The sequence below is a fragment of the Micropterus salmoides genome, unplaced genomic scaffold, assembly GCF_014851395.1.
Source record: "Micropterus salmoides isolate LMB-PRFRI ecotype aquatic unplaced genomic scaffold, ASM1485139v1 Ms_hic_scaffold_3, whole genome shotgun sequence".
Taxonomy (NCBI): domain Eukaryota; kingdom Metazoa; phylum Chordata; class Actinopteri; order Centrarchiformes; family Centrarchidae; genus Micropterus; species Micropterus salmoides.
Genome location: NW_024042261.1, coordinates 11,747,963 through 11,819,826, shown reverse-complemented (window position 1 = coordinate 11,819,826; position 71,864 = coordinate 11,747,963). Strand labels below are relative to the sequence as shown.

At 41.4% G+C, this 71,864-nt stretch overlaps 4 protein-coding genes across 6 annotated transcripts in view; 1 reads left to right on the top strand and 3 right to left on the bottom strand.

Annotated features, from left to right (window-relative positions):
* Positions 1–2,022: 2,022 nt before the first annotated feature.
* On the bottom strand, positions 2,023–6,964 carry LOC119883393 (T-cell surface glycoprotein CD3 delta chain-like). Of its 2 annotated transcripts, none has more exons than XM_038694018.1 (7): positions 6,809–6,964; positions 6,411–6,485; positions 6,210–6,230; positions 5,836–6,039; positions 5,484–5,627; positions 3,742–3,806; positions 2,023–3,648 (listed from the first exon to the last, which is right to left on the bottom strand). In XM_038694018.1, the coding sequence occupies exons 2-7, from the start codon at positions 6,463–6,465 to the stop codon at positions 3,592–3,594; spliced, it is 546 nt and encodes a 181-aa protein (XP_038549946.1). In that variant the 5' UTR covers positions 6,466–6,485; positions 6,809–6,964; the 3' UTR covers positions 2,023–3,591. The 2 variants fall into 2 exon arrangements, with proteins under 2 accessions (XP_038549946.1, XP_038549947.1); XM_038694019.1 differs by having other exon boundaries at positions 6,411–6,506; positions 6,809–6,945.
* A 1,324-nt stretch (positions 6,965–8,288) lies between these two features.
* Positions 8,289–16,163, bottom strand: LOC119882286 (transmembrane protein 25). The gene is made up of 9 exons (XM_038692289.1): positions 15,898–16,163; positions 14,999–15,119; positions 12,893–13,231; positions 12,501–12,791; positions 12,184–12,315; positions 12,036–12,069; positions 10,755–10,864; positions 9,052–9,135; positions 8,289–8,921 (listed from the first exon to the last, which is right to left on the bottom strand). The coding sequence occupies exons 2-9, from the start codon at positions 15,075–15,077 to the stop codon at positions 8,848–8,850; spliced, it is 1,143 nt and encodes a 380-aa protein (XP_038548217.1). The 5' UTR covers positions 15,078–15,119; positions 15,898–16,163; the 3' UTR covers positions 8,289–8,847.
* A 3,420-nt stretch (positions 16,164–19,583) lies between these two features.
* Positions 19,584–63,510, bottom strand: sik3 (SIK family kinase 3). The gene is given in 28 exon segments (XM_038692645.1): positions 19,584–23,125; positions 24,022–24,148; positions 24,241–24,370; positions 24,533–24,687; positions 24,890–25,127; positions 25,129–25,329; positions 25,331–25,661; positions 26,435–26,556; positions 26,684–26,853; positions 27,615–27,724; positions 27,887–27,945; positions 28,312–28,431; positions 33,074–33,215; positions 34,727–34,861; positions 35,907–35,980; positions 36,076–36,225; positions 36,362–36,518; positions 37,219–37,328; positions 37,895–37,975; positions 38,645–38,779; positions 40,260–40,370; positions 40,711–40,829; positions 41,907–42,030; positions 44,814–44,938; positions 45,106–45,267; positions 45,574–45,637; positions 46,215–46,331; positions 63,187–63,510. Coding segments are annotated over 27 exon segments (3,855 nt in total). The 5' UTR covers positions 63,478–63,510; the 3' UTR covers positions 19,584–23,125; positions 24,022–24,026.
* A 3,626-nt stretch (positions 63,511–67,136) lies between these two features.
* The window catches only part of sidt2 (SID1 transmembrane family, member 2), a 14,203-nt gene continuing 9,475 nt past the window's right edge, over positions 67,137–71,864 (top strand). For both annotated transcript variants that reach the window (XM_038692648.1, XM_038692646.1), the window contains exons 1-6: positions 67,137–67,925; positions 68,019–68,140; positions 70,640–70,804; positions 70,940–70,985; positions 71,402–71,503; positions 71,647–71,730. In XM_038692648.1, coding sequence (XP_038548576.1) covers positions 67,677–67,925; positions 68,019–68,140; positions 70,640–70,804; positions 70,940–70,985; positions 71,402–71,503; positions 71,647–71,730 — 768 coding nt within the window. In that variant the 5' untranslated portion in view covers positions 67,137–67,676. The remainder of the gene's footprint in view (positions 67,926–68,018; positions 68,141–70,639; positions 70,805–70,939; positions 70,986–71,401; positions 71,504–71,646; positions 71,731–71,864) is intronic.

The following is a 71,864-nucleotide window of genomic DNA, read 5'->3' as shown; positions in this document are numbered from 1 at the left end:
CAAATGATTATGAACTGTCTGCTATTTCCATTATCAATTGCTCATGTCATGTTGATCACAATATATTATACTGGTACTCTGGTGAATAGTCGTACCTCCCCAAAAATATCAGGGTATGGGTTCATTGCAGAAGTCACTGCAGGCAAAATGGTTGAACCACTTGTCAATAATCTGACAAGCATATTTTCTATTGTTTATTAGACTTTGTTTTGTAAATGTTTCCATAATTGATGACAAAATCTGTGAGAATCTGTGGCCTCACAGACTAAGGGGTGTTTCCCATCACATTTCTAAGTGTGTAACTTTTTCCATTGTGCTATGCAGTGCTGTAAAACAGTCACATCTTTCTCTTTTCTGTGTCGTAATGACGTGCTCTGTCAAAAAATCTCAGTACAAATAGTAAAGGCGTGAATGTGAATTGTGTCCAATCTCTTGCAGTCAATGTGTAACTTTGTACTGTTGCAATTGATATACACAGTAAAAGTGCAGACTTGTGCATTTTCAATCATTGTCATCCAAACCTCAGCCATAGTTTACACCAGAAAACACTTCCAGAGTACACTGTTACATTGACAACATGACAACACTGTGACATTGACAACATTTTGACTATCTTGTTTGTAAACAATGACACAAGTACTCGTCATTCTGATGGCACTGACATGTTCACTGTCATAAAGATTTACTTTTGATAGATAGACTAAGGAATTTGAGGAAGTTACGGGCTTTTGCAGGTAATGCACTGTTTAGTGCTGTTTGTACGATCTGTTTCAAGAAATTCTCTTACTGTTTTGCATATGTTAGGGCCAAAGCCACTGAGAGAAACTGTAATAATATAGGTAGATTAATGCATCTATGATACGGCTGCAGGTGAGTGAACAGTAAACAGTAAACAATGAGATAAAATTATATTAGGTTTTCGTAAGACTGAGGACCGGGGTGCGGATACAGAACACTCAAGGCCAGTTAAAGTAAAGAGTTTATTTACAGAGAACTGAGGGACAAGTAGTACAGAGTGGTAGTAGGTGAGATGTGAGCAGGGGCAGGCCGTCCTGGGCAGTGGCAAACAGCTCTCCTAAAGATCCTCCAAACAGGACTAAAACACACCAGATTCAGTAACTTGAAAAAGGAGAACAACAAAAGAGGCATGTGTTCTGGGTTCAGGCAGAGAACACACTAGAAACAAACTAAATGCTCAAGTAACAAAACTAGCCTGAAGTACTCAACCATGCGATGCCTAGGAATACTCTGGCGATGAGTCTCAGGGAGCCCCACATCTTAAAGCCAGGTGTAGATGAGGACTGGCAACAGGTGTGTAGCCTCACCGGGTGATCAGCTCCCTGCCAAGTGAAAGACACCCACACACGCCCACAGAACACCACAGGAGGCAAAAAAGGAAGTGTCACAGGACCAACTGTGACAAAACAGTAACACTGGATTACATGCGTGTCAGATTCTGTGGGAATGGCTGATTCCTCCACTAAAAAGGAAAACTACTATGTACAGAGTTAATTACAGAATGCAAATATATCGAATGGTTATGCAGAAAGAGTAGCAATCATAATGGCATCAAAAACTGGGTTTGAATTCAAGAAAATCTTGAGGATTATAACTTTAAAGAATGAAAAGTAAAAGTACTCATTCTGCAGAAAGAATTAATATGTATAACAGTCATATGACTGATATATCACTTAATTAGATTAGCACTGATGCATCAATGTGTAAACAGTTTTACTGTTGTAGTATTACAGTTTCTCTCAGTGGTTTTGGTACATATATTGGCACAATATTTGCAGAACAGTAAGAGAATTTCTCGAAACAGATCGTAAAAACAGCACCACACAGTGCATTATCTGCAAAAGCCTGTAACTGGCTTAAAATCCTCAGTTTTTCTCTCAAAAGTAAATCTTTATGTCAGTGAACATGTCAGTGCCGTCAAAATGTTTAGACATGCAAATTTTCAATATGACATATGTAAATTTCAGCTGTACAAAGTTACACATTACAAGAGATTGGACACGATTCACATTCGCACTTTTATGGTTTGTACTGTAATTTGTTAACAGAGTACGTCATTGTGATACAGAAAATAAAATAAAACAAGAATGTTTTACAGCACTGAAAGGCACAACGGAAAAAATTACAAAATTCGAAGTGTAAATATGGAAACAGCCCTCAGGCTGATGTTCCTGTCTGTTGGCCCACTGATTATCATCCACATCGCAACGGATATCTTCATCAATTCAGGACACATTTACAAAAAAATCTAATAGGCATGAATAGAAAATATGCTTGACAGATTATGACAACGTGTTCAACCACTTTGCACGTAGTGACTCATGCAATGACCTTATACCTAGATTTTTTGGGGGGTAACACTATTCAACAGAGACGGGTATAATACATCGTGATCAACATGACATAAGCAATTGATAATGTAGGAAACAGCAAACAATTGTACATAATCATTTGCATAAAGGTGTCAAAGCACTGTTTAAAGGAATAATCAATTGTGTTTATGATTTGCACAAATGATAATGTGGAGGTTGAACAAGTAGTTTTGAGAATTTCACTTCTGATCTGAAAAATGTACCAAAGCAACCGAGAAAAACTGTGACTACTTAGTGCAATATGCAGTTTGGTAGTTTAGTCCAGTGGTTCCCAAACCTTGGGAACATGGTCATGATGATGATATGTGGTGGAAAAGAAGAAAACAAACAAATTCTGCACCACAAATCTGTATTTTAGACATAGACTTTTTCTAATGTTATTTGTCAAATAGAGGATAATTAGACCTTCTTTAAGCCTCAAACAATTACTTCCACGAAACCATCTGAGTGGTTTCAGAGGGGGGTCTCTTTTGCAGAGCCGCAAACAACTCTTTATACATTCTTTTAAAAGCTTATATGTTGTTGAAGTTAATCTGAAAAGTTGTAATCATAGTTGTCAGTCAGTAAAATGCACAGTATTTACCTCTAAACCTTTTTGAAGTACCTTCAAACTGTACCTAAGTATACATGAGTAACTGTACTTAGTTGCTTTCCAGCACTGGCAATAGCTGCCAACATAACAAGACAACACAATTTTTGTTGTCAATTTTTATTTTTGCATCATGATAATGTCCATTTTGTTTGTCAAAAGAAACACTTCATTTTTAAGTCATTATATTAAGTGGCTGTTGTAGCAGCCCTACTTACAGAATTGGAAGAAAGAACATAGCCGATTCAAATGAGACGCCAACACGAGAACAACAGCTGATAAACACTGCACTATGACATACAGCAATAGGTTAACAAGTCACTTGATATGTGAGTGGTCTATTAAGAGCAACATCTTACATGCATGGTGAAAATAAATGAAATGAGATCCTAAGCTGAGACAGTAATCTACAGAGCACATTACATCAGGAACGAGCGGCGTCCGTCGCAGAGCTACACATCAGAAAGTATCCTGTCATGATGTTGAGCCTGGGAACCGATAACAGACTTTTCCCTCCTGCAGATGTTTGCGTTGCAAGGACACATGGAGAGTATGTTTTCAGGCTGGGGAGAGTGGGGGGTTGGGTTCCCAGGCAGAGGGGCCACCACCCCTCTATCTTCTGTTCAGAACATCATACGTTTCTTTTTTACCACCTTGGTGTCTCAGAGGCTGGGTGGAAGAGAAAAATTGTAATTTATAATTTTACTTTTTACAAGTGATAATCACACATGCCTATTAAAACATCCTCACAATTCAGCTTACCTGGTAATGGTCACTGGAGCCTCTGTTGCTCACTTCGTTAGGAACGAGATGCTGTCTATCAGAGCCTGAGGAAATAGGTATTGAAAATATTAATATAAAAATCATCATAATCATAATCATAATTAATGTTAAGTTAAGTGTTATATTTGAATTGGTGTTATTTATCACTGGAGCTAATTTACTGCTTATGCCTATTTCTACTTTTTATTTGAGTTATAAAATTGTTCATGCATGTTTTTGTGTATGTCTTATTGCTACTTTTACTAAGGGAACTGAGGTAAACAGTAATACTTGTTGTTGTGGACTAGTTTAAGTAATACACTGATGTATCATAATTTTGGTCAACTTATCTGTTACATGTTTAGAACACAGTACAGGGGTTGAAAAACAATGCTGTATACGCTAAATATGTCGCTGGTTAGCTTAGCCTAGCATAAAGACTGGAAAGACATAAGAAACAGCTAGCCTGCCAAAAGTAACAAAGTCTGCCTACCACAAGGCGTATATAGCATGAAAAGTATAATATGATAGTTGTGGCTACCCAGTGTGTATCAGTGCTAATATAAAGACAAGTAGTTGGAGCTAATTAACCTGGTTCTACTGTGTTATAAGCGCCTGCTGCTGTTGCTGTGATCATGGCTGTAGCCATGCCCATGGTTTGGTTCTTATGATTACCATGACCATGACACATGCGTTCTTAATGTGTTTAGCAGTAACTTCATGCAGAAGATACATATGCAGGGAATAAACAATAGACTCTACGACCTAAACCTGTTTCAGTGTTCAGATGGGCACCTGACTATTGTTTTAAGACAGACTTGAAAATATGTGAACCTATCCTTTAACTCAATATCCAAAAGAAAGAAGTATTAAAAAGCGATCAGAAACGTATTTATTTTATTTATTTATTCATATAGAGCAGGTCTACTGCATAATTGAATAGGCCTATGTAGTATCTAGTAGTCTATTTAGTAATCATTTTAAATGTGAGGGTTATTGCAGCCTTTTTGTTCTTCTTGAGAACTTCAAATAAAAGTCCAGTCCCAATTAAACGCCTGTCCCTTTTATTGGCCTGGTGTGGCTACACATTTTGACAAAAAAATGCATGTCTCAGTTAGAAGCTAGGTCTGATTTTTATGGAAGTTCTTATAAAACTCACGTTTTGTGCCCACGTCCATTTGAAACATGAATGGTCGATTAACTTATTCATCAATGTGTATGTCCGTGTGTGCGGATTGGTGATTTATTTTATTTCTTTATTTATCTATTTTTAACTCAATTACTTTAATGTATACTGCCTATTTACCATTTATTTATTGTACTTTGCAAGCTTGAATTTGAAAACCTCCGAGCTCTGTCTAAGCTGCTTAGATTGCACATACGAATATAAATGTTAAAACCTTTGTCAAACATGCTACACATTATACATTGGTTAGGTTCTCCACATACAATCCTCCGGTTAGTTTTATGGAAACAATTAGCACCATTTGAGGTTGGCCTATAGATGGGCTGTCTCTTGGGGCTATATCCAATGAATGGTTCGTAATTGACATGTTATCCAACAGCTTAATTTTTAGACAACTAATATTCGTACTGGTTGAAATAAACAACTTGATAGTAGCCTATTTCCCATCTTTGCTGAGTAAGAATTTTGTGCAAAAGGAATGAAAAACCTGTCCCAAATAGACACCCGTCCTAAACATAGGCAGGGATAGATAGTTAGATAGATAGATAGATATTACCTTTCTTGTGAGAGGCAATTGGACCGCTGCGAGTCTGAGACGCAACAAGATAGACAGCCCATCCAATCACGATCGTAGCCACCACGTCTCCAACAACTAGTCCAAATATTGAAGTCGGGTCGAGCTCTATGCAATTATCACAGGCTGGACAAACACAGTCACAGACACAGACACAAACACCAGTCACTTGAGAATCTCACATTTGTTAGGTAGGATTACTGTCATGAAATACTGTACTTATAATACAGTGTAATGGTAATAATAAAATTACACATAAAACCCTCAAAATTTACAAAATACATGAGTGTTTTCATCACTCAATACAAGACACAGTTTTTGCAGCAGAACTTACTCCGAAATTTCACAAAGATTTTTGTTTCTTCTGTGAGTACTTTTTCATTGAGTAGCGCACAAGAGTACTCCCCTGTGTTCTCATCATTGTATTCCAATTTCCCGGATTCAACCTCTGTCTCATCTTTAAATAGAGTTTTACTTCCGCCACAGGACACCTTTATCCCATCAGACTCTTTTGTCACAGTTATCTTGTCCTTTTCTCCTGTGTAGGAAAAAGAAACATTTGATACAATAAAGCTGCACCATTTGCTGATTATTGAACTGCTTCTTGTAAATAACCCTCAGGCATGCTTAGAGACAGATTAAAACATCATTTCACACATGTAGTTACTATTAGGCAACCTCATTTGGCTGTTAAAAGAGTCTTCTTACCTGAATTACTACTGACAGATGCTGTGGGAGAAATGTGGAAAGAAATGTGAAAAACATTTAGTTTAATGAAACTTTTAAAATGAAAGGAGTCTATTAGTTATTATTAGTCTTTTTAAAACTATACCGATGTAAGATATTTGAAGACAGGTTGTCATTTTGGTGTCTTGTCATTAAAAACTAAAATCTTGACATTGGGCCTACCTGTCAGTGTCCAAAGCAGCAGCAGACAGGCAGGAAACACTACTTGACATTTCATTGCGTTTACTCGTCTGAGTTCTGCCGATGACAGGAGGATCACTGTAAGTAACAGCAACAGCAAACAGGAAGAGCGCCATTTTCTGTTCCCTGTCAACCATTTTACTCAACTTATTGTTAAAGATAACTTACGATGAAAGACAACCTTTAGGGTGTTGATTCAAGAAAAAAATATAAGCTAATCTATAATAAAAACTGACTTTGAGTTTTGTTGATTTTACCTGAAATATCAAATTATATTATTATCGTCATATTTGAGGGTCTCCATCAAAACATACACGTTCACAATCTGAGCTGAACTGAAAATATGAAATCCACAGCAAAATTTAAATAAAAGTACTGACCTCAAAAGAAAGAGCTGCCGTGTCCCTGCTGTCAAAGCATCCAGCCTCCGTCTGGTGAAGGGTCTCAGTCTGTGTGTGTGAGAGTGAGAAGGAAGTGAGTGTGATTGGTTTATTTTCCATCTCAGCAGGCTTTGTTGATTTCTACATCTGGAGCAATCGGTGTCTCATTAACTTCCAGCAAATGACAGTATAAGACACTGGTGGAATATAACTAAGTGCATTTACTCATGGATTGTCATTTCACACCACGTTTTTCTTTTACTCCACTAGAATTCAGTGGGAGGTGTCTCCTCCACTATGTTTATTTGACAGCTACAGTTACTAGTTACTTAACAGATCAAGATTTTACATACAAAACACATGAGGTTATGTCTTATGATGCATTGTTGTAAATTAAATTACTTAAACACTAGGTCTGTAGGTTTAAATGACCTCTGCCTTGACTAACTGTAAACAGTAAAAGGCTACTTAAACATTATTGCAGCATCATCAATAATCTAATAATTTAAAAATGGGACAGGAGACTTTTATTAACACTGAATTTGTTAATAATACCTGTGCACTTTTGTGTGCTTTTACTCAAGTTGCATTTTCATTGCGGGGCTTTTACATGTACAGCAGTATTTTTCCACTAGTAATATTAGGATACACTGTCATTGTCAATTAAACTGGTATGTAATATTTAGTCCATTTGCAGCCGAAAAGCTGCAATAAATTGTTAATTCATTCTCCATTCCACCACTGTCTATGACTTTGTGTTACTGTTGTATGTTTGGGGAGTTAAAATGTATCAAGTAATTTTCACCGTTTTACCCACGTCATAATTCAGTTTGACAAAGCACCTATGATACTTTCCTATAGATATGAGCAGCAATCTGTGAAGGAAAACCTTCATATTGACTATGCAAATGATGTCACTGTTATCCACATGGTAGCTGAAATGAGAGATGTGTGGAGCAGCTCCATCTGGTAAAACAAAAGGCATTAACACAACCGTGTGTGTTCAGATGAATATTTCAATTCCCTGCCTGTTGTAAATGTTTGTCCCGCTGTGTGTGACAGATTACATTCCCTGTTCAGTGCAGAAGAAGAAGCAGCAGCAGCAGGAGCAGAGAGAGAGCGAGAGCAAAGAGATGCTCCCACAACACAAGTTTGCTTCCTGCCACAACAACCTGTGACCTAGAGCTAACACCTGGCACACATACACACTCATAGAGCCAAACTTAAAGACATGCATTATTTGTCTGGTGCACCTGCTATTGTAAACAAAACAAAAAAGAAAGCAGAGAATCAAATGTCTTCTTTCCCAAAATCCTTTCTCTTTCACACAACAAACACTCATCACTACTGAAATGTCAACAACACACATCACCCACATAACAGAAAGTCCTACATATTTTCCAGCTTATAAACTTAGAGCGCCCCCTGGTGCGCATCTACAAAACCACCAGTTTTTTCCAGCAATTACTACATACAATTTCATTATCATCTTTATTAGACATCCTCTTTTATACACATATACATATGCATACAAATATACAGTACATGACATATCCATTATACAAATACATGTACTTTAATTATGTGCCATCTTATTTGGATACTATTGTTCAAAATGGACAATCTCACATACAGTACAGTATCTTGGACATTCTGGTGTTAGCATAGAACAATTAATGCATTCCAATAATGCAACGGGGAGGAGGACATTATGAGTATGTGGTTACAGGAGGAAATCATGTCAAAACATACAGAACATGAGCATTTATACGTAGAGTTCATACTTTGCATTATTGAGATTCAAAAAGACACATGATGAACTCGTCAGAGAGTGTGTTGTGACCCAGAAACAGATAAGATCTTCACAACAAGACAGTTTCCTGGTCGTCCTGGTCCAGCTTGAAGGAGATTGATGATTGGCTAAATGACTGACTGGCAGTTGTTCTGGGTTTCCTCTCGGACAGCTGCACTGTTTTGCATGCATGAACATTATGTTTGTGTGTGTGTGTGTGTGTTTGTGTTTGTAATTTTGCGGTCAGTCACAGCCAGATCTCCTCGCTGCTTGTGCTGTTCACTTTATAGATGTAGCCCACCATCGGATATCGGGCAAAACCTGGGAGTCATCGGGGAGGAAAGCAGTCAGACAGAACACAGCACTAAAAAATAAAACACACCCTGCAGTTCCTCCACACTGAATCTAAAGAATAAACAATGAAAAATGTATCAGCGTGTATTTCCCTGACCTCTAGCAGCATAGGCTAAAGACAGATCTTCCTCCTCCTCTTCCTTCTTCTCACCCACACTATTCTGCTGGGCCGCCTCTCGGGCTGCGAGAAGCAACAGCAGAATGCAAGAGAAAAGGCAGGATGAGTTTGAAGGGATAGTTTTAGGGGGGATGCACTTATATTTTCATGCTGCAACTTACAGAAGAGAAGACTGATACCACTCACACGTCTTTACTCTAAATCACTACAGCTATGAGTCGGTTAGCCTAGCTTAGCATAAAGACTGGAAAAGGGGAGGGTGGGTGTACAAATACTGAAATGTGCTTTGAAGCTAAAGCCAGGAGATGGTTTGTTTAGCTTAGCATAAATATTGGAAACTTTTTTTAGGCCCATACATGTTACAGCAACAGGTCGGTTGTACATAGAGGTGCATTTTAAAAGAAATTAAACATTGTGGAAAAGTGCATTGTTTTTTTTTTCTTTTTAAACCTGTCTTGCCCAGCAGTCTGGTATAGAGTATGAGGAGCTGGATGCCATGTTGTGCCAGACAGATTTTACTTTAACAAGAGAGTATTAAAATACTCCTTTGTCTGTTTTATTATTTATTTGTCACTGGGCCGGACAGGGGCAGACATGGGGATGGGGGACACAAACACCACACAAACAGACAGCACAGAGAAAGGACAACACCTGTAAGAGAACAGGGAGGGGGGCCTGGGGTGGAGAAAAACAAACAACAAACAAAAAAACAAAAGCAAAGAGGCAAACAGCCGAACAGCAGCAATAAACAGCTGACATAGGAAGACAACTGAGTGAGAAATGAAAACGTGGAATAGTACATGCAAAATAAATAAACAACACAGCACAGCCATGGGAGCTGGAATAATAACAACTAATTTAAATAAGTAACTGAAAGAAAAGCGTTTTTAGCATCAGAACCAGACTTTGGTGTTTTTAGTTACTTAGTTGATTAGAGCTTTTCTCTTCTCAGGTCGACATTTCTGTATTATAAATTCTTTTATTATTTTTATTCCAAAATTCTAATAGTTTTGTGATATTGAAGTTTTGATTTCCATGAGCTGTAAACCGTAATCATTAGGATTAAAATGAAAAAAGGTCTGAAAGATTTCAGTTTAAGTTTAATGAATTAACCCACTATAGGGAGCCAGGGGACAAAAATATTACGACATACTACTGAAACGCAATGAATTGGGGCCCCTGACAGTCCTTGGACCCACGGGCAGTTGTTGCAGTACTCCAACCCTGACTACACTGTCATTTTATGCTGCATTAAAACTCTTTAGGAATTATGGAGGGAATAACTTGACCACAGTTGATCACATTTTACACCACAGTGGAAGTTGGTTGGAAAACTTTTGTGTTGCCATGTACTTCACATTTCAGAATGCAAGGTACCCTATTGTCTCCATTTTGCCAACCTTTAGCGCTGCGCATTGATTGTGAAAACTGAATATTTGTATTGAGTGGTGTTCATTGACTGATTAATGTTTTAATTGACCTCCAGACTTTTGCCATCTTACGAACCTCGTAAACAAGAGTTCACAACTTCACAAATTGCATTTTTGGCATAAAAGCATACAGTATTTTCATATTTCTAAGCTGTCAATGTGATATACAGTCCATATCTTTAAATTACCCCCCCCACACACACACACAGCTCCACCCATCTGTGTGTGAGGTGAGGGAGTTTGAATTCTTACCTTTTCTCAAAGTGCTGAGGTCGTTGAGCTGCATGTTAGAAGGCAGAGACATGTTCTCTCTCGGGATGTGGGTCTTATCAGCTTTCTCTGCCTTCAGATTGGCAGAGTCACTGTGCAGGAAATATGGAGGAGAGATTTCCAACTTAGTGTTATTGTTCTGCAGGATGGTCATAAAGTATTTATAAAAATACAAAAACACTTTCAGGAGTGTTTTTCTTCCAATCCGCTAACAATGGAGATGGAAATTATGTGCCAGTGTGTCAACGAAAGGAAGGTGGTTGCAAAAATTATAAAAGGATATGGGGGGATGTATACTTGTTAAAAGTCCTTATACACAAGCCTTAACCCTCAATTGACTATTTTCAACATCACAGGTGTTTTCATGCTCTAAAAGTGACAGGTGGACGTGATTTTGTGTAATGTTTTAATGCTAGGCCCTTGTCAGCATATTAGCATCTACAGTATAATCTGCAGGACACTGTCTACATGTGTCAAGTGTTCAACATGTGTGTGTGATGCTGAACTGCCATGAGTGAATATGGGACACTTAAAAGGAATTTGCTTACTCGCTTTTTTTTTCAAGTCAAGGAGCCAGATCTTATGTTGTTGAAGTTGGCTGTTAGCCAAAATTTATTTAAGCATCTGCTGACAGGCACAGCAATGTGATACTTGTATACAGAAACTCTTTGCTGACTGTCCACTACTGCCAGTGATGCATGCACTCTTTGGGAGTGCAGCAATGTTTTGTAAAAACACTAAATACTGCTCTTATGAATGAAAGTGCAGAAAGACGTTAGTTAAAAAGTCAGGATTGACTCATGGCTATATTTATTTATTTAAGCCAGTGGCGTTAAGAATACTCCTTGTTGCTGTTATGAATTCTTTCTTTCACAACCCAGTAAAAAGTAATGTAATATTATTAGTTTTTAAGGGTCAATTAGTAAAAAGTCACTTATTACAATCCCTGAGTAACTTGCTGAACACTGCCTGTTGAGAATGAGAAGAGACCTTCACTTATTTCACCTTTTCCTTTATGGTAGCAAGGCAAAATATGGCAGCAGGCAATCACAGTTGATTTACAATGAAAACTCAGCTGGTAACCTCTGAGGTAAAGATTCAACACTTGGTGGGTAAAAGGAGATACTGTCTACCATAACATATCCAACTCCAAGACAAATGCTTATCCAGTCTTGTTGGCCTGGTTTACCTACTCTCCAGGTGTATTCTATTAAGGTGGTTCACACAAATATCCAATGACAGATGTCTGATTACTTTATTTACCTTTTCTTGGTCATCAGAATCTCCACTGGCTCATCTGTAACATAAGACAAGAAGACATCTCATCCTGCTGAATAAGTACAACAATGCAAGCTACAGTCACACATTTTCCAGCTGACTTCCTACACACAGAGACACACTCCAGTCTCACCAAAGGACTTGATCTTGTTTTTTTGCATGAGGCAGAGAACTATCAGACTGAGGATGAGGAGGGCCATGAAGGCCATGGCTCCCCCAGTCACTATTCCCAGCATGGGCACCTCCACACGAGACTGAAGGAACTCTAGAGAGAGAGTTAAAGGAAATGTTTGACAATTTGGAAACTACACTTATTTACTTTCTTACTGAAACGTAGATGAGGAGATCAATACCACTCTTGTGTTTGCATGGTAATACGAAGGTACAGCCAGGATACGGTTAACTTAGCATAAAAGAGAACTTATCATTTTGCCTTTTACCATCACTGACCTGCCAGTGTTAGGTTACTCTGCACAGTTCCCACACTGTTGCTGGCGTTGAGCGAGACATTCCCTGATAGGTTACTGAGCATGACCTTCAGCGTGTGATTGGTCAACCAGGGATAGCTTCGTGAGTCCAGGATGAGGAAGTCAGAGGTGTTGGCTACCAGCTGGCCGGACTGGTCCACAAAGGCGATGGTGGCGGGCGGGTTAGACCTTACCAAGGCGAAGAGGACCAGGGAGAGGCCGGGTTCTGAGGTTTCACTGTAGTGGGCGTTTACCCTGAGGATCTCTGGCTGAACTGGGAGACAGAGAAGATGAACAACTCAGCACTTCAATCACTGTATCCAAAGAAATTAGCTGGGTCCACTTACAATCCTGAAATATTTAACACAGACTCACATTGGACATTGAGTGTGACCGTGGCATTGTAACTCTCTCCTGTCCTGGGATTCGATGCGACACACACTAGCTCCCTGTCCCACTTCCTGGCCCGCAGAGAGAAGGTGCTGTTGTGATTGGTTCCCGGTCTCATGACCTCAGAATCTTCCTGCGACGTCATCACCAGGCGCCCACGGTGGGGCTCTCTCTGCTGCTCCCCGTTCAGGTACCAGGTAAGCAAGGGAGGGGCACGGGGATCCCAGCCACCTGTTTGGCAGTTGAACCGGTGTGTCATGTTCTCCTGCAATGTCACAGCTGCCTTGTGCCGTCCGTCAATTTTGGGGGCGGGCTCAATTGCACCTGTGAGTAAAGGATCAGTATTGTTGTAATAGGACTGCATGTAAAGTGTCTCTACACTAATATTACAAGCTAAAGCAGTAGTTTGACATTTTGGGAAATGTGTTTATTCCTTTTGTTGTGGAGTTAAGTGAAAAGATTAACATCACTCCCATATCTGTCAGTGAAATTTGAAGCCATAGCTAGCGGCCAGTTAGCTTAGCTTAGCCCAGAGACTCGCAGCAGGGGAAAATAGCTAACATGGCTCTGTCTAAATGAACAGAATCCTACCAGTACCGCTTAAGCTCAATAATTAATATGTTATTATAATATGTAATTTAATCTGTACTGTTTCCTGCTGCTGTAAAACCACAGCTTGTCATATTTACACTTGTGTTCTTCCCCCTGTTTCAGTCTATGTGCTAAGCTAAGCTAACCGTCTCCTGGCTCTAGCTTCATAACAGACAGAGAGTTAAGAGTGGTATTAATTCTTTCATCTAACTCTAGACAAGGAAGTGTATTTTCCAAAGTATTAAACTAACTAAACTTTCCTCTTTGATAAAGCTTATAGTTAGGGCTGGCTCAGGTGAGTCCTGAACCATCCCTTAGTTATGCTGCTATAGGCCTAGACTGCCGGGGGATTTCCTATGATGCACTGAGCTCCTCTCTCCTCTACTTTCTCTCTCTCTGTATGCAACCTCATCCCATTATTGCATGTTACTAACACAACTTCTCCCCTTTCCAGTAGTCTTGTGCTTTCTCGTCCCTCTCCTCTCTCCTCCTATCACTTCCTGCAGGTGTTTCTGGCTCTGGAGCTGTGGAGTCTGGATCTGTGGCTGCGGGTCACCTGCTGCCCCCGTGTTCCTGCTCGACACACTCTGCTACAATAACTATTACCATTACTAGTCGTATTGTTATTATAATCATTAACATTACGACTGTTATCATTAACACTACTATAAATATCTGTACCATTTTTCATTTAGTCTATAGCAACATCACCTTTACTGTCTGTACTTCTGTGTGTGTATATTGTGTAGGCTGCCTCCCTCCCTCCCTTCCATCCCTCTCCTGCCCTCTTTCTCTCTGTTCCTCTCTTGCTCTCTCTCTCTCTCTCTCTCTCTCTCTCTCTCACCCCCAACCGGTCGAGGCAGATGGCCGCCCACCCTGAGCCATGGTTATGCTCGAGGTTTCTGCCTCTTAAAAGGAAGTTTTTCCTTGCCTCTGTCACCTAGTGCTTGCTCTTGGTGGGAACTGTTGGGCTTCTGTAAATAACATCACAGAGTACGGTCTAGACCTGCTCTTTTATAAAAAGCGCTGTGAGATAACTGTTGTTGTGATTTGGCGCTATATACATAAAATTGAAATTTGAAAATTAATTCTTTAACGTTGACCAAGTTGCTAGTAAGTTGCAGTTTGTGGTTGTTGTTTTATCTTCTAAAGATATTTCGAGTAAACACTGCTTCCATCCAAAATGGTATCAGCTAGTTCCATGCAGCTAATGCTACATGTAGCCTATTTTAAAGGAAATTCCCCAACAATTGACATTTAGCTTGTTATTTTCCAAAAGGAGAAATTTTACCTGAATCTTATTTAAATTAATTTTGAAGACAATGGACCAAGTTTGCCTGAATTTGCATGAGACAACAGCCCTGTTTATGACCCACTGTTTTATCATGGCTGATTCACCATTAAAATAGGTGCAATGCAATAACCTAGAGGTCAATTTTGGTTGAATTCCAATTGTTCAAAAGGAACTGGTAATTTTTACTGGGCTGCTGTGTGCCTCACCTGTCCAGGATAAGGCCAGTGTGTGAAGGAACACAACAGCGGAGCCTGATGCCCACCTTCTCAGACACACACGCTCCATAATGGCCCAGAGGAGCACCACACACGCATACACATCTACCTGCTTGGAGAAGAAAGTACATGAGGTAATTATTTGTCCATAATAAGGATCTATGGATTATCCCAAAGAATCACCGACGGATATCTCAAAAGGTAGGCACGTGAAAGCAAAACTATCCACATGGCTCAATAACTCTGGTGGTACATGAGGATATAGGTTTGGTTTCTGATTCTGACTAAATCTCACTTTAAAGGCACGTAGATTGTTGTTGGTGAGATTGAAATGCAAGCCTAAAGATGAAGACAGAGCTGATATGAAACTTTCAGTGCAATGCTATAAAAACAAAAGCAGGCGGTACTTTTCACATACAGCTAGTGACATGCCTCTCACTTTTCAGTAGGTCACTTCTGGTCCAGCATTGATTTGCATGACTGATCGGTGATTGTGCAAGCGCACATACACTGTGTGTGGGGAGTGAGTAATATCTAGTGCTTGCTTGCAATCTGGGTCACGTGATCTGTGTGAGCACCTCGGGTGAAAGCAGGAACTGAGCCATCAAAGCAACACTCATAATCTTACACATATGGAGACGACCCAAGTCCAGTTTTGAAACACATGCACACGTGACAGAAGGTGTTACATCTCTTTGCCCTCAGGTTGCGGATGCTGGGATTGCACTGACAATCAGAGCAATATGATATGGCAGCAAGGGGCTACACATTACACTGTAGGTCCACATATACACACACTCCACTTTGTAAGGCTGCATGCAGGCATTTCAATGCAGATGTGTGCACTTAAATACAGAAAGAAAGCCCTCTACGACACACAGTGTTATTACCTCAGCCCTTTCTGCAGACGCTGTTGTGATTCAGCCTGCTGGAGCTCCATGGCAGCAGAGGAGGAGAGGAGGGAGAGTGAAGGATGGTGATAACAGCGAGGAGATGAGAGGCAGCCCTCCCTGACTCAGTTCCTTTCCCATCTGCGTACACACACACACACACACACACACGGATCTCTGCAGGGTACGGTAGCTCCAGTAGCAGCGTTCACTAGCTGGCAGGGGCTTGCAGGGCTGGCTGACGCAGGCAGTCACGCTGCCACCACTAAAGAGGACGAGGAGAGTGGGGAAGGGAGGAGGGGATGAGGGAGGGAAGGAGCAGGCAGCTGAGGAGATGGAGAGAAAGAGGGAGAGAGGAGAGAGCGAAGGACACAGAGAGAGGAGAGTGGGCACAGAGTCGTGAGGGAAGGAAATAAAGAACCGATGTGGGGTGGAGTGGGAGAGGAGATGATGATGTGCAAAGCATCAATCTTTAACGATCCATTAGGGGATTGAACATGGAGCTGTGGTGGATAGAAGAGGGTAAACTGTCAATTCAGAGGGATAAACAGATCTCTTCTTATCCTCCATCATTCCTATCCATCGTCACTCAGGCATGTTAAAGTAACCCCTGATATACAAAGGCACACACTCTACATGGCTCACACTGTCTGAGCTCAATTACTTCAGACTGGAAAGCCTCTGCAGTGCAGCTGTACAGAGGTGAGCAGCATCATGCAGAGTGCTGCAGACAAAAGAAACACATAGACTAGGTACTGTATATTTCCTTCGCTAAAGCTTTAAATACTCCTCAGGAAATGCCGTGATTAAAATTTTTATCCCAGTACCTCATAATAAAGTATTGCTTTTGTTTGGGGTCTATGAAGATAAATTCCCCTGAGGAAACTTTGCCCTTAAGTCCGTCTCTGACTGAAAAACAGGTTTCAATAGGAGGGCCAAAATGCTATGCATCTAGCAAATACCATTTACTTCAGTCATCTGTGGAACAAGGTCAAGAAGAGGTTAGGTCACGTCTAGGCTTCATGTGGTGATTAAACAAGCTGCATATTTAGGACACTTTAAACTTTTTTGTGTTTTTTGCTGTTGTGACACAAACAGGTAAATCCTGCTACATTCAGCCAAAGGAAATCCTTCACCTTTCAGCGACACCATGGATGAAAGTCCAAATATTTGTTATAAAGAATGCACAGACACTGGATAGCCACTGCAAACAGAATCACACACAAAACAATTTTTATGTTGTTTTATGTTTAAAGGACCATTTTTGCATTGATATTTTACCCACCTTCCAGGGAGCCACAGTTTCCATTTATTTCTGAGAACCATGAAAACCAGACTGCCGTGATGGAAATGTGAGAATTATTTGCATCTTCAAAGATTTAGAACTGCTTTGTCAATTCTCCATCAAGTAGAGGGGAACCCTAAACAAAGCTGTGGAATAATCACAATACAACTACAGCCAGGCCGAAGCAGTGTCACCATCACTGTTTGTCTGCTAGATAGCACCGACAAGTAAATGCTTTTCCAAATATAAAATCTGTATTGGCTTCAAAACTCTAAATCCTTTTTCTCCTCCATGAATGTATTTATGTTTTCTGTCTTTTGTTCCCTGTGTATTTAAACGATTAATCAGTCATTTTACAAGGAAAAATGTCATTTTATGGTTCCAGCCTCCCAGTTGTGTTGGGAGTTGTGATAACAACCTGAGCATCTGGTACACTGTTGGACAGAACAAGCTATTGCTATGAAGACACTACCTTGGGCTTTAGGAAATTGCGATGGGATTTTTTGTTACAAAATTCCAACATTTTAGAGACCAAATGATGATCAGTAAATTGAAAAAATTATCATCAGATGAATCAGATGAGAACAGTTATTGATTGCAGCCCAAATAACTATGGTAAATAAGGCAATAATGAACTGAGACATTATGCGATAGATTTACATTTCGCAAAGTCAAAGGCTGCCTGGAAGTTGGAAACACAAAATATTTTTTTTATATACACTGCTCAAAAAAATAAAGGGAACACATAAACAACACAATTTAACTCCAAGTCACTCACACTCCTGTGAAATCAAACTGTCCATTTAGGAAGCAACACTGATTTATAATCAATTTCACATGGAATAGACAACAACAGGTGGAAATTATAGGCAATTAGCAAGACACCCCCAATAAAAGGAGTGGTTCTGCAGGTGGTGACCACAGACCACTTCTCAGTTCCTATGCTTCCTGGCTGATGTTTTGGTCACTTTTTGAATGCTGGCGGTGCTTTCGCTCTAGTGGTAGCATGAGACGGAGTCTACAACCCACACAAGTGGCTCAGGTAGTGCAGCTCATCCAGGATGGCACATCAGTGCGAGCTGTGGCAAGAAGGTTTGCTGTGTCTGTCAGCGTAGTGTCCAGAGCATGGAGGCGCTACCAGGAGACAGGCCAGTACATCAGGAGACGTGGAGGAGGCCGTAGGAGGGCAACAACCCAGCAGCAGGACCGCTACCTCCGCCTTTGTGCAAGGAGGAGCAGGAGGAGCACTGCCAGAGCCCTGCTAAATGACCTCCAGCAGTGTGTCTGCTCAAACGGTCAGAAACAAACTCCATGGGGGTGGTATGATGGGCCTGATGTCCACAGGTGGGGGTTGTGCTTACAGCCCAACACCGTGCAGGACGTTTGGCATTTGCCAGAGAACACCAAGTTTGGCAAATTCGCCACTGGCGCCCTGTGCTCTTCACAGATGAAAGCAGGTTCACACTGAGCACATGTGACAGACGTGACAGAGTCTGGAGACGCCGTGGAGAACGTTCTGCTGCCTGCAACATCCTCCAGCATGACCGGTTTGGCGGTGGGTCAGCAATGGTGTGGGGTGGCATTTCTTTGGGGGGCCGCACAGCCCTCCATGTGCTCGCCAGAGGTAGCCTGACTGCCATTAGGTACCGAGATGAGATCCTCAGACCCCTTGTGAGACCATATGCTGGTGCGGTTGGCCCTGGGTTCCTCCTAATGCAACACAATGCTAGAGCTCATGTGGCTGGAGTGTGTCAGCAGTTCCTGCAAGAGGAAGACATTGATGCTATGGGCCGGCCCGCATGTTCCCCAGACCTGAATCCAATTGAGCACATCTGGGACATCATGTCTCGCTCCATCCACCAACGCCACGTTGCACCACAGACTGTCCAGGAGTTGGCGGATGCTTTAGTCCAGGTCTGGGAGGAGATCCCTCAGGAGACCATCCGCCACCTCATCAGGAGCATGCCCAGGCGTTGTAGGGAGGTCATACAGACACGTGGAGGCCACACACACTACTGAGCCTCATTTTGACTTGTTTTAAGGACATTACATCAAAGTTGGATCGGCCTGTAGTGTGGTTTACCACTTTGATTTTGAGTGCGACTTCCAAATCCAGACCTCCATGGGTTGATAAATTTGATTTCCATTGATAATTTTTGTGAGGATTTGTTGTCAGCACATTCAACTATGTAAAGAAAGGAGTATTTAATGAGATTATTTCATTCATTCAGATCTAGGATGTGTTATTCTAACATTCACTTTATTTTTTTGAGCTGTATATGTGTATATATATATATATAAAAAAAATTGTATGTTAAAACATGCAGAAACTACAGGAGCTTACAATGCCCCATCCTGATCCCAGATAAGTAGCACGTAACACAAAGACACACAAGCCATGAGCTTTTTAAATTATTTCTTTATTTATATATATTTCTTTATTTATTCATCTCAGTTTGGTTGATATTCTTTTTAAATCATTGTTGTTGCACTTTAGTATTTTTGTACTCAACAGAAATGAACATAACAAAAAAAAATGACAAAATGAGCCAATAGAAAACAAAATGAACCTAAGAAATATGAGTAGAGCAGAGAGCTGCTTGCTGAGCAGGGAGGCAGGGAGAGAGAGAAAAGAAAAAAGGGGCAGGGATGAAAAAGTTAAGACAAAGAAAATGGGGGAGAAGGGTCAGTCTGATCAGGCAGAAGAGTGTGAAGCAGCTCTCTCCTTCCCATTACCTCTGAATCATCTTCAGTGTTTTTCATTCACTCAAACTGTCCTTTCCTGCGTGCCTCTGCTCCCCCCTCGATACAGATCTGAAACAACAGCTGTGGTACTGGTCATGACATTAGACAAGGTGGAGCCTCTCGTCTTAATTTTAGAGTTTCTTTCCTGCCATGGGACAAGAGACATGCAATGTCTTCCATTCTAGTCGTTTCCTCTCCAATACCCAACAAGCGTTCTTTCTCTTCCAGATCTCAGTTTTGGCTTGGAGTAAACAATGAGAGAAAACAGGAGGACAGATCTGAAAGAGGAATGACCGCGAACTGGAGGGACTACCGAGATGGAACGGAAACAAAGCTTCTTCTGCCCGACGAGACACTGCCTCAGTTTGCGAAGGAACAGAAAACACATTATTTTCTTGAATCCATCCCACTTGGCTGTTTACTCTTCCTGTATGCTCCTCTTGTTTTAGAGATTCGGATCTGCCGCTAAAGGTGATCCCATCTGCTCTGAGGAGGAGGAGGAGATTTTGGTAAACAGGAAGTTGGTGCAAAGGGAAAGCACAGGCGCTGCGTGACACCATCTACAGCTCTCAGATGTATGTAGCATACAAAAAGTCAACCGAGCAGCCAGGTATTGTGAAATCTGGCCAGTATAAACACATACAAGTGGAGCTTGATTTTTTTTTTTTTGGCACCACAGTCTCTTGCTGGCCCAATATAGACTCAATATCCAAGGGTTCTGTATATGGGAGGATAAAGAGGTCAAACAATAAAAATTTTATAAAAAAAAAAAAAGGGAGAAAAGGGTGGGGATCAACCTTCTGCTGTTGTCCCCAGTGTGCTGTAACCCCCATCTGGATGTGCTTGAGCCTCGCTCAGCTTAGGGCACAGACCTCGGCGGACAAGTTTAAGGCGGGCACACCCTTCCCGCTCGCTCTGACCACAACCTTGTATTCCCCTGCTGTGGAAGTCCAAATCAAACAATTCATTCCTATGGTCACCTCCTGAAACGTTTCCCTTTTGTGGTTTGGAGGTGTGTCCAAACCATCATCCACTGACTGTTCATGAAACGCAGCCATCGTGTCCTCTGATATAAACTTCCAGGATTTTTTGGGGGCCGAAACGAGATATGTTTACCAAAAAGAGGGGTGTGAGAGGGTCGAGTAGTAGTAGTTGTAGATTCCTCCTTGGTTGCCATTATAACAGGGTTAGCTTTGGAGGAGGGGCCATGTCCATAAGGCGTCATCCAATCAGAAGCCGATGTAGTAGAAGATGGGAGGATCACAGCAGACAGGTAGGGCAGCGTGAGAGAAAAAGAAGGGGGGGGGGGAGGTTGTCCATCTCCACACTTGTGATGTTTAGGATGATATGTCAGCTATTTTACAAGTTATTCCCTTGTTTGTTGTCTTTTTTTTTTTACTTTTTTATATTAAGAGTGTCAAGTCTCTGTAGCACCCGAACCAACCCAGACAAAGCCCAAAGCCTGACCCTGTATAGCCTGCCACAACTACCCCGTTAACAGAAAACAGGCCCAACATCAAGAATGACAGTCACAACAACATCGATTGAAATGATACTTTGCAAAACAAAATAATTACTCTCCTCTTATTCAAGTGTCTCGATATAATAATATTAAAACAAATAAGAACAATCTTTTTTTTACGACACAGAAAGAGCACTGTCTCTTCTCTCTGTCCTCTTTTGGCTAGAAATCTCAAGATTCATAAAACAAACAAAAAAACAAAAAGAATACATTTTGAAGACATCCAAAAATACAAATGATAAACAATAGATATAAAAAAAGCCTCCCCAACATCTGAAAAACAAACAAGTAACAAAAAAGAAAACATTTGATATTATAGATATTGCAATAGCGTTCTATACATGGCATCACTGTACAAGGAAAGGAGCAAATGTCTGGTAAAACTACCCACAATGCAGTACACTGTCACTGACATGGGAAAGGAGGATGGAGAAAAGGGGGTACACAAGGTGGGTGAAAAGTCGCTGGGCTGGAGGAGGTGGGGAGGGTGGATTTGGAAAGCAGGGTAACCGCATGACAGAGATCGAGAAACTGCAAGGAGGGGTGGAAACAGAGGATAGCTTGAACCGAAAGTGCAGAATTACTTAAGTAATCGAAGAACAACATTGTTGTCCTTGCAACACAGAAATGTTTTTCCTTTAATAATAATAATAATAATAATATATTCATTATAATAAAACCTCTTTTACAGAAAACAGTAATAACAATAAGAGTAACAATATTGACCATAATGCCTACAAGGACATTAGCCTTAAAAATTAATTTTTAAAATAAAATAAAAATAAAATGAATGCTAGAAGAAGAAAAATACAAACAAATACAACAATGAGAGAGCTGGTTTGTCCTGTGCGATGTCACTGAGCTCCATCTTTGGAGAGAGCGGTTTTGTTGCCCAATTGGAGCCTGACCCAAAACACCCGCCACCCGGCCGAAAAGTGGCCGCCACTGCTGAGGTTTCAGCCCGCTCCGGAATGATCTGCTGCAGGACAGCAGGAGGAGAGGGGGAGACAGAGGAACAGACTGAACCTCCTAGACACCTTCACCCTCCGCTCACCTCTTTTTTTCCAGTCATGCGCGCGCGCGCGCACACACACACACACACACACACACACGATGTGAATACTTTGGGTTTGTGGCAGCAGTGTGTATGTTTCATTGTGTTTTTGGACTCTATGTTCTTGCAAGACTGTATCGATGCGTTGGCCAATGAGGCACATAATGAAGTATGCCAACAGTTAATAGAAGACCAAGGGTGAAAGGGGAGGATTAGGTGAGGGCAGCAGGTGGGCTTGGGGCCAGGTTTGTAGGGGGAGGAGGTGAGGGGGTCGAGTCGAAAGAGGGAGGAGTGGAACCCCAATCTACCCATGATGGGAGGTGAAGAGGAGACATCCCGTGGCAATGAACGCTGGATGTCTGTGCAGAAAAATGATGGCACTTTGACGTTTGAATCCCGAGGCCCCGCCTGTGACCCCCCCCCCCTCTAATGTCTACACCCTCCCAACACTCCCCCTCTCTCGCGCAGACTGCCCTCCCAGGGACCGATGGAGACAGACAGATGGACGTAGAGTGCCTCCCGCGTGGGCAGACGGCGGTGGTTTGGCGTGATGCTGCTCAACTCAAGTCAACACAACTCAGGATGGCTGATATGGACTGCTGTACACAGGATAGACCGCTTCCTAAAAGGAGATAGAGGGAAAGAAATGAATATTTATAACCCCTGATGATGTTTTCAGGGTTGTCTTGGCTTGGGCTTGAAGACTACACATTTATTCAGAAAGTCTGTATTAAAAACTGGGGATGTGGAGTTTGAAAGACATAAAAATGAACCAGGGGAGCAGGTAGGGTCTAATGAAAGGATGCAGTGTATAAGTTGCATTATGGGTAATGCAGCATCCCATGTTTTTGGAGCTTGAGACAAAAACTCATTGGCGTCTGATGATTGATCTGTGTCAAAAAGCCTAATGGTATCCACTAGGGTTGCAACGGTTTAATGCATTAATGTAAAAGCAGAATTTTTGTGTTGTAGTTGATTAAAGTGGAGCTCTTTAGAACAGTTTTGTATCAAAGTGCAATATTTAATAGTTGTTTTCATTATGGATTACTTTGATGGATATTTTCGCCATAAAATCGATTGATTGTTTGGTTTATAATACTTCTGAAAAGAGTGAGAAATGCCATCACAAGTGCTCTAAACAATTATTATAACAGTTGCCAAATTAATGTAGTTGTGTGTGTGTCCGCAGGTGAGATTTTCCATTGTTTTGAAAACGATCAAATTTCATATGGTGGTACCATGAAACCGGTTATCACTGTAACTCTAGTATCCACTGGGATTCAGTGGTGTAAAACAAAATGTAAAAAAGGTCTAAAGGAGGTAATCATTTTTCCACATAATAACATCTGCAAAGGAGTGAACATAAAAAGATAAAATGGACACGTGCAGAGAAAGCGAAGTAATAAATGTTAAGCAAACCATAAAAGCAAGGTCAAAAGCACTTCATACGTGGTTAACATATTAACACGTGCGTGCGTGCGTGCGTGCGTGCGAGAGAGAGAGAGAGAGACTAGGTACCTGTGCTAGACCCCAGCCTGCTCCATGCTGTACTGCAAGTCAGGGGGCTTGTAGCTGAGGAGCATGTCACTGGTGCAGGAGGAGGGGTAGCAGGCTGCCGCATGGAGCTCCCCCTCGACATCACACACTGCATGAGAAATGCACATATTTTACTCATATGGACAAAGAAAATCCACACAAATTTTAAAAAAGGTAGATAAACGCATGTCTCCTACTGACCTGACTCTTCCCGCTGGTGCAGCTGCTGGCTTCCTGTCAGTGACGTTTGGCTGAGAATGTCCGACATGCGAGCGGAGCTTAGTGCCTTCCCGGCCAGCAGGCTCATCCCAGACATGGGGTCCGCCTGATCCTAGACAGAAAATGAACAGCTTTACACAAACAGAGAAAACCCTACTGACACTTAAACAGCTTCCAGCAGCTGTGGTGAGTCAGGCCTTTGTGTGGATGACTGGGTATGTTTATAATTTGCCGATTACCCCCCCTCCCTCACCCAATGCGAAGGTTCACTCACATAGGCATCGTCACAGGTCTGGATGGTGTGGTGGCGCTGTAGCTGTCCACGGGACCTATAGGCGTCACCCTGGGGACCTCGCGAATAGCCCACACCATTATGATCAGGCACCTCCATGGCCTGCCCTGGGGGCCTGCACTCCACATGCTCAGATTCTGACAGAAAACATTAGGGAATATGTGTAAACCAAATATAAAGTGCAATGACTTTACCAAGAGTTAAAAATAAACTGCTGTGATGTTTATCTTAATGTCCGAGATCTTCAAATGTAAGGACCTCAAAAGTTAAGGTCAGGACGAACACTAGACTTGAAATCTCTGTAGCGAGTTTTATAACAGCTACGTAAACAGGTCTTACCTCTAGCTGCTTGAGCATTCCTTATGTAGCCACCATGCCTGTGTGTAGGGGAGCTGTAGGGTGGGGTGCCTCCTCGGGGAGGCCCCAGTAGCTCATGACCTTCTCCTGCCTTGACCAGCAGGCCCTCGTGTGGGTGGTGGTAGCCAGCCGGCACCTCATCCTCCTCCATGCTCTCTGAGTGGGGTAAGCTGGGGCAAGGTGCCTGGACCGGGTGCTGCTGTGGCTGGACCTCAGGGGGGTCGAATCTGGAGGAGGTGGTGGTAGTGTTGGCCTCCAGACGAACCCTGCGGTGCCGGCGGCTCCAAGCTCTCACCTTGGCTCAGCTGGCGGAGCAGCAACATCTCTCCATACTCTTGGGGTGCGCCGCTGGGTGGTGTGGGGGGCGGCGGGCACGGCCGGGGGCTCTGCCTCTTCAGCAGGGCAGCCAGGTCTTGGGGGGGGCAGCCTGGGATCGGTGTGGCCTGTTAAAGAGTGGCGGGGGGACAGGAGGCCCTGCAGTGTGGGGGTGACGTGCTGTTGTGGGGGGCGGTAGTCCAAAGGAGTTGGGGAGAGCAGGGCCTGCTGTAGTGTAGAGGGGGTGCCGTAGCTGCTGTTCCCCACCACCCCGCTCTGGTAACCATCCAGGCCGGGTACTTTCAGGGAGGCTCCCTGCAGATAGGGGCTGTAGGAGCCGACAACCCCAGAGGCTCCCCGGGAGGCGGCGTCGCCAGAGAAGAGGTGGGGATTGAACTGAGCCTGGTCATAGCCTGATGTGAAGCGGCCAAGGCTGCGACTAGATAGGAGGGAATGCAGAGGATAATTAGCATCAACACGCTCCCAAATCCTCTACACCATGCAAATAGATCAATTAGCTTTCAGTAATCTACACTGGGCTTTCATTAAATCACTGCACACAGACAACCTAGCAAACACTTCAGGCCACGTCCAGGTTCAGGTATTTACTGAGAGGTGTAGGGACATTTCAAAATGATACATTTTGAGTAAGTGTTCCACGTTCTCTCAGTGAAGTCAGTCCTGGTTTCAGGTGTTTATGGGGTGATGATGTCAGGGGCCACAGGATGACTGACTACTACATATACTTTCAAAACACGTACATCCAACCAACTCACCCAGCTACACTGAGGAGGAGAATTTGTTGAGGATGTCATCTCAGCAAAGGTGATGATGGATTTACATTAATTTTCAATACTGGTAAAAAAAAAAAGTGTCCTCAAAGTCTGACCCCTCACACATTAAACCCGAACACCAGAATTATACATCTAAGTATAAAAACCCTTAATAAAATAACACTACAAAAAACAAAAAAAAACAATGGACATTGCAGAAATGTAAAACAAATAAAACAGTGAGAAACATACAATGATTAACATGGTAAAAACAGAACAAACAGCATGGTGTCTGTTGTGAGTGACGTGGTAATGGAGCAATGAAACAGAAAATTTAAAAAAACTAAAAGCAAAAAAAGGACACAGAAACAGTCCATTGGTATTGTTAGGAGGGTTTGGTGGCCATCAGGGGACGTGGTGACAGGATGGATGGGGTCACCTGTGCGACTCGGCATTGTCTGCGCTCAGCTGCTTCCCGAGGACTCTGTGTCCCCCCGGCGTGGACAAAAAGCCCTGTCTCTGCGCCGCACCCAGCTCCACTTCCTGAACCTGAATGGTCACCTGCACAAACAGTCAGTGTTCATATTGATTATCGATCAGAGTATCACCCTTTAAATAAAGTCAAGAAAGATTCATTTAAAATACCAGTAGAGACAAAAATGACAAAAACAAAACGTCATTGGCTCACCTGCTGCTGCTGAGGTACACCCTGTGCCAGTGGGACGGTGGGGCGAGCAGATGCTGCTTGTTGATTGGTTGGTAGAGAGACTCGAGGCATGCCCGTGGGAGGCGGGCTGCCACTCTGGCCCTGATACAATGCCGGAGTTCCGTGCTGGTACTGCACTGGTGACGGACCTCCTAGGAGAAGAGAGGAGTCATTAGAGCAAAACCTCTGGCCACAGTTACTGAGAGCTGACATCATTATACTGTCTAAGTTGCTGACCCAGCAAAATCCCTCCGGCACAGAAACAGAGAGTTTAACCTGAGAAAGTTCAAAGTCTTGCATAGATTTTTCTTTCCAAAGTTTCCTTAGTCTACCTAAGCTTGCTTGGAAGGGTGCCAACTAAATTTCTACTTTTACTACTCCTCTTCTAATTATTAGGCCCGATCCTGACTGGCTTCCTAACTAATGGTACAGTTGCAATGACTAAATACAATCAGTTGTTTTCTCAACATAGTTATCTCCAGTTATTGTGTTTCTGGAGACCGACGTGTTTATTCACCTGCTGTTCCTGGTTGCACTTTGTTTTCATTTTGTCAGCTTAAACTACGCCTTCTACTACATTATTTATTCAACAATTTCCAAATGAACATATGTCAGAATTCAGTGTTTGTGTACAGATGACAAAAGCCAGTGAGTAATCAAGAGAATTAATCGCCCAGCACGTCAAAGGGCCAGTATCCATTTCAAAGAAACAAATAAAATCATAATAAGTCAACTGTCATACAAGCATGAACAACAAATAACCAGTCACCTATTTATAAAATCTGTCAGAGGATTCTGATCAGAAGAAGACAGATCTATCCATTTTCCTTAAAAATCCCAAGTTTAAAAAGGCACTGCATGTCCATTAGTTATATTGTTTGAAGCAATAAAACTTAGCAATGGTATTACTAACCATGCCCTTGCATTATGCCTGCAGAGCCAGGCGGAGGGCTCTGGTTGGGCTGTCTGAAGAGGTGGTTGCTGGGATGTGTTGGCGGAGGGCTGGAGGGCTGGATACGCAACCTGAGGGAGGACAGGACAGAGTAGGAGAGGAGAAGAGAGCGATATGACAATGATGTAACACTTCAGTCGATAACACTGCACCACAGTATCAAGTTCATTGTTCAAAAGCTGATGAGTAATACGTGCGCAAGTGTGTGTGTGTGTGTGTGTGTGTGTGTTCACCTCTGGAGCTGGTGGGTTAGATGACTGGGCTGGCTCTCTCCATGGCCTAAAGACAGACCCTGCAGGCAAAGACACATTCAATTTGACTCAAAGCTTCAATATAATGATTGACCCAAAGAAAGGAATCAAGCTGAAGAGACAAAAGAGGCCACAGAGCCGGATATCCAAGCCTCAGGTGAACCAAATCAATAGCACTTTCTATGAAGCTTACATCTGTGCTTTATAGATACCCGCGTAGTTCAATATAATGCATGCAAGAGTTGCTATAAGCCTTCACAGTGCAACGCAAGTATGATCTCTATGCTTTACAAGGTCAGGTAAACTGTTACAAACATCACCGTGCTTGATGTAACCACCATGGATGCTGAGTGTAGCTTTAGCTTCTAATAACGTCTTTATAACGGCCATTTGTCAGTTTGAAATACCTGGATTTGCTGGTGGAGGATTTGTTGCTCTTGCTGGTAGAGGATATGCTGCTGCTGGGTGTGCTCCAGGAATCGCTCATCCTGTTGGGCAGCGTACATTTTCTGGAGCTGCTCGCACTCCTATTGAAAACACAGACCCCAAACATTAAATTTAGACACTAACAAGGGAAGTACTATAAATCGAGGCTAATGTGTTTTTAGAAAAGTAGCTAACAAGTAAAAGTAGCAACATCTGGGATAGCTGATAAACAAATAACAAAATCCACTGCATGTCAAAATTTTATTTACTATTCTTATTTTGCCCAGATTGAAAATGTACAGTAAAATTCAGTCATTTACATTTATTCATTTAGCTGATGCTTTTATCCAAAGCGACTTACAATATGTATGCAAGAGGTCGCACGCCTCTGGAGCAACCCCTAGTTCAGGGGTATTCAATTAGATTTCAAAGAGGTCTAGTTAGAGAAAATTTCCTGAAGCAAAGGTCCGGAACATCAAAACGACGAACTTGCGTTATCATTCAGTACTATAACCTATAGTTGTATCAACACATGTTTTTAGTCAACAACGGACTGTCAAATCAAATAATATTTCAGTCAGTTTTCACATCAAACTGGAGGGATAATAAATAATAACTATTCAAATAATAAATTCTAAATTTAAGTAAACTAAAGTGCCTAATTTTTAGAAAAAATGTAATAAAAAGTGTAGCTTGAAGTGATGAAGTGTAGTCTTAACCAATTTTATAATAAACACTCAACACATCATAACAAATGAACAGCTGTAACGCCTCCTCTTCTCTTTCATTTCCTCTTACAGAGCTACCACTTTCCTACTTTCTGTTGTTCAGTGAGAAACGTGAGCTCCAGCTAGCATATTGGAGATCTATGAGATATTCTGGTTTTGAACTGCCCGTGGGAGGAATGTACATGTAAAAATCTGTACATTCTTAATTAAAAGTCATGTGAAATCTCTTTTATCTTTCGTCTCCTCAATTTGGGTGTGTTTCCAAAACGTCTCTGGTGAATCTCGCGGACTCGACTCGCAAGCATCGGTATGCACAGATTTGATTGGCTGAGCAGCGTCACATGAGAAGATTGGAGCACATGCGATTGGTCTGTGAGTTTCCTGGTCCTCTAAACCAGTACAGTAAATGCTAGAAAAGCTGCGCGGGTTAAAATAGAAACGCTCCGTCACGAGGTAGTAAGTCTCAATAATAAATGGGCTGTAGGTCGGCGGTCCGGAGAGGACGCCGGCTGGGTCCGGATCCGGATCGCGGTCCGCCTTTAGTGACCTTTGCCCTAGTTGCTCCAGAGGAAGTGTCTTGCTCAGGGACACAATGGTGGATGGGTCACATTGGGGGATTGAATCCGGGTCTCTCACACCAAAGGCATGTGTCTTATCCACTGCGCCTTAACCACCCCACATGTATCGGTTCATCAACAGCAAGTGGTAGAATATTTTTAAGAAATCACCATCTTGCTAGCAGTTACAAAGCAGCAAATCTCAGCACTAACCATCATATACAGTGGGTACGGAAAGTATTCAGACCCCTTTAAATTTTTCACTCTTTGTTTCATTGCAGCCATTTTCCAAAAATCAAAAAAGTTCATTTTATTTCTCAGTAATGTACACTCAGCACCCCATCTTGACAGAAAAAAACAGAAATGTAGAAATTTTTGCAAATTTATTAAAAAAGAAAAACTGAAATATCACATGGTCATAAGTATTCAGACCCTTTGCTCAGTATTTAGTAGAAGCACCCTTTTGATCTAATACAGCCATGAGTCGTTTTGGGAAAGATGCAACAAGTTTTTCACATCTGGATTTGGGTATCCTCTGCCATTCCTCCTTGCAGATCCTCTCCAGTTCTGTCAGGTTGGATGGTAAACGTTGGTGGACAGCCATTTTCAGGTCTCTCCAGAGATGCTCAGTTGGGTTTAAGTCAGGGCTCTGGCTGGGCCATTCAAGAACAGCCACGGAGTTGTTGTGAAGCCACTCCTTCGTTATTTTAGCGGTGTGCTTAGGGTCATTGTCTTGTTGGAAGGTAAACCTTCGGCCCAGTCTGAGGTCCAGAGCACTCTGGAAAAGGTTTTCATCCAGGATATTCCTGTACTTGGCCGCATTCATTTTTCCCTCGATTGCAAACGGTCGTCCTGTCCCTGCAGCTCAAAAACACCCCCACAGCATGATGCTGCCACCACCATGCTTCACTGTTGAGACTGTATTGGACAGGTGATGAGCAGTGCCTGGTTTTCTCCACACATACCGCTTAGAATTAAGGCCAAAAAGTTCTATCTTGGTCTCATCAGACCAGTGGATCTTATTTATCACCATCTTGGAGTCCTTCAGGTGTTTTTTAGCAAACTCCATGCGGGCTTTCATGTGTCTTGCACTGAGGAGAGGCTTCCGTCGGGCCACTCTGCCATAAAGCCCCGACTGGTGGCTTGCTGCAGTGATGGTTGACTTACTACAACTTTCTCCCATCTCCCGACTGCATCTCTGGAGCTCAGCCACAGTGACCTTTGGGTTCTTCTTTACCTCTCTCACCAAGGCTCTTCTCCCCCGATAGCTCAGTTTGGCCGGACGGCCAGCTCTAGGAAGGGTTCTGGTCGTCCCAAACGTCTTCCATTTGAGGATTATGGAGGCCACTGTGCTCTTAGGAACCTTAAGTGCAGCAGAAATTTTTTTGTAACCTTGGCCAGATCTGTGCCTTGCCACAATTCTGTCTCTGAGCTCTTCAGGCAGTTCCTTTGACCTCATGATTCTCATTTGCTCTGACATGCACTGTGAGCTGTAAGGTCTTATATAGACAGGTGTGTGGCTTTCCTAATCAAGTCCAATCAGTATAATCAAACACAGCTGGACTCAAATGAAGGTGTAGAACCATCTCAAGGATGATCAGAAGAAATAGACAGCACCTGAGTTAAATATGAGTGTCACGGCAAAGGGTCTGAATACTTATGACCATGTGATATTTCAGTTTTTCTTTTTTTAATAAATTTGCAAAAATTTCTACATTTCTGTTTTTTTCTGTCAAGATGGGGTGCTGAGTGTACATTACTGAGAAATAAAATGAACTTTTTTGATTTTTGGAAAATGGCTGCAATGAAACAAAGAGTGAAAAATTTAAAGGGGTCTGAATACTTTCCGTACCCACTGTATAAACAGTCTCTTTGCGAATTGTGCATTGTGGAATTAGTTCATGGATGTTTAGTGTGGCGACAACTTCCTCTACTTTACAGCTCCCAGTGGAACCAAAGTTTAACACCTTGTGGTGGCGTCATGTGGCTGACTGTTATCCTAAAGGTAGTCGAATGGCTTGAACAACACAGGTACACTAATACAATTAAGCTAATGCTTTGAGTTAATGACACTAAATCACATTCAGTTACATTTCATTGCGGAATAGAAGTCTGAACCAATTTCCTGCCACATGCAAATGAGATGTTGAAACCTAATGTCTATAAACACTTTCTGAAGCCCAAAGTCATGAAACAGGCCTGCCAGCTTGTGTGACCAGCTACAACATGTATGATGAACTCGTCGTGGAGGTTGTAGAGTTGTCCCTGCACTTCTTTACTTCCAGTTTCTTCCCAGTTATAGAATAGACACATTCTTTGACCCAGGGTATAGTTCACGTGTGCATTAACTTCTCCCCTACCCATACTAACACTTGGGAGCAATGATAATCCCAGCATGTCAGTGCACAGCGAACACGGTGATTATCCTCCTCCCTACCTACGCCTCCTATTGGGTGAGGTAATCTCACTGTAGTGTCACTGCAAATGATGTGATGTCTCAAGAAGCAGCTTGCGGTTTTCTCAGGTGAAAGACTCAGTCCGAACTCACCTTAAGGAATACTGTATGTTGTGCGTCAACACTGCAGTACGTTCAAATTGCATCAGTGTTTAATAACAATGCTCAGACTGGTTCACTAGTTTACGCTTTGGTCACCTCACTTGATCACAAACAGCAAAAAAGGCTGGTTAAGATTAGTGAAGCGATATCTGGAGTGAACGGTCACATAACACTCTTGCTGCATCTCAAGGCCTAACTTTCATCCCTGTCATCAAGATCTGTCAACAATTTAAACATTTTTCAGTCTTAGCATATCACTGCCATGCTGTTTAAAAGGATAAGACCATATCCCTTGTGTCAGGACGTCCGAATGCCTGATGTGAAGACCATGGGCAAAACACAGTTGGTCAGAGATGAATAATGGCACTAAGCTTGCTCAGATTAACACTCTGGACTTTTTTTCAAATCAGAAATGAGCTGACACCATTAGCTTCTCACTGTAGCTTGACTGTTTCTGTTATGAAATGGTAGCAGAGAGCATGAGGAGGCAGAACGCAGCAGCCAGCCAATAAGCGGGGCTCATCACAGTGGTATACATCCAAAGAGTGACTGCTCCTACACTGAATGTTACATCACAGAGTCTGCCTCAGCTCATAAAGCACATTTGCAGTGCCAGGGATCTTGGTGTGCATTCCCAAGAGTCAAAACTGCATCAGACTAGCTGCAATGTATCACAATTTCTGCACTTCTAGCCTTAAGAGCCAAATGTGTTGCACCACTGTTGTAATTGTTGAGTCACTGATATTGATCATAAAACCTGTTGACCCTCCACAGAATTGTTGCCTCATTTTCTCCTACAGATAGTGAGAAAAAAATAACTCAATTTGTCTTTGGATAAAGCTAGGCACACAAGGGGAAAAAAGGGAGATGATATCCCTTGATATTAAGTAAACTGATGTACCTGTTTGAGTTGCTTAATGAGGCTGCTGTTCTCCAGATGAGCCTTGAAGGCCTGGATCGTGGCGGCGCCGTCTGAGAACCGTCTGACAGGTGAGAAGCGTTCCATGGGGAGATGAAGGGTGTTACAGTCCTTATAGCTGGATCTGGAGAGGGGACCACAGGGAGCAGACACAAACGTGTGCACACAAATACACACACACCCGTGCACGCACACAGATACACACACATATTCATACAGACACAGAAACAGAGACATAAGAAGCTTGAGCTCTTCAAACCTGCACAATATATTACAAGTTAAAATATCTGACTGTGATACATTGAGTGTAGGAAATATTAGGACCCACAAATTCACACAACTGATTTGTTAAATAAATCTTTAAATGATTTCCTTCATCCACTCGATCACGACAGAGGTTATGGAGGGGAACCTGGCTACGACTCATTGTTTGGAAACTAGATGTAATATTCTGAGTGTTGCACAGTGACTACATTTTATATCACTTTGTGTCAGAGGTCACTGCACCACCTTAACAGCTGAAGTCAATGGCACAAAAACCTTACATGTCACAGCTGATCATTAGTTAAAGGTAAGCTGCATACATACCATTGTTAATGGAAGTTCATCTAAGGGCAACACTGCCAATACAGGACATTAAAGGAATGCTTTTTGAATATTGTTTTCTATAAATAAGCTCTTTCCTCAACTTGCCACTGATGACAGAGGTTTCTCTGTGTAGTGCTTAGGAGATAAGCCAGTTTACATAACACAGTAAAAAAGTAAACAAACTACCACCATGTGTTGGCATGTTTCATAGAGATCTAAATAACTGAACCAGGTGGATATTTGATGCAGCTGTCACTTTTATGCAGAAACACTTTTTTCCATCAAAAACTGGCCAGGTGATCACGGTCCATTTGCTTTCCAAAAAGTATCCCATGAACAAAGACACATCCTTCTGGCTTTACACAACCATTGTAGTTCAACGGAAAATGCTTTCTTTAACAACAGCCAGGTCCTGCCTACCACTTCATCCAAATCCAAAAAAAAAAAAATCACAATAAAGAAAAAGTATACTCTCAAAAGACGTCAACAAACTGAGTTGGAGACACATTATACTTACTACTATACTATACTGGGGGACAACAGCTAGAATTGCTACATGACAACACCGAAACACAAAAATATGGCCGCTGTTGGAGAGAAAATACAGAGGTAATGATTTAGCTTTGAGAGGTTGCTGATCTATTAATAATCTGTTAAAACTTTGGAGTGAACCTGTCACATACCTGCTCTTTCCAGGTTTGTTGGGAAGAAACGGTTACTTTGGATAGTGGTTTACGGGTGATGTGGCGATAAGTCTGTCATGTGCCACATCCTCCACCTCCAAAACCACTATTAACAAAAAAATATGCTTCCTCTTTGGAAGGTGCACAGCCTTCACATGGTGTGAATACATCATCACCAATGTGTATGTGTAAAATCAACTGTGCACGTAAGTGAGTGTGTGTGAGAGAGAAAAAAAAAAAAGACAGTTCAGCTTAATATGCCCATTTAATGTGTGTGAGTGTGATTGTGTGTGTGTGTGTGTGTGTGTGTGTGTGTGTGTGTGTGTGCGTGCATATACAGCTCGGAGCGGGCGTGTCCCCTCACCGGGTGTGTGTGTCGGGGGCCCAGCCCCCCCTCTGGCGGGGGCCCTGGGGCCGCTGTGACTCTGCCGAGGGCTCGCCATGCGATGTGCTCGTGAGCGCGTGCGTCGTGTGCCGCTTGCAGCGGTTCGCCAGGTACCTGGGCCGCAGGGAGGGGGGAGGACGGGGGTGAGGGTGGGAGACAGGAAGCAGCGCTGGTCAGCTCTCTGTCCTCATTGGCTAATGGAGACGGGGGGAAAGGACCGCCCCTTCCCACCTCTGCCAATGGGTGCCATCATTCATATCATCTTAGCCAATCAGAAAAACATAGAATAAAATTACACCATAGATGGATGTTATAGCTTATGGGATCACATAACCCACCAGCTTCCAATTTAAGGATTGGACTGGTTGACATTTTTTAAATAATTGGTTTTGCAAGCTTCAGAGTTAGCAAAGCTGTGTGAGAAAGCGTGAGAATAATTTGGCACTTATTGAAATGAGAGATAAAGAAGCTCTTGGCCAAAGAGTTTAAGAGATAGGAGGGCTGGATTTGGTGGCAGATTCAGTTTGGAACTGTGGCAGAAGGCACTTGCGCGATGGAGAAAGGAGGAGAAATGGAGTAAGCACCACAGCAGAGTGGCCACCTCCCGTGGGATAAAGCAGAGCAGCCTAGAGGCACTCACTCCCAGCAACCCAGGACACCAGCGAAGTCTACAGGAGGTGCGGTCTGAAGAGGACCAACTGGGAAACCCTGACCTGGACTTCTGAATGCAACCCCACAACTCCATAAACCAAACCTGTGCCTATCTTCACCCTGGCCTACATTCAGCTCCTTCTATGTCAAAGATTTTGGTCAGTTTCTCTAGATTCCACACTGCAGGGTCCTAGTATTTGCAGTTAACGCGTATTGTTTTTGGCCTCCTCTAAAAAAGTACTAACTAAGCTTTATGTCAAAAGGTTTGCTTACACTGAAGGCAGCAATGCAGATCTGTTTTCCCATCTACAAACGGTAAATCATAAAATAATTTGAGATCAAGCTTTACGAAACTAAAAATCTAATAAATACTGAAAACTTTTAAAATTGAAAGCTAGCTGAATCCTCATTTTTCCCCATCACAGGTTACAGGCCCTGCAGAGAATCCAGTTTAGACAGCACCTCTGTACAGTATACCCCTTCACCAAAAACCATCATGGTGGGTTACCTCTGTACAGCCTCTTGGTCTGGCTCTCCGTCTGAACCCTCCTCATCCACCGGAGCTACCGCAGGGATAGGGTGCTAAGGGAGGCAAAGAGTTAACCAGTCACCACTACTCCAGTTTATATGAAGGGAGAATAAACAAACTGCACACATTAAGAAATCCAGATCCTGACCGGGCTGGCAACAAGCGGCGAGGGCCCCCGAGGTCGCTTGAGGAGTTGAGCGTGTAGTTGAATATTGGCCCCGCCATCGGAAGCTCTTCGACCAAGAGGCCCCATGCCGTTGAGCAGCTGCAAGGTAGGTGGCTGCAGCAACGACTGCTCCTGGAGGATCAGCAGGCACAGGAAGTCAGATTGGAGAAGGGAGAAGAAAAAAAGAAAATCGATATAGTTTGCGGGTTCCTGCAAATCAACTGATGACTTCCAGAGGCCACACCTAATGTAACCCAACTGGCTATACCTTGTACTCCAGCTGCTGTGTGGGCTGCAAGCTCTGCGTGGGCATGAGTGTGTGCATTTGGCCCATAGTGGGGGCCAGTGGGGGGAAGGGGGGCTGGGGCACTGCACCACGAGGGAAACCTGGTGGCAGTTTCTGGAGGTCCTCCTGCATCTCTGTCCTGTGGTGGGAGGAGGGAAAACAACAGGAAGGAGTTACTGGCTACGTAGGTGTGCAAGAATATACTAGTCCCTGTCTTATCTGGGATAGATTATTTAAATGCCCCTTAAATAACCCACACCTAACCATCCCTGGGTCGATGTGCCCACCAATAAACACTCACAATTAATATTTGTGATCTCTCACTGATTATTTAAAAAGCTAGCAACTATTACACATGATTTCTGTTTTGATCAGTAGTTGGCAGAAACACAGCATATACCATCTTTTGACAATTGGCTTAAAGAAATGCAAATTTGACGCAGTCTTCTACCCATAAATCCAATACTATACATTTTTTCCCGGGGCGTAGGCTTTATCCACAGAAGAGAGAAAAATTAGAACTGCTGAAAGATACAGACTTACTTTCACTAAGTTTTTGGGTTATTATAAACAAGATCAGGCATTTTAATGTAATGGCTCATTAACAAAACATGGCAGCGTAAATAAAAATCCTAGGGAATGATGGGTGATAACATAATATTATGGTTTTAAATAAAGTACTTTATACACACAAGACATAAAAAACAGCTGTCAACTAAAATTACAGACCTTCCAGCTAACAGTTACAGAAAGAAAAAAAAAAAATACTGCTGATAATGTAGCAATAAGAAAAGAAAATCCCAAATGGTAGGTTGAAGAGCTGTGTGTTCATGTGTTACCTTTGGTCTGGTACCCCCACAGTGTGCCGCCTCATCGAAAGGTAGCGAGCCATGGCCTCTGGAGATGGTTCCTCCCCTTCATCACTGTCCAGCGCCATGCTGCCATCCGGCTAAACAATATATACACGCACATATATATGGTCATTAGTAATCGCTGTGGTAGTGTATGTGTGTTGCATGCTTGTGTGGCAATGTATCAAAACATCATGTACATTTTTAATGTAGCTCAGTTCTAATAAACATGCTCCAAAAGTTACAATCCCTGCTGCAATGCAGTGATCTGACGCATTCATGTGTTTCACAGCATTTGTGAGTCAGCTTTGAGGTTTTGTGTGTGTGTGTGTGTGTGTGCGCGCGCATGTATGTGTGATTATGTGTGTGTATGAGATGGATGTCAAGCTACACTAACAGCAGTGAACTTTAGTAGTAAACAGTAAATAATGGAAATACGGCCAGTGACTATAAACATGCAAATCATCAAAAGTATGAAGACTGGATGTTGCTGTGTTGATTGATTTATCCTACAAAAGAAGTATTGTGGCAATTCCTTGCTAGGTAAGAGACTCCTTTAAAGGAGTGACAACTAAAACTCTTTAAGTTAGAAGCAGTTAGGGTTGAAGCCATTTCATCTCCTTGAGCAAGTCCTTCCTGGTCTAAGCAGCAATCGTCGACTCACCTCAACAATCTGGTTCTCTGGGTTGATGAGCTGGACATGGGGAACAGTCATGCTAACAGGATTACCCTGTGGATCAGTCTGCTGGGCAAGAACACAAGCGCACACACACACACAACACACACACACACACACGTCATGTGAGGACAACAATCTCCTTAGTACAGTGGGATTGGCAGATGTGTGTTAAAGCCAATCAACTCCATCATGACATTTAAAAAATAATAATAAAAATAATTTTGCTATTATTTTGATCGATATTACGTGATTTGTGATATGATCATTTTTATTTTTGCATCACAATTGTTATTTTTACCAACAGCTATAGCGATGATGTGACATTTGTTGGGGTCTACACCCAACAAACATGTTTTCTTACATCTGGAGAACAAGATTTGTAGGCCGGGCACCTCTGTGGCACTAGTACTTCATTATAATGCGGTTTGTCACACATTTTCATCAAAAAATTGCAGCTTCTGCGATTTGGATATTGAAAACATATTTACTAAGAATCGATTTATACACTATCAATTCATATTATAGACGGATACACATAGGATTAATCGGCTAACTATAGTGTATGTTAAGATCACTGCGTGACCCACTGGCTCTACAAATCTTGTTTACAGCTATAATAAAAATAAATAAAAAGCTCCAACTCGCTAAAAAAAAAAATTATACAAACTGTTGAAAATTGACACCATGTAGGCTGCAAAGCCACCATCATCATGCCGCCAACGGACAAGAAGTTACCTGTACAGCGTTAAGAGGATAGCTAATGGGGCGCAGTGTGGGCGGGGCAACACGCAGGGTCTTGTGTTTCTTGAGGCGGTCAGCCAGCAGACTGTAGATGGCACTGTAGTGATCGTATGCATCGGTTTGTAGGGACTATAGGGGGGGAAAGCAGGAAAAAATTAAAGCTGCAAGCAGTATTGAACAGGCCTTCACATCCAAGCAGGTCTCAGTGGGAGAGTCACCAGACGTCAGCTGTAATGGCTCAGAATCTACATGACTGGCACTTTGCGAAGAAGATATCACTTCCTGTGTCTACTATGGGGCACTACAGAGCAAACGACAATAATACATGATATTGCCGTTTATCGAGTATAGACAACAACACAATGTCAATTTCATGTAAAATCGCATAATCTTTGTCACATGGGGATTGCTTCCTATTCCCTGTAGGTAGCGTTATGACGCATGAATGTCACATAGGTGAGAGCAGGGTAACATCAATAACCCATTTGATGTTTAAGGCTGATTGGTTGAAACATTGTTCAGCTATTCCCCTTTTATGTCTCCCCACACTCAGACACACAAGAAGCCTACACCTCAGGGAAACACACCGGCTTGCCCGCCCTCTCTCTGTCTCCCCCCTCGCCCGTCTACTCCACTTTCTCCTTTAGCAGTACATTTTATAAAGTCACCTAAAAGGTACAGAAGTTTCATATTTTTCCACCCGCGAACCGTTATCACGGCTGCAGGTGAGCCGCTTGTGGGCTGGTTAATGACACAGCCCATCAACCAAACTAAAATCTGCACCCTGTGTGTTCAATGCTGCTTTACCTGGTCTGTGCTTGTAAAATTTCCACCGCGACTTGTAACGTCATAGGCTACCAAGTTTTTAACCGAGTAAAGTCTGTGCGACTGAACACATGCACATATGACGACCGCTATCCCCCTTGCGCACGCACACGCGCCCCCAATGACGTCGTCCATCCCGATGTTTCAATGTAGACATCGTCCTATGGAAATTTTGTAGACATCGCCCAACCCCATTACATCATGCATGCAGCCATTAAATAACTTTACATATTTAAGACGAAGACTTCTCAGCTGAGCCTGCGACCCGATCCCAGATAAGCGGATGAAGACGGATGGATGGATGGACTTCTTCTAAGGGGTAAATCATTTTAGCTAACAAAATACACATCTCTCAGCTAGAAATCTGAAACCTGCTTTTGTTTACTTCCGTTAAATCAAAGACCAAGTGTTTCAAAAATTACAGCAAATATCAACGTTAAATCTGCCACCATTATCACTGTAAACGGCATATGTACAGTGCGAGAATGGAAAGCTCGGCAGGGGTCGCAACAACAACTAAGGAGAGCGGGGCTTAGCGAGGGGCAATTGCAACCTAAAGTCATGAAACGTGTTTAGAAAATTCAAATCAACACACAAAATCCAAAATGGCTGACTTTGTGTTGGGCAAACTCTCTTAAAAGAGAAATATGTTCTTTATTATGAGAAAAACAATAGCTTCCTAGCACCGTTCGGGCACTAAATTAGTTGCTAGGATTATTTTTTGACGAAAGACACTGCTTAAAATCTAAATACATCATTACAAGGCTACTTATTTGGGTCCAACCTGCAGTGTGCGCTCTCGATCCAGGCCCATCTCAGACATGGCTATCAGCACCTGCTCATTGATGAGCTCGGTCTCTCTCTCCGTTTTCACCTGCTCACACTCCGCTATCAACTGGAAGAGATAAGATACAACTGTTAAAAATACTGAAAGAGCTACTAGGATACTAGGGTCCCAACTGGGTGCACTGTTGGTTAATACCTTTTCATTGATCAGATAGAATTTAAACAGTAATTTATCCATCTCTTTCACTGATGAATCTTTAACATCTCTAGCAAAAGGTCACAAATGTCATACAATGGACACAGAGACAAAGGCACAGAAGGAACACTGTTCCCCACCATCAAAGTGGAAAACATTATTTTGCGATAGATAAATAATCATTACAAGTGAAGATACTTTATACATTATAAGTGAAAACACTGACTGCTGAATATTTCTAGAGGGGTCTCACCCTGTCGAAGTCAGGGTCCGGGTCTCCTAATCTCATCCACTTGTTCTTACAGATCTGCTCCATGGACAACCTTCTACTGGGCTCCAGCACTAACATGTGTCTGATCAAGTACTCACAGTCTGCAATAACACACAAACATACAGATGCCCTCACATCAGATAACGCCACTTGATACATAATATATATTAAAGCAGCTCAACTGTATGAAAAACATGCAAAGCAACAACCATTTTCTCCACAATTGTGGCCGTTTTATGTTCAGAAACTCAATTTATGTGGATCAGCCCTGAAAACATAATGTACCTAGTCTGTATTTCTTTTGTAATTTCAAAGGGTGACTTAAAGTGATAAAATATTTTAATCAAATACTCAAATCAAACACTAGGCTTGAATGGTTGCTGTTAAAGGTTGCAAGTAAAGAGCTGTGGATCTTGTTGATCCCATTCTGATGTCCTTTTCGTGGTAGAAATAAATATCTTAATATCCATAGAAAATTCTCCACCCACTCTGCTGTAAATCCTTTTGTTCCGTTTTCTCCACTGTATCTGTTGACATAATGTAGTGCAGAAGTCTTTAGATTTGTCCAATGTGCATACTTGTCACTATTGGAATAATAATAAATAAAATGTAACCAACACAAAGTGAAGCTGACCAAAGCTACTGTTAAAAGTTACTCTGTGAAATTTGTCAACACGGGGAGCGCTTTGGAGCAATGTTTTTGTTTTTATCAAGCACAAGGACACACATAGTACACACAGACGGGGTGGTACAATTAATGTCATGCCATCTGTGTCACACTATTCTGCTGTTCAGCAGTTGGCTGTGGTAACGCACCAGCAAGCAAACGTGGAAACATTCTACATGCGGCACTGCACAAAAGTCTGCTTTGCAAATGTTTTAAGAGGAAGGAAATGCACTCAACATGTTTATTAGACTTCAATGACAAGGGTTGTGCGTTTTGCTGAGAAGGCACTGAAAACGTAACGTTTTTTTAACAAGAAAATGCCGTAGGGCACGTTTAATCGCCACATTTCAGGCAAATAGTGGTAAATTATTTTTTGTAGCGCATCACTTTGGAATTTGCCTGGCCCATGGGTGGGGAAAAAAAGCTACTGACATCTTACACCGTTTAAGGTATGATGTGGAGAAGGCGGCGGAGAGACATGGGAAAGAGGAAGAGTTTACTGGAGTCCTACCTGTAGACATGAAGAAGGGGATTCGGAACTTGCCACTGAGGACACGTGCCCGCAAATTTTGTAGAGTGCTGCCATCAAACGGCAGGGCGCCGCACACCAACACATATAACACCACACCCAAGCTCTATACAGAGAAAAGACAGCAGGAAACAAACAATGAGTGCATTATTTTTAGATTGAGCTTCAACAAACAATTATATTGATTATACATAAAATCTTAATTTACACTTCAATTTTCAGATGAGTCTGATAAACTGGCTGGTTAAGAAAAGAAAGGATGGTGGTGGCCACGGAGGAGCTGAGGTTCGTAAAGCAAGTTGCAAACTGGTCATCTTTTAAGTCGAGTTGCAATGATTAGTTGATTAATCGGTTAGTCGATCGAAAGAAAATTAATCGACAATTATTTTGATAATTGATTGATTAATTGTTTTAGTCATTTTCTGGTAAGAAAAATGTCGATTAGATAGTCGATTAATCGTGAAAATAGTTGTCAGATTAGTCGATAATGAAAATCATTGTTAGCTGCAGCCCTAGTTGCACGTTAACGCGTTTTCGCCTCAGCCTGCAAATCACCCACCCAAACAAGCAGCGGAGGGAGGCTTCAGCAGACTATGCTGTCATCTCTTTTTCCATATTTTTCCACCCACGATCCGTTATCACAGCAGCAGGTGAGCCGCTTGCTTGTTAATGACGCAGCCTATCAAACAACTCAAACAACCCAAACCAACAACTGCACCCTGTGTGTTCAAGGCTGCTTTAACGTTACCTGGTCCGTGCTTGTTAAATATCCACCACTTGTAACGTCATTTCAAGTTTTTAACAAAGTAAAGTCTGTGCGAGTGAACACATGCACATAAGACGACCACTACACCCCCCCGTCCATCCCGATGTTTGAATGTGGACATCGTCCCAACCCTACTGAACATTGTATTTCTGCTGCTCCCTGATAAAAGATACCTGCTAATACCTGTTCAGAAAAAAAATATATAAGAAAATTAGACTCTGATGGTAACTTGTTTTAACAAGCTACATAAAAAGGTAATGCCCTGGCAGTGGCAAATAGCTTTGGTTTAATATCTGATTTGATTACATTAATGTTTATGTTATAGGTTTAGGTAATACGTTATTGCTGCTGTGTAAAGGGAATACTGCTGGCTTTGGTGCAGAGCCATGGAAAAATGTGAAATAACTGGAGAGCATCAAAACTATCTAAATGACTTTTCCCAGATCTGATGGTTGTATCTAATGATCCTCCCCAGTGGGCTTCTTCAGCAAGTTTTTTGTTTATTAATTATCAGGGTACCCCCAGGATTCTTGACTTTTTAAGACTTTTTTAATACCACCTAGGATGAAATTTAATTCCAACTTCACTGCTGTATAATGGAAAATCTGTATGAATTTTAAGGCCGAGAAAATTATTTACAAAGTCACGTGAATTTAATAAAATATTTTATTATAATACATTAATATTTAACACACTATAACTTTTTGTGGTGTGTTTGTAATTTGATAAGATAAAATTAATCAAGGACGTCACTTTGAGTTGAAAAGTGGTGGGGACATAAGGGTTCAGATTAGGGGTGTGACAATACGCTTAGCTCACATTCACGATTTACAATATTGGGTTCACGAGAACAAGACACATATTTTAACACTATTTGATGAAATATTCAATGTGGAAATATAAAAATGGGGGTCTGGGGGTCCTCCCCTAGAAGATTTGGAGCATTAAACACTTTACTGCATTCTGGAGACATTTTCTGCACCAATTTATGGTTATATAATATGCCAATTGCTTTTGTGATTATTAATTCTATTCTGTGTTAGCATCTAAAGGCTGCTTGAAATACAGTATTATATAGTAGCCTATTGGCTTGAAGGCAGTGGGGATAGGAAGTTGGGTTCCAGTTTGGGTGATGTAAGTTTAAATGTGCGTTAAGGTTAGTTGGATGTTTCCATTCACATAACTTTACTCTTATACAAACCCAGGCTCTCCGTTGCTGTTGTAACATTAACTGACCAGTAACCTGCAGCGGGTCTTCCAGCTCCGCTGTTCCATTAGCGCTCGCCAAAGTGTGACTGGCTCACACTCCGACCTGCTTGTTATGCTAACCTCAGCGGCACTGCCCTCAGCCTCAAGCGCCAAGCTTGTCCGTGTCTCTGGCTTTCTGAATTTCAGACACTTGCCCATTCTCAGGCGACGAGCTAGCGTTAGTTTGTTTATTAGCACGTCAGAGAAGTTTTGTTTTCTTTCCTGACAACTGACTGATACGCGCAGAGCTTGGATGGCAGATCTTGTGCACTGCAAACACTCCACAGTCCAGAGTGTAAGGCAAGGCAAGTTTTTTTGTATAGCACATTTTAACAACAAGGTAATTAAAAGTGCTTTACATAAAACATAAAAGCAACAGGGAAAAATAAAAAAAGTTTAAAAGCAACATAAAAGCTAAACACTGACGTGAACATGAACGTTACCTGTACTGCCGTATAACATCAGAGTCAAAATTTGTTCATTTGTAAATTAAATTTAATACTTTTAAGGCCTTATTTTTGGAATATGAAATTTAAGACTTTTTAAATACTTTTAAGACCATGCGGGTAGCCTGATTATCTGCTCTAGCTTTTCCAACTTTTTGTACACAGATATGGTAATAATAAGGGTCCAAATGATGTAAAATTGCATGTTATTTTTTTCGAAAACATCAAATGTTCTTGGGGGAGGACGCCCAAACCTCCCACAGCCAAATATGTGCCCCTTAGGGTGGAGGCAGAAATTTCAAACTATAGATCTGAGCTAGCGTTGCATGCTCATGGATAAGTGCCGTGCACACCGGCACTGCAGCTGTAAAAAAATAAATAAATAAATCTAGGGGAAACGCTGTTGCGCATACCTAAAAGTTTACTCACCCATATATCTACTTTGGGTCCGTCATACTCCTTGCCCTCAAAGAGCTCTGGTGCAGCATATGGAGGGCTGCCACACCATGTCTTTAACAGCTGGCCTCGAGAAAACAGGTTACTGAAGCCAAAATCTGACACGGGGAGAATAAGGAGGAGAAGTTTAATCAATCTTATCAAGTCAACCCAGGAAAATGCTCCAAAAGCACATGTTGACACTTGCCTACACCCACTCACCAAGACAGCCCAAAACCACTAAATTAAGTTTCCCACCCATACATTCTTAAGTGCAAACGCACACCTGCGATTTTGATGTTGAGGTTGTGGTCCAGCAGCAGATTCTCAGCCTTCAGGTCTCTATGGACGATGTTGCGGCAGTGACAGAAATGGACTGCTGCCACAATCTGCTTGAACTTTCTCCTGGCGTCCTTTTCTGCCATACGCCCATGAGCCACCAGGTGATCTGCACGCACGCACGCACGCACACAGAACAGTTTAGAGATTTATGGTTCGTATTTATCAGAAAGTGAATCCTATGATTTTGTTCAGATTTAACCAAGTAAATCACAAGATTAATCATCAGGAAAAATGCAGAAGGTAAGGTATAATCCTTTAGAAAACCAGAAAAATGGGACATAGGAGACTGGCTATGACTCAGAGTTTCAGGGAGGTATTTCAACTCTAACAATAGGTTAAACAAAAGACAGGAGGAAGTAAAATTTGGAAAAACATTATTTACATCAAGCTTACAGAGGGGGAACTCCCTTACCAAATATCTCTCCACCGCTAGCATACTCTGTTACCAGATAGATCATCCGCTCCGTCTCCATCACCTAAACACATAAACAAATTATTACAACAGGCCAACATCTAGTGATGGGCAGTTCACCCGTTACACAACAGAGTGAGTAAGCAGTTTTTGGCATATGAACAGAAGGATTTAAAAAGAACCAAAAAACATCAATTTATTCAGTATGGTGTCCAATCCTTTCCAATGCGTGTGGATTTCAAAAGGTTTGCGATTCGATTATGCTGCTGGGGGATGTTTCAGACAAGAGGCTGTTAAAATTGACTTGTGACAGGTTGGTTTTTGGTGTTACAGCTGGAAACGTTTGTGTGACGGCTGTGGTTCTACTGGGCAGCCCCCCCCAGATATACAACCAGGAGTGCAACAAAGAAAATGAACTTTCCCTGGATACAAACTGAACTTTTTCCAGGTACTTTTTCCAGGTACATTTTACAATACCAACCAAAGCCTACAATCAACGTATTGGTACAGTGACAGGTATTGTCACTGTCAGATCCTGCTAAACACACATTATTTGCACTTTTCTTATTGGGCCATGGGTCTTAGGTGTATGATGTGAGCAGAGTGCATTTTCGGCTCTGTGGGTGAGCGCGAGTGTGTACCTGGTAGAGGCGGATGATGTGGGGGTGCTTCAGCAACTTCATGATTTGCACCTCTCTGAAGATCTTTTTCAGGTTCTCATCGTCCAGCTGGGTCTTATCCACTATTTTTATAGCCACCTGGAGACAAAGAGACAAGAGAGGGATGCAGGGGCAGATAACAATGAATGATGAGAGAGGGCAAGATTAAGGAGGAAACCGTGAGGAAGACGGAAAGAGACAGAAAAAGAGGGAAGAGTGAAAGACAGTGAGGAGACAAAACAAGAAAGAATTGATCTTAAACTATGCTGTGTGTTTACCAGCTCTTAAGAGTTCAAATACATTTACAATAACGGTATTTAGCTGACACTTAAATTACAGGCAACAATACCAGAGCGTGGTTCCTGTGACCTTGCAATATTGCTGTGATGACACAATTATCTTCGAAGAACCAAGTGCCAAAAAAATAACCAGTAAAGGGGAGTGAGTCAGACAAACTCAATGTAACTTGACCTGTCACAGCTAATCCATAAAACACAAAAATAAGTAATAAACACAAATAATTATCTGCCAATGGCTGAGTTAAGAAAATAAGCAACTACAAGGAGATGCTGGCACTTATGATGGAAAGCCAAACTGCATTTTGTCAGATAATGCGCTTTCTCTGGATTCCAAGGTTGTTTGGGTAACCTGACCTGAGCCATGACCTTCGACTGCATGCCCGACTCTTGCTTAACCGCTGAGCCCTCGACAATGGCTCCAGCAGTGTGGACAATGATGGTGTGTGACAGGGGCTTTGCTCGGCCACTTGTGAATGGGTAGACAACTTTAATGACTTAATCAAGCAAAGCTAATGGGGCTGCCCCAAAACACAGTGGCTTCCAAAAATAGATGGGCGTGTGTGAAAAAATGAGAAGCATGCATCCTGTATTAACACACACACACACACACACACCACCTCATCCATTAAATTCCGTTGGTTGACATCCCAACCTGCCCCTTTTCCTGATACATGAAGATGATGAGGCCTTCTGAATACCTACAAGGCTGACTTCCTGTTGCGGACAGGAAGAGGAAGTAAGGGAGAGCGAAGATGGTACTCCTGAGAGAGGACAGAACCACATCCTACTGTGGAATTAATCCAAATCAATTGTGCGTCTATGTGTAGCTTCCCTTCAGGCAGGACCCTTCCTTCAAGGGCATTATACAATTGTGGAAAATGTGTGTATTGGTAGAGTTCATGTCTTCCCTGCATGAAGAGCCCTGCATTTCAGCCCTTCAGGTCATAACTCACGAGTGGGCCGGGCATCGGGCCTGTATAAGGCTTCTCCTTTTTATGTTTAGAAAGTCATCAATTACAAGAAAAAAAATTATTAGCTGGAGAACAAAGAAAAAAAAAAAAAAGTAAAATTTCTAATCTATCACAATGACACAGTCTGCTCACGGCGCGCGTGATGCTGTGTACATAACGGGTTTTCTATGCCGCTGGTTCCGGAAAGTCGGATCGCTAAGTGAAAGCACACATCGCAGGATTATGTTGCCATATATATATATATATATATATATATATATATATATATAAAAATGAGTGAATGCGGCATGTTGCCGGATATTCGTTATGCATTTTATAGCGGGATCTCTGTATGAAAGCGGCTGTGGAGGCTGTCTGGTTTTTCGTTTGGGATTGGCCGTGTAAGTTACTGTGGAAAAGTCTTGATTTTTGATGCACAGCCAGGTGAAGTAAAACAACCTGCATGTTTTTATTATTAGCCTATTTGTTTAGAATGTAGGTCTACAGCACGTTTGTTTTTCTGCACTCCCTCAGCCTGCCAAAAATGCCTTTTTACTGTTGTAGTGATATTAGCCTACATGTTTAAACTGATTGTGATCTGTGTTTTATATCTATGGATTTTATTGTAGACAAGTCAACTGTTGGCAGCTGGCCGTTTGGTTGTCACTTTAAAAAACAAAAACATTAATTTAACTAAGAATAAAAAACTCCAAACATTTTTCTAAAGTAGCCTAACTTAATAAAGAAATTGGCTACAACTCTGCTATTTAGAAACAAAGCTGAACTATTTTAATGGCTGCAACAGTAGTGTAGGCTGAAATGGGAGAAGAAAAAAAAAAAAACGCAAAAAAAACACAGGCTCCAGTCGGGCTCGGGCTGAGAGTGCTGATAAGCTGTTAGACACGACCGGGCTCGGACCTGAGCGTCTCGGGCTAGGGCCCATATTTGAGGCCCGTGCAGGGCTATACCTGCATGTACTCATTCAAAGCCTGATGTCAGCTTACAAACCTTGGCGTTTTGCATTTTATTTGATCATTCTATTAGGCAATTTTTGCTGAGGAGTTCTTAATTTTAAATGATAGTATGCATTTTACATGTTTCTTTCAAATTAAAATGGTGGAGTGTCACACCAGCCTTAAGAAGCTTATAATGCACTTGATTTTGTTGCAACATATAAGACACTGAACATCAGCAAAAATAGTATAATTAAGTAAAAAGTCTCTTGCTGGGTATGTGTATATGTAGGTATCTGTTTGGCGTGTGTGTGTATGTGGTATTTTAAGATCTAGGAATCTATTCCTGGCATTGGCAGTCATCCAGTTTTGTTGATGTAATCACTCCCCTCTGCATCTTCTGGAGGGTAACAACAGGACATCTGGATCAGATATACACTCCCACACGCGACCATATGCCGCCATCTACACGTACACATTATGCTCATTTTGAGGAGAGTGAGATGTCTGGATAATGGGGATACTGGGCTAATATTATATTTATTATTAAATTGTACAGAGGCTTGGTGTGTGTCTGAATATAAAACCTTGTGCCAGGGAAATTGTTCAGTGGCTACATGACAAGACGGACAACTAGGACACTTGGAGAGTTAACAGGCACTGTGGAGTTGTAAATATTTTAGGTTTTACATATTGGTCACTCAACTGCTATGTTTCTCCAAAAGTAAAGATTTGAAGATTGTTAACAATCAATCAACTTAAGATTTGCATCTGTAGTAAGAACTGACAACTTTGTTATGCTAACAGGCATAGACCGAGCTAGATAAATGATGCTAGCAAATAAGCTGTACTCCACAAATAACCATGTGACCTGTGTATGTGTCAAAAGTTTGGGTTTCCAGCTTTAGCTCCGGCCAAGGTACAGCAAATGTGTTGTGATTCAGTACCTTAGCAGCCTCAGGTTGTTCAGTGTGCTTCGCACTAGCTTCCATAACACTGGAATTTTCCATCAAAAGCTCTGGGTACAGGCAAACACACACAGACGCACACTCCTGGTTGCAATGACATGAAGTGTCACATAGCCCCTCCAATCAAGACAGTGACCTCAACACAGCACCATGCCTGGTGTCCAGCAGATGAGTCTGGACCATTTACTGTACATTACACAACGCATGCACACCGAGATTCGGTGTAGCGTTACAGCACAAAAGAAATAACAGCGGCTGATGGCAACAGAACAAGATATGTGACTCTTTTTCTTGAGAGGCCATTGTGTTTGAATAGATTTTGTTTGTTTGTTTTTGTGAATTTTGTCATGATTGTACGAAGCATTTTAATATGTTGTGTTTATGTATGGCTGCTACCTTGGCCAGGTCTCTCTTGTAAAAGAGATTTTTGATCTCAATGAGACTTCCTGGTAAAATAAAATAAAATATATATAAAATACCCATCTTAAACAAAACATTGGGATATGTAATGGGAAATCAAATGGTGAAGAACAATCCACTTTTGTTTTCCTACAGGTGTGCATTTTTTCTGGTGGTGTTATCACAGACCACAGCTAAAGAAAACGGGTCTCATTCAGGGATGGGTACTGGAGGTACCCGTTTCGAATTGATAAATCAGAAACGCAATAACAATACACTCCTGTGAAGTTGGTGCTGCTATATTTATTTGAAACTTATTTATTTTTTCATTTAGCCTTTTCATTGTCCCTACTGTTATATGAACTTTCCCTATATGTAACTATGAACTAATGAAAGGTCTTTCAGCTCAGGTAAACCCGCTTGGTGTCTAAGCTGAGTTCTTTTCTCACATTACAACAGCAATACACCTACCATATACAGGTTAGTAAGACTGAGATTACTGGAAGCTTTTAAGGAGCTTATACACAGGCTAATGTGTATAAGTGACCCAACACAACACACTATCTGCTGTCAAATCATTATTTCTTAAGTTTAAAGGCTAATTTTTGCACCTGAATGAAATTGAGGGGCCAGAGGGTTAATTGTGTGGTTAAACTATACTTTATGGTCAGAATGTGACAAACACTTGATGCCAAACAGTGGATCACTTCACATATCTGAGGCAGAACATTCAAAATAATTATGATTAAATCCTTTTTCAAAAAATATGAGAAGTAACTTTTTTAGTCCCTTTTCCTCAACAAAATAAACAACTTCATAGAAAAATTAAGGGCCAATTCGTTTTTGATTCTAATAAATTAAATCAAATATTTATTGACGATATATTGAACATTTGTTATATTGTTATTGAGGAAAAATTATATAGCGATAATTGTCATTGTTTTACTGCCCAGCCCTACTATTCCATGCCTAGGTTTGAGAACCAAAAACCAGTTCCAAATAAGAGCCGAATCCAAAGACACCAAGAACCAGGTACCGAAAAATTTGAATTTCAGTTCAGCTTTCCGCTTCCAAAACACGGTAACCCTTTATTATTGCAAACAAAGGCTACAGGCACCAGCGTGTCGAATATTCTGTTTCTATCCATATCCGTTGGAGTTTAGCTTTTCACTTAGGTTTGGCAGCAATCCAACAGCACCATAACTTACATTAATATAACAAAGTAACAAAACAAAGATCTAAATCGGCTCTAGTAGTTTGTGATAGGGATACACCAAAATGAAAATTCTTGGCCGAAGCCGAATTTAATGAAAAAAAATTGCCGAATACCGAACAAGTACATTCACACCTTCTTTTTTTTTACCACTGCATAAATTAAATAGTTGAAATGTGCTTTTTACCCAGTTTTTCCAACAGGATTTGGAGAGACTATGGTGGGTGGGTCCGAGGCCTGAGATGGTCGGGTAAAGTAAATTACATGTGTCCATTTACTTTTAATGGACACATGTAATATGTTTTATACTTTGTGAATATAATCCAATTAATCTTATTTCCATAGTGTATAGACACCTTATTTTGAAAACCGGACGTTGTCATATGTGTATCCTCGCACAAAATTCATCAACTCTGACCCAATTTGATAAATAATGTTGTATGTGGTTCTCGAATCGCGTAACACGAAGACTTCATAGTCTCTCTTCAGGTAGGACTCTCAAACTGCAACACTTGCCTTTGTAAAGAGAGAAAATGACAGGATAAAGTCGCTAACCTGCCTGTCAGCTCGTTCTGGTCCGTTTCACAGAATTTACCATAAAAGCTTGATTACGTGTGCACTCCAAATGTAGGTGCGGCTAGCTTATTCGCCTTCTCATACACGAGTGACAGATACGCTCAGTGGTTCAGATCGTTTGTTGCCTTTCCTTAGACGTCAGCCATAGATGGAGTGGATGGCTAGGAGACAATTCATTAGAACAGTGCCTGCAAACGGTGATTTTTGTCTCTGACACTTTAAAATGCTTCCACACTGCCAACATGTCAACTTAATTGTTCGGTCTTTTGACTTGTTAGGCCGAACACCAAAAGTGCTATTTTTTTTTACCATTTTCGGGCGATTAATTTCGGTGGCCGAACATACAGTGCATCCCTAGTAGGGCTGAACGATTAATTGCATTTGAATTTTATTACCAAGATATGATAAAACGAGATTTTCTAATTGCAAAGGCTGCGATTACGCTCTGCAGACTGGTGACTACAGAACACTACTGCAGAAACTTTAGTGTCACACAGGGAATGAAAGTAGCACTCGCCACTCGCGGGTAAATTGGTGGTGTTGGTGGGTGAAATCGTCGGGCCATCTGCCGCTTAGGCGGGTGTTTCTGCACAACAGAAAGACACGAGTAGTAAGGTAAGCTTATTGTAGCAATCGGCGCCAGCATTACACACACACACAGCCACCAGTCAGCTCAGACACTATGTATGTAACAGCGTTTCAAACCAAACTCACAAGCACGAAAGAGGCCCGGTCTGTTCCGAGTTGCAGCCTGGTTACAGCCAGTGCACTGCTCAGCTGCATCGCAGGCTATGGGGGAGGAGGGGGACTCCGGTGTTGTGGGAGAATTACTAAGCTTGTCTATTAAACACAAGAGGCAACACTTGGTTTTATTTTCCAAGTATTTTTTGAGGTTTTTGATGAGAGATGGACTCCTAGGAGATTTGAACTGAGATAAGGACCTTAACTGGTGGTTGAACTGTGGGTCTTGTATTGAGTGCTTACTGTATAATACAGTTTAATACAAATTTTGTTTTTCTTGTCGTCTGTAGGTAGGCCTACCTGATGTTATATCACGTTATTTAATGCCATGACTTTCCTCCCAAATGATCTTTTGCATATTATAATAATTTTATATTTCTTCTCCACCATTGCTCATAATAATTCATGCAATTAAAGCATCGCCTAATTTCATCATAACACAGGCCTGACCTACAAAAAAGAACAGTCTATGTTTCATCTATGCTTCAGTTGGTCATACTATACACTGATTTATTGCTAGTCTGTTTTGAATAATAGAAGGTAAAGAGCTTAAATTAATCGAATATTAAATTGCAATTAGATTATTTTCCAAAATCTTTCAGCCCTAATCCCTAGTTTGTGACATTGCTACATAGGTTACCGCCCCGTTGCTTTGCACAAAGAGTGTGTAAGTCGCACCAAAATGCCGCACCAGACCTGCTGCCTACAAGTTACATGACAAACATCTGACGAATTATATCATTAAAGAAAATTTAACTTTTAATTGAATCCAATTAATCACTTAATTTAAATTGAGGATTTTGTTTGATGATTTAAATTTTTTGGGTGATGACGTCGTATGACTTCATCGACTTGATCTCGATATTGTCTGTTGTGTTTACATGCGTCTTTATTTACATAACAATGTCTACAATATTTTTGCCAACATCATGAATAAACAGCAGGATTTCCCCACCATTATAAGGCTTGAGGCACAGTGTCCAAGCCAATTAAATAGGGGGAAAAAAAACTATAATTAGACACATTTTCTGGTTGCACTGCCTCGTGGTCTGCTCTCTGAGTCAGAGTTTCACCGTGAGCGGGGCTCAGGGAGCTTCTCCACAGACACACAGTGACAGTGAACCAGCTGAAGAAGGTTTGGAAGAATAAGTCCAAATGGACTTGGTTTCAAACCTGCACTCTACAGCTCCGGTGTGGGAACATTTTGGGTTTGAGCTGAAAGAGACAGTAGAGCCCATTAATGTGAACAAGTCAGTATGTTGACTTTGTTTTTAAAAATAGTAGCCAAAAACACGGCAATACAATTACAGGTAATCTGCCAAATGTTTAATATTTATTTAATGCATCTGAAACTCCATGTTAGTTTTCATTCTGTTTTTTTTTGTTTGTTTGTTTGTTTTATTTATTTAGGATATCTAATCATTTTTTTACATTCCAATTCCATTTTCTGAATATTGTTATGAATTTTTAAAAAATGTATTGCTGGTTGATTTATTATTTTAGGAGCATAAAAAGTTTTAAAAATTACAATATATTTTATACCAATTATTTCTGGGAAAATATATTGTCCAACAAAAGCAGTTATCGTGACGGCCCTTCACTCGAAGATTCATCCAAAAACCTCAATAGAAACTTTAAATGTAAACAATTGAAAAAAAAAAAAACAGATATAGCCTTGCAAGATATTCTCACTATAATGCAATACAATTCTGATGAAAGAAAGTACTGAAATATACCCCTCATAATGCTATGATAAAGTATCTATTACACGGGTTTATATTTTTTAAGCAAAATCTAAGTACAGAACAAATCTAAAATCATATAGCATTAAAATTTGAATAAGATTGTGCATAATGTTCATATAGGCTTTCAGCAGTCTTTAGGACGCTTCAATATTTACTTTGAAAACATACATCCATGACTCAACTATGATGGAACTAATCCTAAACAGACAACTGGGTCTATGGTGTAACGTCTACAGTGGGAAGTTGGGGCGCGCGCACGCACGCACGCACACACACACACACACACACGTGTGATGACATTATGTATGAGGTTAACCTTGGTCAACAGGTGACACAGATTACAAAACCCACAGGGGGTGTAATGCCCAGGCTTAACCCATATTAGCATGTGAGGGAGTTTAACCCGCACTAGCACACGTCCCTGCTCAGGTGGAAAAACATAGCATCCTCGCTATCTGGCCACTCGGTCTTTACAATAGCTAACTGAAAGCTAAAACTGTGGCTTTTACATTTGTTTGCATGGAGTCACGAGGCGATCACACAGCAACGTACACACAAGACATAAAGTCACATCAGGTCATCACTATGACTGTATTTTGCACGTACACATACAGAGATGAAAACATACAGGCAGTATGAGTCAGCACAATGCCTTTCAGAGATGTTCTACTTGTGTGTTTTCACTTGTATGAGTTTGTGTTGAAATGACTCAGTTGAGTGTGTCAGGCGGAAAGTACAAGACTAGGGACATGCTACAGCATGGAAAAACTGGACATCACACATTCATTTGCAGTTTTTCTTCTTTCATAGCAGAGCCCACACTTCATGGCGAGTAAATTCTGAGGGCAGGCCCAACCATAACCAGTATTTGGCAACTACTTTCGATGAACACACACACGTCACAACGGCCATTTGCAAAGGGTAACACACACAGGGTGACAACTAGCTGCATTAGTACCATCATGATAACTACGACTTAGAGAAAAATAACAAATTCAACATGTAATTGTAGAGCATAAACAATATTTTCACAAATTTGATTTCTCAATGACAAAAATTGGGCAGAAGCAGAAACTGGAGTGATAAAAACCCCAACCTGGAATCGCTGCATGACACACCATCTACCCAACCTGCTTGACTCCACACTGTCCACATTCCCATCTTGACAGTGATTGTTGACTGGTGCTTACAAAAAAGAAACCAGCAGTTCCAGTTTGGCACTGGCTTTATAATAAGACAACGTATCTATATATACCTATCTATATGGACAAAAATGAGGATAGGTAGATATGGAGACTAATCTTGAGAAATGCTACATGGATGTATTCTGTATTGGCATCAAAGTGACCACCTAACGCTGGAATTGAGGAAGACTTAACATTTTATCTTATGCTACCTTCCAGTCTCAAAAATGCACCTTCAGACTACAACACAGAACAAATATCGATACAGAACTTGAGCATTTTTTCTCTACACTTCCTCTACTGCTGTACTTGAACTACATCCTCATTAGCTATAGCAGGTCTTCCGCTCATACGTCCTTCCAGCATCCCATATCATCTCTGCCTGTCCACTGCGATCATGCCAAATGTACACAGTAGAGCTGCAATGGTTACTTGGTTAATCAAACGGGCAATTCAAAGAACTTTAATAGACAACTATTTTAAATTAATCACAATTTTAATGCTGAAATACCAAACTACAAGCCTCCGGTTCAGAAACCTGCAACAGCCAATGAGAGCGTGCTGACTGGGAGTCACCAACATGCTGTGTATTTGCTCACACTATGAAATGTTAAAACCATACAGATTCCCTCTCCACAAACATGAGTTCATCCACAGATATATTCTCTTTTTGTTTTGATTTCTTCAGCAAAACATAGCACACATAAGTGCAAATTGGATGCCGACAGTCGTCCTCCATGTTTATTTGTCTGTATGAAACTTGATCAAACGTCTGAAGTCACGTTTGATCACGCCAGTTACTGTGAGATCCCAAGTCCCCAAAATCACCACTCTGAAATTGTTTAGTATAAATGCCAAAACTGTGGTCCTGCGTCTTGAATGAATCGTCTGCTGTGTGCGTTCTTAAGATTAAAATACTAGAAATCAGTTAAGATCTGATAAATCTCTAGTGATGGCCATTTTAACAACTTTTTAATATTTCACAGAAATATTTCTTATTTCACAAAAAACATGACAAATTCTGATGCTTCCAGCTTATAGCTTTGGTGAACAACAATAGCAAAAAAACCACAATACAGACGGTCTTCATCACAAACAACACACTCTGCCAATGGAAAGCAAGTTTCATTCAGAAATGACGACTGGATCCACCTCCATTACTATGGAAACCAGTAAGACTTCAATGGAGCGACCTTTCTTCAACTAGAAGCCTTGGCAACACAGAGTCGCCTCCAACAACAAGTGACACTGTGGCTGATGAGTTGTGATTTTTAACTGCGTATGGTGTGTGTGTGTGTGTGTGGGTTGCATGCACAAACACACATGCATACAAACTACTGCCATCAGAAAAATGGGTACTGATATGATTCATGAGGAACAGGATCATCCTGATGAAGCCTACATGACCCTCCTCATGCCTCATGTTTCACATCATGTAACAGACACACACACACACCGTCAGCTAAGGATGCAGGAGACGACAACTAGCGGTCAGGAAGATAAGTCAAGCAGAAACACAGCCTTTTTTCGTATTACTCACCCAAGTGAAATCACATTTGAGTGTGCGTATGTTTTCCTTTGAGAAAGAGGGGATGCTGTATGATCGAGAGCGTTTCGTGTGTGCACGCGTGTGGCCGAGGGATTGAGTGAAATTTTCACACAGTACATTAGGCCTGTTACCTAACGCTTGCCATCCTGCCTGCCCTCTTCCTCCGGCTCATCCTTCCCGTGCCTTAAAAAACACTGGAGAGGAAGAGGGAGAAGGCAGGACAAAGAGGAAGGGGAAAAGGCCTGCTTCCCCACAGACGGACAGGTCAGGACATGCCGCACAGTGCCATCTTTTACCAAGCGCGCTCACCTCGCTGTGGGCACAAGACGGAGTGCTTTTCAAAGTGTGCCTTTACTGGATCCTTAATCAGGTCATACAAGGGCACTGACCATACCTCCTTTGTCAAGCTATTACACACACACACGAGTGTGCACATACACAAACATACAATGGCAGTCCTGCACATTCCCTGCATTTCAGAGAGCGTTATCAAACAGAACAAACATATTACAAATACAAAATATTTACTTGCATATGTATAGATGTTGCTGGCATACAGGTACATTAACTAAGACAAAATGCAGTATATTTTGTTGACATTAAAGCTGACAACATTAAGTCAATTATGTGACTGACAGACCAGTTTATCAATGTCGTATACTTGTAAGACTATGAATGGCAACAAATTTCTGGTTACAGCTTATTATAATTTAATATTAGTGTTTTTTGTTGTTTCATATATCATTATGAAATTGATACTTTGTATACTTTTTAGCAGTTCATCAGACTGAGTAAGACATCTTAAACAAAACTTCAGGTTCTTGTGATAAGCAGTATTTTTACAATTTTAAAACAACAGGCCTAAACGCATAATTATTAATCAGTAGTGAAAGAAGACTGTTGCCACCCTGCAAATGAGTATATATGCCGCATGTCCTTGTGTCATCATCATCCCTGAATATTAGCACTGACCATTTACTTAGAGGCCAGCCAGGACCAAAGATGTTGTATTATACCTGACGAGCAGATAGCAAGGGACGAACAAGAGACGGGTTGGAAAAAGAGACAGGTGTCTACACTTGAAACAAGGTAACGGTTTAGCATTTGAAGTAAATCATGATTGCTAGTTGAGGTGAAGATTTGCAAAGATAAGGCACAGTTCTTTGTTATAAATGTCTAAACATGCATTTGTTGTTATTGTTCTCTGACTAGCTAGTCAGTGCGTTGTACCATTGTATAATTACCGTGACATCACTTACACAGCTGATTCTGGTACTGGGGGGTGCCAAGCAGGGGTTGAAATTAACTTTTTGGCTCACCAAAGGTGGCTGGTAGATGAAAAAATCCACTGGCCGATCATATTTTTTACCGGCTAAAATAATAAATTGCCTTTTGTGTCACATATACATTTGTTTCAGTACTTTGAAATGAGATAATATGGTATTATGTCAAATACAAACTTAAATAAGAGGCCAGAGTGAAATTTGAAGCAAAATTATATTATTGCCATTAAATGTACTTAAGACATAAAAGTAAATTATTTTCTGAACTTACAAGATTCTTAATCTTTTTTTAAATTAATTAATCTTTCAACTTAAATCCCATCACTGCTCACTATTAATCATGCTTTATCATTCAATTAAACCTCCTCATAAAACTGCTCACTTTCTGCAATGCCACAGCATCACAGCTTTTGTGGGATCAACATTTGTTTTTTTATACAGCCTATGGGGATCATAGACCTACTCCTTGATTTCTGGAGAGGACAGCAGGACCATTAGAAGATCTAACAGGGTGTCATACACCGACCGGACTGCCAACTTTACTTTTTTTATGTTCTGCTTCAGCCTCCTCTTCCTCTGCTTTGTTTTTTCATTTTGTTGGTAACGGAAAATGTCGCCACAAACGCTTCAAGTCCAACTTTTGATGAGATAATGAGCTCCTGACCCTAGCAGCTTTCACGCTACAGGAAAGCTGGTGACGTGACAGAGACAAGACCGAGACGGAACGATCTCTGTGTGAAAGGTCACAGCCAACATTGCTGGTGTTGTGTTACATGTAACAGTCAGAGGACGGTTGCGGGATAATGCTGAAAACTTTTGTTCAGTTTGAATTAGGGAACACGACATAAATGGGGGTATCCTTTCCGTGTTGATCTCCGTATGAAAGCGCCTACACTCTCCGTCTCCACTCTTTCCCCCCTGACTCCTGTCCATTAACACCCACCCCCTTACAAAGCTACGCCAATCAAACACAAGTAACATGAAATTAGAATAGAACAGAATATACTTTATGTAGATTATACTTTGTTTTAGGGATGGGCAATATGGACCAAAGTCATATCCCAGTACTGTTAGGCTGACTACTGGTATAAAATATATATCGGTATTTTCTGCTAAGTGTGCACACTCACAGGCCTAACGTACCTCTGCTGCAAACATGTCAGCATGCCCCACTTCTTTCAACCTCTCCCTCTCCCTGTAAGTCTGCTCTAGTGATTTTCTTTATCAGTAGTAGGCTACGTTATATAAAGTCACCAAAGAAAAGAACTTGACTTCTGGACTTTTCCTCCCGCGATTTCATTCACAGCAGCAGCTGTGCCGCATATTGAGGAGTTGACGACGTAGCCTATCAAAACAAATCCAACGTGGTAGCTAACGAATGACATCCGACTGGTGTGTTCACGGTCGCTTGTCTAACCTGGTCGCTTGTAACGTCATACCTCTGTGTTTCTCTGAAAAATGCTACAGTGTGTCACCAAATATACCTAGGCGGAGCGCCGAAGTAAAGTGTATGTGTGGGAAACACTGACTGAACCATTGTTTTTCTTTATACAAGCCAGGTCTTCAGCAGTGTTGACCGGCATTGTGCCTCCCTCCATGTGGTTGGTTGAGAGTTTGAAAGTAGACGGCTGCGTGCAGACTCAGAGGGAGGGGTGGGGCTGCGCAGTAAGGAGAGAAAGAGAGGGGAGCAAATGCTGGCAGGACTTTACAGAAACAATTAACTCAACATCAAACTATATCGGTATACCTCATAATACCGCACAGCCCTACATGAAATGGACACAACCAATGAACCCCCCCTTGGTACATCATTGATTAAAAGGAAAAACAACCAATAGATTAACTGATATTAAAAATCATCATTAACTAGATTGTTACATTTGTACATATTATTTACTAATATCTATCATTACTTATTAATATGTATGACTGGCTACACTATTGCATGTACACACAATGTCAAAAGTCAGTTGTGTGTCAGGTGATCTAGGTTACTACCTAGTTTTTTCTAAACTAAAAATCAAAATCAAAGAACAAATTGGCCATTGGTACTGCTGCAATAACCCTAAATTCGTACAGCAGTAAGTATTGGAGCTACACCTAAAACAAGTAATTTATAGTGTCACCCAGAGCCAATAGAAAAAAGCATGTCCCTTGTTGAAGGGTCATGACTAGCAATAAAGTTTATGGAGAAACTGAACACTGACAACATTTATCAAGACAGCGGTAAAGTGTGGCCAAACTCCCTCTAGCATAGTGTCTGTGTGAGCGTATCACAACTCCTGTACTGACTTTCACTAGCTTGCCTTTGTCTTGAGGAGATGAACTTTCACTATTACAACATCCAGGTGCAGCACAGGGACTGCCTCCACAAGAATTTGCAAAATACATGGTTGAAATGGTAGTGTGTGTTGGGGAAATAAACTAAACTACAGAGAGCAAATGGGGCATAGAAAGGGACCATCCCTTTCTGGGCTTCTAATCTACCTAGTATAAATAACCAGTTCCTCTGTGTGACTGCACTGCAGGATACCGTCCAGCTCCATCTAACAACAGAGAGAGTTGTTAGGCTATTTTTGACTAGTCAGCATTTCTCATGAGATAGTTATGAACCCTAGGCCATAAAACAAGCCTCCAAAGCGCATTTCATCTTATGACTGATCATATCCATTTTCATGATATCCACAAGCATATTAAAAGCACACTCCTATTCTTCTGATATCCATGAACAACTGGTGGTGCCAAAACCCCTGACCCCTGAGCAAGTTGAAGAAAATCATAAGCGGACTGGTCTGTCTGTGGTCACCATCAACAGACAACAAACAAGGCATCACTTTCATTCTGTCAGTCCACGTTCTGCTGTCATTTTGTCCTCTGCCTGTCTCTCACATTCAGACAGCCAGACAGAGCGCCCCCCCCCCCCCCCCCAAACACACACACACACACCCAGGCAAGCATAAACAAGCTTACACACAAGGAGTAAAGCCTCATAACCAGCTCATCAATCTCTCACTATAACATTGCTACTGTACTGTCTCAGACTGAACACACTACTCCCATATCTATCGTCTGTAAATTACATTTTAATTATATAAAACACAGTTTAGGTCCTGCAAGAGAAGTCTGCAGTGTTGAAAAACACTACATGGCAATCACTGGTCCGAGGTTTATTTTGGCCTCATGAAGCAACATGGAAGGTTCTCTGGGCTATGTGGCGGCAAAGCACCCAAATGACTCGTGTGTGTGTGTATGTCAACAAGGGCATGGAGGTAACGCTGCACACTCAGCTGCCTTGACACACCTTTATTTGTTCCATTAGAAATACAAGCTATACAAAAATCTTTATATATATCCCCGTCTGCAAGTGTAACCCTATTTACCGAGCATCATCATAGGCGATGTGCATACTGATCACAAGTCGTATTAGGGCTGAACAATAGGCAAAATAAAAAAATAATAATATTGCAATTATTTTGACAGATATGTAATTTTTGTATTTCATTTCCACATGTTCCCTTATATCTGGAGAATATGATTTGTAGGCTGGGCCATCTCTGTAGAAACTCAATGTGGTAAAATGGTATGTTGTGACACATTTGACCTTTTATTAAGACACTGCAGTTCCTGCCATTTGGATATTGTACTTGGCCATATTGCAATTTAAATAATATTTTGATTAATTGTTCAGCCTTGGTCAGATCATCAAAGGCAGGATTCTCTTGTCACCTTATTGAAAGTATGGTTGGAGTTCTGGAGTGACAGACTGCTCACAGGCAGCTTTGAAACATCAAGGCACCTGATCCAATAGGTAAGCACAAAAGAAAAACACTTACTGGAATATCTGACGATCCCTTCTACTTCTAATGCCCCAAACTTCCCCTACCTATCATAAAGGTCCAAACCTCTGGTTTGCAACAAACCCTACTATACCCATTTTTAAAAACGCCTGCATATGATGAAGTGTCAGGATCAGAGTTACAGATTCTATGTTTGCAGCACAGGACTGACTTGTGGCAAACATCAATGTAAGGCATTAACTCATCAAGAATGATTGTGTTTTGCATGAATTTCATTTATCGACAATAGTGTCTGATAGTGAATGTGTTAATCATCCAGTATCCTGACAACTGGCGCCAATTATATGCAAAAGCATTTAATGCCAAGTGTGTGATGGCAGCTTTGAAATCACAAATGTTGCCATATAAATCTTTTCTTGCCCGAGAGGCTTCAAGTAAATGTCATCTAGCTATTAGCTGGGATATCTTAAACAAAAACTGGTACACAGGGCTGAAGTACAGCTTTGTCAGACTGGTTAAGTTACCGTTACCCTACGATAAAATGGTTTTATTTTGTTAGAAAGACGTGAGAAACTACTGACGTGAAATGATAAAAAGGAAAGTGGCTTGTTTATTTAAGAGGATCCTCTGTCAAACTAAGTTAGCTAATACAGAAGCTAACGTTACAGTTTTTAGCACTGCCACAGCTGGCTTTAACCAGTTTTCGTTGGAAAGTTACTTTTACGTTCAATTTAATAGAGACCTATCAATACTTAACTACCTAACTCTTACACCCATCAACTTTGGAAGTTCATTGTTAATTTAAAGTTATCCAGTAGGGTGCTGCAAACTTTTAACCTTGCGTGTTGGTATCTGTACGAAATACATAAGTTCTGCATCTAGCCGAACAGCTAATTAGCTAGCAAGCTAAGCTAGCTCCTACAGTCGGAAGGTTCGGTCTCCTCTTTTTCATCTTCGTCAATAACGTTACCCTTCTCTCCGTCCTCTGCGCTTTGTCACACATTAACCTCGGGCCTTTATGGCTTTCCTTAAAAATACCAATAGTTTAAAAATACGCGAAATCACATGTATCTTGTAGTAAATGTGTCTGTATCAAGTAAGTTAGTTAGATGTGATGTCCCGTGTTGAGCGAACCCCTCAACACCAAGCAGCGGTGTCACCAGAGCGGGCTGGTCGTTTTGTCTCCAGAGCCTGAAGGCCCCAGCTTCATCCTGAGTACATGGTCGAAAAGGCTTAAAATAAAACAATGACATCTTGTAATTGTTCACATCTAACGCTCTGACACAAGTCGCCTTACCTTTGCTTTGGTAATGATGTGTGTGGCTAGTTTAACAACCGCGAAATTTCCCTTGCCGATGGTCCGCTCGATTTCGTAGTGGCCCACTCGGGCTGGGGGGGGCCTGGTGGCCGAAGTGTGGCCAGGATTAGTGATGCACCCAGTGGCCGTGCTGGTACGACTGGAGTGGCTGATCCCGGAGGACGGCTGAGCTCGGTTCTGGGAGCCCATGCCTGCGTGGGTCGGTCGGGCAGAGTGCGTAATCCCGGCCGCAGCGGACCCAGCAGCACCTCCGCTTGACACGGCCGCCATCTTCTCGCCTCTCTGCGGGAACAACAAGCAGCCTAGCGCAGCGCGCGTCGCGGGCACGCCCCCGCCCTGCGTCATTTTACGCGGAACGCTCCTCCGCAGCGCCCTCTCTAGGTTGTAACCATGGCGACGACCCGCGTAACAAATGACTTCATCCGCAGAAACGTATTGTGGTTGCCGTGGCGACAGAGAAGTGCGCATTATCTCCCCGGTTCCCGTGATTCAGTGGTTCCTAACAAACTGCGGCACTGTGTCTGATCAGACGGGTTCATGGGGCTCTAAGGGTCTAAAGCCGCTCTAACATGGCAATGACAGATTCAAATAATCGAGTTAAAGGTAAACAGACATTATTATGCCGCAGTTTAATTCTATCATAGCGTTCAGAACAGCCTAAACATAAAAGCAATGCTCACAGTTTCTGGCGGTCGATTAAAGAGGTCCAGACACATCATGGCCATGTATGTTGTTCGTGCAAACCCTATATATTTTGATTGCTCATGTATTATTATTTTATTTCACATATTTTGATTTAAAAAAACAATATACATATTTTCAATAGCTTCCAAGTAATGTTACTCAATGACTCCAAATACAAAATGTAGGCTATTACTACACTGACCCCATAGCCATAGGCTACCTCTTCCTGTTGGATTTTAGTGCTTTTTCTATTTTATGACAATATTCTTATGGACAATTCTTGTTTTAACAGCGCCCATGACCCCATGACTTCTAATCAATACCGGAACATGTTCCTACACTTGACACACACCAAACAACTTCCCACCACACAGAATTAAGCACATTTCAAAGAAATGTTTTACTTGGATATGGAACATTTCCAGTTTCTGAGCCTTTGATTATAGTGTGCTTTCCATTGTTAGCCACTGGGCATGGAAGGATCTTCTACAGTCACTACACTCAACCTGTTAAAGTAATTATCACTCTTGTTTTGGGCTTTAAAAACAAACAAACGCTAAAATCCAACATGAATATGTGTGTCCACATATTGGCATTAGTATTGATTTGAAGTCACTGAGTCACATTAAAGCTACTGAAAGAAAATCAAAGTAAGTGTGCTACATGAGACACATTACAGGGCTACCTGCAGGCCATATTGTTTAATCATAATTTTCACGTGCAGACTCAACACATTCTCACACATTTTGTTATTAACTGTATGCTCCTGAATATCAGCCAGTGAAAGTGGAAAGATGAGCTCATCTTCACAATAAACACAATCATAATCATAATAATGTTTTGGTGAAACAATTATGCTTTATTGCAGCATATAGTACTAGTAGAATTTTGAGCCATTGAGGCAATAAATATAATTGACATGACTTGACTTAAGCCTATTAATCTGAGACGCAAAAAAAAACAAATTAATTCATTAATGCAATATTTGTACATATGGGATTTATTTATATTTTAGAGTGCCCTGTGTGAAAATTAAAGGAAATATTAGGCCACATGCTGAAGTTATAGGACCAAAACATGCCATTAAAACACAGATTTTAAACTAAAATGATTACTTAAATTCACCAACAAAGCTAATTTAATAATTTAATCAAAAACTATTCACGCTATATAAAACAGTTGACTTCATATCATGCTGCTGTTTGTTCTAACCTGTTCTGCAGAAATGCTTTAGAATAGGCTTTTTCTAAGGGGGCTGTAGTGTGTGGGGAAAAAACACAATTGTTCTATTCTATGCTATAGCCGTCTCACCAGGTTGTCAGACAGACAGCTCCACTACATGGTAGAGAAGAGTTCCTGCATCCTGTTACTCAAAGCTGGATTAACTGAGCAAAGCCCTAAGTCCCAGAGACCTAGGGCCCCAGAAAGAACAGGTTCTATATATGTGAATTTGTTTGAGGTAATTTGATTCATTGAATTTTTCTTCTGGCATGTGCACTATTTCCTCAGCTGATGTCCCTAAAGGCATGCCTGCATTACCTAAACTTGAGTCCCAGGGGTTGTAAATTTCACATGTGTCAAGATACTTTTGAGGAAACATGGTTCATATTCTTGCATAGATTTGTGTTTAAACAGACAAAGTGATACACAGAAGACCTGGGGTCAGGAAGTACTCAAAGTAATAGAAATAACTAACATAGGAATATTGGTTGGTTTCTGGGGTTTCACGCAAATTATATTAAAGTTGCCATTTGTAGTCTGCTGTGTTCTGTACTTGAAGAGTAACTGGCACAGAGAGTTGAAGAGAGGAGGATCAATGTGGCCCAACAGCTCCTTTGTCTTCAGGACCCCTGGCAGACTGTTCTATGCTTTTACACAATTAATTTTGGGTTATAGCGGACCTAACCAAAGTCTGCCCGAATATGAAAATACATTTATCTACTAAATATTTAGTGTCACTTTAAAAGTCATCCACTGAAAATGAAACATTGCTTTACAGTAGATAATTTTCAGTATATTGTAACATTAGTCATTTCATTCACTCCTCCACTTCCCTTTACCTGTCCCAAAATGTAACGCTGCAGTTCTATTACATTTTGCGCACAAACAAAAAGATTTCAACACCTGTCATCACAACCTCCTTGTTGTCCCTCTTTCAAAATGTGTAACTGGTCAGGTTTTGAGGTCACTACAAATAAAATAAAATAATAAGACTTACAGATATGTTTCGGGGTAGACTTGTAACAAATTACACATAGCTATTTTTAACAAACTGAAATGTTTTCATGACAAAGAGTGTGCTTCTGTATAAGATAATGAAATGAATGTCTTTATTTATGACTAGGGTCATATAGAAACCAGGTCCAAACTTTGTACAAGCCAGGGGTAGACCCATTTTGATATAATAATAATAATAATAATAATAATAAAGTCTTCTTAGCTTTTTTGGTTTTCTGGTCTCTTTTGCTTTGTTTGGAGCTGGCCTAAAATATACCTTCTATTAAATAGCGAATTTAATAAAAGGTATATTTATTTGTCACAATACAATAGGTTGTAATGTGAAATTGAGTTTGTAACTCCCTTCTGCTACGTAGTGAAAACACAGTAATATAAAAGCAATAATAAAAATGGTAAAAAGAAAAAAACGAAAGACAGAAAAACAGAAACTTCTATATCTCTTCCCAGAAGGCAGCAGGGTGAACAGGCTGTGGCTGGCTGGGTACTGTGCTTTGGTATCCTTTGGGCTCTGCGTAGGCCCCTCACATCAAATCACCCGCTGCAGAGCCCTCCGATCCTGGGCCGTGCACATCCCAAACCAGTTAGAGAGGTTTTCAGTCAGGATGCTTTCCTCTGAAAAAGCTGACAAGAACTTGGCACAGGGATTTGGGTCTCAGGTCACAGGGATCTCAAGAAATACAGTAGTTTCGGAGCCATCTTCATCAGCATGGAGACGTTAGATGACCATGTCAGGTTCTCTGTGATGCTGATTCCCAGGAACCTGAAACTGTTCACCTGCTCCACCTCAGCTCCACTGAAGCAGACAGGAGTGTGTGTCTTTAGCTCCTTGGTTTTGCTGACGTTATTTTTGTGTGGATGTGAAATGTATCCAGACTGACCAGCAACTAAATTATCACATCACATCATCCTGCACATTAATAATTATTTCCTATTGATATTTACCCCTCTACTGTTCATTTGACTTGGTTTGTTTACTGTCTGGGCGTGGAGGGGGCGCTAAAGGTACAACATTTTCACGCTGTAAACACATTGAATTACTTCCCCCTCCGAACGAGAAGACTTGCACAATGCCGCGGGGTGGCGAGTACAGGCAGTGACACCCGCTCACATTGGACAGACTTGGAAAAACACTTCGTGCTGTATAATTTTGACACGCTCCGCGACGCTGGAACTGAACTCCGATCAAAACATGGAGCTGCCCGACCAGCGTCCTGACCAACAGTGCTAACGGTGCACAGCTAGCTAACAGCCTGCTAGCTTATCTCTGTCATCTTGTTGTCTTGAAACTTGTATTATTGTTTACATAGCTGACAGATCCGAGATTGTTACGGACGTTAAAAGGACGAGGAAAAAGTATTTTTCTAGCGTAAGATCCCGCTGTCTCTTTAGCCTGTCCTTTAGCAGCTGCTGTTATTGCTGGAAGTGTAAACACAGTTAGCTAGCCAGGTTTATTGTTGCTGAATGGGGTGGAGTTTTCATTAGTATTGACACTGGCTAGAATAACGTTGGCTATCAGTTGCCAGTTTTGGAAGACTGTGTCAGACAAAATGGTGTTATGGAGTTTCTGGAAATCTCGACATAAAAACAGCTCCGGACCTGCACCTTGTTGGATCCGATCAGGACTGGCAGCCCTGCTCTGGCTGTGTGTGACCCATTTAGCCTGCGTCAGTGAGGCGGTGGGGGAGACCAAAAATGTGGTGCAGAAAGATGCAGAGTTTGGTGTCACCTATAATGACACGGTTACAAGTGAAAACCAGACGATCTATGCTTTCAACCACACCGTCTCCAGGAACAAGGTGAGTTTAAATGCGCATCCGTGTGTTTGTTTTTCACGTTGTGCCACAGAGTGTAATGTAATCTGTTCTCTTTTTCCTTTCTTTGGGTTTCAGACGGAGGGAGTGCGTGTGTCTGTGGATGTGTTGTCACAGGGTTTGGAGAGTCCTATCCTGTTTGTGGTACGACAGAAGCAAGCTGTGCTGTCTTTTCAAGTCCCTCTCATACTGAGAGGCCTGTGAGTATACCCACTTTACATCAAAGTGAAGGAACTAGAATTTGATCTGCTTCTCCATAATAAATACAAAAGGAAGAGATTTGCAGTAGTTACAGATTTAGCTTTATGTCATGACAATGCCTAAACTGACCAAAACAATTGTAAGTGGACTGTAAGACAAGTCTTCACAACACTGAACAGGCTTGTGTCTGTCCATCTCAGTTTTTATACGAAGCCTTTATGTTTGTCTAACTAACTGCAGACACACAGATGGTACATAAAGTAATGAGCCACGTCTCCTCTTCGGGAGTGTCTGGCTGTCGAAAGTAAGCAATCATGACTTCAGGTTATGCGATGAAGCTAATGTTTTTGTTCATGTTAGAGAACTGGGTGTGTACTCAATAATAGCCTTTCTAAGATGCTGCGCCAAATTTCTTCCAGGAAGTGCTGCATTTTCAGAATGTCCCTTATTTCAGAGATGTAATAGGGGTATTTCGACATTTGTCATTATTTATTTCAAGGATGGAGTAAGCATTAAGGCCAGCTGCTGATGTACTTTTAACACACAATCTACAGCTTTAAATATGCTCTGGATTGTACGTCAGTGGTTATAGGGCACACAGCTTTTGTAACCTGACTTTATCAGGTGGGACTTCATCAGTCAGGTCAGAAGTTCAGCTGTTTATTAGCTGCTGGCCAACAGCCCATCTGTGATTTGAGAGGTGTCTCTGTGGTTGTGCAACACCAGAATGTCCTCTTGATAGACACAGGCTCGTGGTCAGCTGTTTTAGCAAATCACTAATGAACCATGGACTTTCACTTCCTCCTCATACATTCCACCAGGAGCCCAGCTTACTGTAAATGAACTACCTCAAAGTCATCAGCGTGAAGTTTCTTCTGTTCCATCACATGCTCTCTAAAATAATTCCCCTTCGTGTTTTGAGCCATGCCATGTGCATTTAACAACATTCTTAGAGTTGTGTTTGTAGTGATTCTGCTCAGAGATTATTGAACATTATCAAGGTAGTAGGGCTGAACGATGAATTGCATTTGTGATTATTGCAATGTAATAAAACAAGATTTTCTAATCGCAATCGAAGTTGATGCTTTGTCTGCGCGTTACGCTGTACCTTGCCTTCTTGTTGTACAATGGCCTTAAGCTTGACTGAAGCTGAAACCTACATAAACTTTAGTGTCACACAGGGAATGAAAGTAGCAGCCTCCACCTGCGGGTAACTTGGTGGTGGGTGAAATCATCCGCCGCTTTGACGGACAGGAAAAATGCACAACAGAAAGACACGTGTAGTAAGGTCAGCGTGCGTCACACACACAGCCACCAGTCAGCTCAGAAAATATCTGTGAAACAGCGTTTCAAACCAAACTGACATGTCCGAAAGAGGCCCAGTCTGTCCGGAGTTACAGCCTTGTTACAGCCAGTGCACTGCTCAGCTGCATCGCAGGCTGCGGGGGAGGAGGGGGACTCCGGTGTTGTCGGAGAATTACTAAGCTTGTCTATTAAACACGAGAGGAGACACGTTTTATTTTCGTTGGCTTTTGAATTGAACCTTGAACTGAGTATTTTTTGTTTGCTTACTGGGATAAAGAAAGATGGACTCCTAGGAGATTATAGCTGAGATAAGGATTCAATAATTGGTGGTTGAACTGTGGGTTTTGCATTGAGCGCTTACTGGATAACTAGTGAGTTAGTTTTTCTTGTGATCTGTAGGTAGGCCGACCTGATGATATTATATCATATTATTTAATGCTGTGACTTGACTCAAATTATCTTTCTTATATTATTATAATTTGATATATCTTCTCCACCATTGCTCATAATAATAATTCAACCTAATTTCATCATAACACAGGCCTGACTCACAAGAAAGAACAGTGTATGTTTAATCTAGCTAATATTGCGTTGGTCACACTATACACTGATTTACTGCTTGTCCATTTTGAATAATACAGAAGGTAAAAATTAATCGCATATTAAATCGCAATTGCAATATTGATTAAAAAAATTGCAATTAGATTATTTTCCAAAATATTTCAGCCCTACTAGGTAGGTTGATTGATTCTGAAACAGCACTCCTTGGGAATGTAGTATACTCATATAATATTGAAGAATCTAATTATCGAATTATTTCCCTCCTTATTATGTAACAAGTCCATCTTTTTGCTTTGATTTCTTTCTTCATACATTCATCCATTACGTCATTTTAAGTGTCTACCAATTCTGTGCAACGGAAAATAGCATTCAATAAATATAATAGTAGATAATTTATTTTCTATAAATACAAATTTAAGGTCTAGTGAATTGCAAAATTAATTAGAACTTGAGCTGTCTTGTTTTTTTTCTTTCTCTGTTTGTCAACCTGTCTCTCTTTCAGTTCAGTTCAGTTTGCTTTATTGGCATGAATTTTTCATTTACATTTTTTTTTACATTTGATTAATCCCATCAGGACCATTCCATTACAAGAACAAAAATAACTCTCTCTTTCTCTCGCTCTCCCCTTCCAGCTACCAGAGGAAGTACCCTTACAATCATGTGGGCCGGACGTTGTGCCAGCCTCCGACCCGGGCCGCCTCGGAGACCCAGTACTTCTTTGTGGATGTGTCTACCCTGTCCAGCCAGGGTACAAACTACCAGCTCAGGATCAGCCGTGTTGAAAGCTTCACCCTGCTGTGAGTGATACCTGATGTAATCACACACACTGTGTTCTGTTGGAATTCTCAGTCTAATGCATTTACCATTTGGTTTGGGTTCTGTAGTATCTAACAATTAAATCACTGATATGCTATTGTCACCTTTAATTACAGGACAGACAAGAAATTCAGCTTCACCGCATCACCATCCCAACCTCAGGTATGCAGCTCTATACCATAGCTTTGTGTGTTCAGAAGTATGGCAGTAAGTGCTCCTTTATAAGAAGAAGTTTAGTCAACAAAAAGTTGAAGATAGGATGAGAAACATGAGAGGAAGTTGAGGAGGTAAGAATGGAGGGAATTTCAATATGCAGCAAGATACTTTTCTTTCTGACAAGTTCTGCTTTTCAACACATGAGAATAAACTTGTTTATCTACTTTTGTTTCGTTATGTTTTTTTTTTTTCTTGTCATGGAAAAGATCACAACCTCGTATACAGTATACAAGATAGTGACAAAAGACAGAAAACAGTAAAGTGGTCTTTGCTCAATCTGTGTATTCTAATGTTAGTCCCTCAAAAGACTCCCTTCCTCACTCCTTATCTCCCCCCACTCTTTCTCTCGACCTTTCTCTCAGTACTTCAAGTATGTCTTCCCAGATGGGATGGACACTGTGATTGTCAAGGTCAACTCAGAGATGACCTTCCCCTGCTCCGTTATGTCCATCCAGGACATCCAGGTACAATAAACCCTACCCCCCAACACACACACACACTTGTTCTTTTTTTATGTAATCCTGTTCCCCTGTTGTTTCTTTGCCGTTCACATTTAATGCTTCACGTTTCTCATTTCATTTTTCTTTCTGTCTCTCTTTCTTTTCAGTGCCCTGTCTATGACCTTGACAACAACGTGGCCTTCATTGGGATGTACCAGACTATGACCAAAAAAGGCGCAATCACTGTGCAGGTAGTGTTCGACACACAGTCACGTATACATGGTTGTGAAATACAGAACATGTTGCAAACCTTTGTGAGAACGCCTTTAACCCCCACCTCCCCCCAACCACACAACCACCTCATATTTTGTAATGTCTCTGTCAT

Coding starts and splice junctions, on each gene's coding strand:
- LOC119883393 (XM_038694018.1), bottom strand. CDS start 6,465: ATGAAATGTCAAGTAGTGTTTCCTGCCTGTCTGCTGCTGCTTTGGACA. Junction 6,040..6,209: donor ATCTGTCAGTAGTAATTCAG/GTAAGAAGACTC, acceptor TTTCCTACACAG/GAGAAAAGGACAAGATAACT. Junction 3,807..5,483: donor AATTGCCTCTCACAAGAAAG/GTAATATCTATC, acceptor CTATTTCCTCAG/GCTCTGATAGACAGCATCTC.
- LOC119882286 (XM_038692289.1), bottom strand. CDS start 15,077: ATGGAGCGTGTGTGTCTGAGAAGGTGGGCATCAGGCTCCGCTGTTGTG. Junction 12,792..12,892: donor GGTCACACTCAATGTCCAAT/GTGAGTCTGTGT, acceptor TCTGTCTCCCAG/TTCAGCCAGAGATCCTCAGG. Junction 12,316..12,500: donor GAGTAACCTAACACTGGCAG/GTCAGTGATGGT, acceptor CTCTCTCTCTAG/AGTTCCTTCAGTCTCGTGTG.